This window comes from Littorina saxatilis, linkage group LG3, assembly GCF_037325665.1.
Source record: "Littorina saxatilis isolate snail1 linkage group LG3, US_GU_Lsax_2.0, whole genome shotgun sequence".
In the NCBI taxonomy this organism is placed as follows: domain Eukaryota; kingdom Metazoa; phylum Mollusca; class Gastropoda; order Littorinimorpha; family Littorinidae; genus Littorina; species Littorina saxatilis.
Window position 1 is genome coordinate 42,955,227 of NC_090247.1, and position 72,089 is coordinate 43,027,315.

Sequence of the window (72,089 nt, forward strand, 5' to 3'; positions counted from 1 at the left end):
TTGCATCTGGATCATCATGAAATCCGAGGAGAAATCGCACCTCTCATCCCCTCCAAAAAAAATCATGAAAAAGGGAACATTCCTTGCATTGCATTCCGTTGCCTATGCGTCAAAGGGGATCCATCGGCATTTTTCTTCAACGATTTTTGTGATGAAAAGTATGAGTCCTTACAATCTCAATTCTTCTTCATTGCCTATACAGCTTGCTGTCGAATTTACCTTTTTCGTTCAAGGAGAGGCTTCCTTTCCCTCCAGAAACATCAAAAAACGTTCCGGTTCAAGGGGGCGAGGCCCTCTTGCAACTCCCACCAAGGCCAGGGGCTTCGCCCCCTGGACCCCCACCAAGGCGGGGCTTCGTCCCCTGGACCCCCATCTGTAACCCCCCCCCCCCTAGTACTTACCTAGTCCGGCCCTGTGTTAATGGATGTGTATTTGGTTGTGTGTGTGTGTGTGTGTGTGTGTGTGTGTGTGTGTGTGTGTGTGTGTGTAAACATGAGCATAACATGTATACTGCAAAATTCACACATCCTGACCTCAAATAGGCCTGTCAGATAAGTCTACCTTCTGCCCTACCGTTCGAACTAGTAATAGTGTAACGCATGATTATTTCCCTTTGTACGGTCACCTCCACCAAAAGTGTACCTCGATTGTTATTTCTTTCCAAAGTTTATTTTTCAAGTAAAGGGCTATCATGCGCACTCAATATATGCACAAAAATGAACGTGTTTATGAAGTGATTAGCTTGTGAGGGATCAAATGAAGATTTCTACTAAGATATCACAAAGAAATACAAACAAACACCCACGCACACACACATACGCGTGCACACACACACACACACACACACACACACACACACACACACGCTGAAAGAAACGACTTTTGTTTTTGTTTGTTTGTATTACAGTTTATTGAATTTGACGTTTTTTAAACAGAAAATCACATTTCTATAATGTACAGATTTAAAAATGAGCACAAGTGCTAAAAAACCCAACACCATGTCATTAACACACAAATGGAAATTTCAGCAGTCAAAGTGCAAAAATGCGATGCAATGCGCACTTTGGCGTGTCACAAGTCACAACATCTAAATACAGCGTTTTGTGTTCTCGTGGTAATACCCTTTATTAGCGTGAGATTATAACACTCAAATACAAATGGAGCAGAAGCTTCCAACAAGTGAGCTCAGTATGCAAAAATCACATTTTGGCGTACAGGAAAAAAATAGCAATGCTGTTTGATTAAAAATATCACAGTAGAGAGAATAAAAAAAACAAATATAATTATGCACATGAACCTACCCCCCTCTCTCTCTCTCTCTCTCTCTCTCTCTCTCTCTCTCTCTCTCTCTCTCTCTCTCTCTCTCTCTCTCTCTTTCCCTGCCAATGAGTCGGTTTCTCAAGTATAGATCTTATTTTTCCTCTTTCCGCCCAAGGAATCATATACAATTCAGCGGAAGGGTCGGGGAGGGAGGGGGATGGGGGGTGGGGGGGTGGGTCGAGGATCAGACACGATTTTTAAGTTGTTTGCTGGGCACATTATGCATCATAATAATACTGACGGAAACAAATAATTGCTCAAGCATTTAACTGTGTCTAATACTGGTTTTTTTGGGGGTTTTTTTTGGTCAAAATATCAAACGTTCCATGAACAAACATTCTTGTAGTGTCAAAATATCAAACGTTCCATGAACAAACATTCTTGTAGTGTCAAAATATCAAACGTTCCATGAACAAACTTCACCTCATCTCGACTTATACAGTACTCACAATCTTCTAATGTACATTTCATTTTCCAATATACTATCACCATACTTATATTTACTAATACACATTTTTGCAATCAAAATAATGTGATTAATTACCTTATTATTTTGGCATATATTACTAGGTTGATAACCAAACAAGACATCGTGTTCTGAAAGGTGCACATTTAATCCTGTATTTCTAAAAATATAATGGACAACATTTTCCCAAAAGCTCGTCAACTTCTCACACTGCCAAAAAAAGTGTTCAACATAATCAATGTGTTTACAAAATGTACATAATTTTGTTTCTCTAATTTTCATTTTATTTAATAATATATTCGTGGGATAAATATTATGTAATATTTTCCATTGTAACAATCTCAATCTTTCTTCTTTTGTACATTCGCTTGCTAACAGCCAATAACTGTGATCTAGTTTAACCTGATATTTATGTAACCAAAATGTAACAGCGCAAGGCTCGCTGGCTTTAGACTGGACTATCACACGGGGGATAACCTGTCAAAGGCCGAGCGGAAGCCGAAGGCGGCGCCTGACACGTGTGAAGGCACGTTTTGTCTGTTTTCTAGGTATTGTTTGATTTATGTCGGGATTTAAGGTAAGCTACTGATTCAGCGATGACTAAATTTGTTTCTCGATGCATAAAAAGTCAGGGAGCGATTGATATTTGCCCGTAAATAGCCTTCAAAGCTGAAAATGTCGGCGATCGAGCACCGGAAATGGCTGTTCGATGGGTTTTGCAAGTAGAAATGTGCTTTATTTCACCAAATCAGCTCGTATTTGGTATGGGTACGGGATTCTAGAGGACGAAGGAGTCATAAGAGGTGCAAAGAAGTGCTATTTGCAGGAGTAGAATAAATCTTCCGAGCCAGTAGCTTTTTCTGTCTTGTCATCTTCAACCTGGTGAAAGACTCAGTGTGCCGGACGTCATTCATGCGGATTGCGATGACTCTCTCTGAGACATTCAAGTTTGAGATGGAGGAGAGACATGCAAGGATACTTACCAACATTTTCCTGAACAACTACTGCAGTGCCGCAACTCCCCGTTCAACAAAAGAATCTGCACTGAAGAGGTTCAAGTTGTCAGAGTCAGCGTAGCACGCTTGTTCGGTGAGTTTCAAGTACTTCTCCTGGTTCTCCCTTGTTTTCTCTCTGCGTCCTGTACCACCTTCTTCTTGATACCAGTTACAGCCTGTCTCTTGTGACAGGTCTCCCTTACGCTGGTTATCGCGACATATATGTCGCGCATCTTTACAAATACTGTCACCTGGTTGTCACGACATATGTCACGCTACTACTGCCTACTGGCTGAGTCTGTTTGGTCGGTTCCGATTCCCTCCCATGGATGCGAAAACATATATGACCGTTTTTCTTTATTTTTCTCTGTTAATTCACCAGTAACGTGTGTTACAGAATTGCACCAGTGTAAGGGTTAATATGAGGTTTGATGTAAAATCATATTCATATAAATTTTGGGACGGTTCTAACAGTAAGTGAGTCAATAAACCACTTACTGACTTAATCAATGAATGATATGAAAATGGCAGCAAAATGGCATCGACATCAAGCTATTTTCAGTTAAATAGAACACTAAGACATAAGACATAAGACATAAGATCATTTATTGTCCATACAAATTACAATTAATTACAATAGATGGAAAAGCGTGGTTCATCTGCTCTTAAAACAACCAAAACAACACATGACAACAACCTTAAAAAAAACAAAAATAAGAACAATAAAACATACGAAGTAAGAATTAAACACCCAAAGTACTCCAGACAGGCACTGAATAAACCAACAGTTTTTCTGCCCTGATCAACAGTTGAGCATAACTTTACATTCCACATGGTTTGTCAATTAACACAATACTGATGTTTAGCAGCACTGAAACAGTAGGCCCCCAGTCAGAGGCCCCAGTTGCACGATGACTAGGCCTGTTGTTAAGATCGCCATGGCCGTACTAAAAAAATCTAGAGGGACTGTATCCTATCTGTGTGCACAGCTGGTTAAAAGGAATCATATCTCCGTTAACCCAAATATCTTTCACCGTATCTAAGTGCGCTTCTATCCATTTTTTAAAATATAAGCTTTTATTTTTATAAATTACATTTATATTGTTCCACAAACATTGATCACCAAAGCGATCTTCTCTCTCATAAACCAATGCTTTATTATGGATCCATTTTAAGAGAACTTCTTTCCAAAAGTTTGATCGAATGCATTCAATACCTTGGAACAGTTTTAGTGGTGTTGTGGCTTTAAAACAAAGTAAATTTCTTCCCAATACTTGATAAAGACTTAATGGAATCGTTGTCCACGGTTCATGTTTTCGTTGTTGAAGTTTTGCTGCCCATGTGAGTAAAAAAGAAGTCTGCATATCGTGGACGTTTATCATGTTAATACCACCTTCTTCCACCACATTACACAATACATTTCGTTTAACTTTTTCAAAGGCTTTTGTATTTGAATACTTCCTTTTCCAGAGAAACCTGAACAAAATAGTATTCAACTTATCGAGAACTTTAACAGGGGCAAGAAGCGCCTGCATAACGTAAACAAATTGTGAAACTACATAAGAAGGACACAATACACAATTTGCCTCTTATACTTAAATTTCTTCTTGACCATCTGCAAATGATTTGTTCAACTTTTTCAAGTCTTTTGGACCAATTTTTCCATAAATTCAGAGGCCGGGATGTCATTTTTAAAAATAATTCCCATGATTTTAACCTGGGTATTCCATTTAATATCGCAATATTTCTCTTGACAGTTTTTACGCGATCCCAACCACATTGCTTCCGTTTTACTTTTATTTAATTTTAAGCGAGATATATTGGAGAAATCATCAATGATTTTCAAAACCGTTTCCATGTCGTTTTTATCTTGAAGTAAAACAGTTATGTCATCGGCGTACATAGCCAGTTTCAAGATACGCGATGTTTGTTCTGCAAAACCTACATCTGGTAAGGCAATTCCTTTAATATTGGGGTGACTTCGGATTTTGATTGCTAATAATTCTACAGCAAGCACGAAGGCCAAAGGTGAGAGAGGACATCCCTGACGGATTCCGGAATTCACACTTATTTCTTCCGAAATCCAACCCATATAATTTATGCAGCTCGTGGTGTTTGTCATTAAAACTTTAATCCATTTCACAAATTTTTCGCCAAAACCAAATTTTTTAAAGGACCAGACCACATAGTCTTTTGAGATGGAATCGTAGGCTCGGGCGTAGTCAAGGGCAAGTAATATACCGGGTCGATTTCTTTCATTAGCGTAATTAATGACATCATCGATTAATCTAATCAAGTTACTTGCCTTTCTTCCCTTAATAAATCCTGTCTGATCTTCTGACACGAGGTCAGAAATAACACCAGATAAGCGCTGCGATACACATTTTGCCAGCATTTTATATACTCGTTGTCATAATTCTCCAAAAAGGTGTTTAAACCTTCAACAAACACTCTATCTTTCAATAAACTGTCGTTAAATTTCCAGTATGACGGGCCTCTCTCCATATGAGTCAGACTATAGATCCCTGCGCCTTGAGTCCGAGTCTGGAGATACGCGCGCGATATAAGACTTCATATAACTAACTATATTTCATTCTAACCATTCTATGGTCGCTCTTGGCAACGGATTGAATTTCGCACTCATTTGCACGATTTAAAATGTTATCCGACACAAGTATATAATCCAATCTTCTTGCTATGAAAGGAGTTTTCCGGTACCATGTAAACTCCTTGTCGTCTCCATGTGCCAAACGCAACAAATCGTTTAATGCACATTTAGTCAACATCGTCTTAAACATTTCAACATCTGTGTTGTTGTGCTTTCCGCCGCTTATGATATCTAATTGATTATCAAGTACACAATTAAAATCTCCACAGACAATTTTTTTTCTCATAAATTCGCTCATTTAGACAGTTGGAGAGGAATTCGTAAAAAAAAACTGTTCTCATGAACTTCATTTGGACTGTAAACGTTAAAAATATATATACTTTCTTCATCTGCGTGGATATCCAATTCAAGCACTCTTTTGATTTTGCAACACATGCAACGTCATAAGGAAAGGATTTTTTCACTAAAATGACTTGCCCAAGACTATGGCTGGTAGAGGAAACGTGGAAGATGTTCCCTCCCCATTCCCTTTCCCACTGTTCAACGTCACTGTCTGTTATGTAGGTTTCCTGCAAACATACACAATCAAATCCATTCTTTTTAAAATTATGAAAAATAGTTTTGCGTTTTGTCCTGTTCCGTAAACCATGTATGTTTATCGAACAGACTGATAAAGCCGCCATGGCGAAGGTAGATTACATATTGTTGAAATCACGATTAAAATTCAGAGTCCGTGGGGCCAGCCAGGGTGGAAGAAAAAAAACCACATACGGTCAAGACACAAGGTCGAGGCGCGTGTCAACCCCACACGCTGTGCGGAGTGTTTTCGTCACGGTCTTCGCACACACTTTCTATGTCAGAGTTGTCAAGTTCAAGTTCAAGTTCAAGTTTTATTAGTCCATAACCCATGGGGGCATTTTGAACAATAAATACAATCAATACAATCATGATATATGCTAATATAGTAAATAAAAAAAATTAAATTAAAAAAACAATTATGAAAAACTGTTACAAATTCTATTAATAAAGTCCAGGGTTCGACACTAGCGGGGGCGGGGGGCGGAACGCCCCAGAGTTTTGTGTTCAGCCCCAAACATTGCCGAAGCTTGGGGCCCACTCCGCCCCAGGATAAATCTCCGACAATGACAAACCGAAAATTTTAATGCCAGAGCCAATCACTAAAAATCGCCAGTCAAAGTCGTCACTGAAATTTGCGTAACGATCAATGCCGCAGTCAAGAAAAACAACAACATTGAAATCGTCGAAGGACAATGCCGCAAGGGAAATAACTCCCAGATTGCGCTCTTTAGCGTGAGAGATAAGTATCGCCTTCAAATGCCAAACGCAAAATGTGGTGACACATCCCTGGTGTAAAAAGACATGGAAATGAAGATGAAGAACAGCGTGGAGAGAAACGAAAAAAGGAGACCGATGCAGCCAAAAGCGCGAAGCGCTGTCGTAATTTCAATGTCAAATGGTTGAAAGAATTTCCCTGGCTTCAGTACGATGAAGAAAAACAGACAATGCATTGCCGCCCGTGCAGATCTTACAGCGGAGAACCACTTGGAAAAAGTGGTGATTCTGAAGGTATATATATATACTTAACATGAATAACAGTGGGCCCCAGATTTTTGTTTTCTGCCCCAGCAATTTCCATCTCCGGGGCCAGTGTGGCCCCAGGCCAAATAAGTTAGTGTCGACCCCTGAAGTCCAAAATATTCTTTAGCAATTTCTTTTTCTTAGTAGCAAACAACTTTTTAAATTTAAGTGCATTAGGTTTTTTCCAATAGTAAGGTGGTAACAACTCAGCTCTTTCTTCTTTGAAAAAATCACAGACAAATAAATAATGGAATTCATCACCTATGTCTTGTGATACACATTTGGTGCAAGTTCTTTCTGACCTCGGGATGTTAAGATAACGTTCTTTCTGTACAGGCAAATTGTTGTTTAATGTTCTAAATTTCATCATTGAAACACATTGGCTGAGTCTGTTTTCTCACATGCAGCGTCAGTGCGTGTTATCTTCACTAAGTTTTGGTCTGCAGGGGGGGAATCCCTGAGTCTCTTGCCGGGTGTGTAAGACCTTGACCTAGGGAAGGCCAAGGTTGACTGCTGTGTGCATGGTCGGCTTTTTCGCATCTTGGCGTCTAATACTGTTGATTGGATGAGCAATGTAAGAGATGGAAGTTGTTTTGAATTCACGCTCGAGACAGTCCTCACATTTGTATTCTTTAAATACCACAATATTTAGAAAGATAATACAGTTTGAGCAAAACGGCTCGGAATGACATGAACATAACAACAACAGGTTGATAACATAGTTTGTGCAAGATAGCCCAAGGTATAAATACTACAAATTCATCAACAACAATTTGAGGGGAAAAATACGCACATAGCAAGAAGTAAATGTGTATACAAGTAGGTATAGAAAAAAGAGAGCTGATCGAGTTCATTTCCTCAGCTTTGTGTACATAAAGTATAAAACACAATGCACGTACATAAAAATGGTTCAATCAATTTTGTTGAAGTTAAACGCTTCAACTTGTAAACACCGTGCATGCCCAAGTTAAGTCAACAACGTTTATCAAAGCTTAAAATTGAGACATGAACAGATTAACATACTTTCTACAACTCGGGCAGGGACATTTCTATCTGTTTGTCTTTCCGTCTGTCTGTCTCTGTCGCTCGCTCTCTCTCTGTCTCTCTATTATGTTTCTGTCTGTCTGTCTGTCTGTCTGTCTGTCAATCTCTTTCTCTCTCTCTCTCTCTCTCTCTCTCTCTCTCTCTTTCTCTCTCTCTTGTTAAATAAAGTTCAATTCAACTCAATTCTCTCTCTCTCTCTCGATCTCTCTCTCTCTCTCTCTCTCTCTCTCTCTCTCTCTCTCTCTCTCTCTCTCTCTCTCTCTCTCTCTCTCTCTCTCTCTCTCTCTCTCTCTCCTTCGTACTTCGCACTCAACCTCTTCCCGTCGCTCCCTTCTCTCATTCACTTCACGCATGTCTCATTTGTTTTACGATCATCAGCACATCAAGAAACATGCTTGTGGTGTTGACTTCTACTTCCTCGGCTACTTCCACAACACTGTTTACTGCCGAGGTCACCATTCTGATCTCAAGATGCTTCCAAAAAGTACATTGACGACGGGTCCACTTTCTTTTGAATCGTTTCTTTTGAGGCATTGGTGGTCCTGCTTGCTGTCACTTTCCTTGCCGTTCTCTTTTTCTTTTCTCTCGCAGAGTTCTCTCTACATCTGTTGCCCAACGACCAAGCAGTAAGTTAAATATACGTACAGTCAGTACTTGTGTCTTGTTTGTTTTTTTAAATAGGACGACAAAGAAGTTGGAGAAGAAGAAGAAGAAGAAGAAGAACAACCACAACGACGACGTCAACATCAACTACTACAAGAACAACGCCAACAACAACAATTACGCTGACAAAGATAATTATCAAATACAACAACAATTAAGAAAGAAGAACACAAAATGGGGAAGATGCAGAGTAGAAAAATAAAAAATAGCTGATCATCATTCAATACGAATGAGGACATATAACATCGGCACACGAGCTCCAGGCGAAGTCCATTAAGTAAAGTGAATGTTATTTGCTCTCTTAATATCAACATCTACGATCCAACCAATGAGCGACTCCAAAAAAAAACCAAGAAAAAAAATCTTGCATAAATATTGACCGAAATGGTCAGGGTAGCTAGAATGAAAAATAAAAGGAAGTCTGAAAGAAGAAAAAAAGATGAACATTTTTAAAGCTAGAAAACTGTTGTTAACGACTAACTGAATAACTCACTGACTGACTGATTAACTGGCTATAACTAGCTAACTATAATGCCTACGCAATACACATAATCATGATCTACGCTTTCAGAGAAATTTGTCATTCATGTTCGGTTAATGATAAACGAAACCGACACATGAAGTGCTACGAGCTTTGAAAATAACACAAAAATAACAGAATTTTGAGAACATCCTAGGATTGACGTTAGCTTTGGCGTCGATTAATATGTGGGTTTTTTTTTACACTTTAATTTGTTTGTAAACCTAAGAAAGGCACAAGAGAAACACAGCGACAGTTATCTTATTTTCGATCACTGTCAGTGCACATAAGATATTGCGTACCGCACGCGTAAAAATAACATAGACCTTCAAAAATGTATCACCCAAGTCCATTCACTGTTCTTTCAATAGACCATGCTGCGTTCATTGACAAAAAGACAACAAAACGTCTGAAGAGCTCGTTTTAAGTAAAAGGGTAAGAAAAAGACAAGCAGATGGTATAAAAGTGCAAGTAGAAAATATGCACAATTGCACATGTATACCTTCAGATAGATAACAACCACAGATGTTGTGGTAACGTCACCTTCAGATGTATCATCCCCATCGACAAAAGTACGGTAATTACTCTCTGCATGCACAAAATCACAAACCAGTCACTCCGGGCAGAAAGAAACACGTCTGAAACGCATCAACTGTGCTAAAGGAAAAAGCACGGCATGAACAAAAACTTGGGCAAGTACATGCAAGTTACTTTCAGTTTCTGGATTAGTCATCGAAGTTTGCATGCTACGTTAATCAAGCTCTGTGTGGGTCTTACCCGTATCTGTATTACGTACAAAAACAGATTGTCTCCTTTTCTTTGATATTTGCTCGTAATTCCGAGTCTATCAACTACCATATCCAAAAGAAAAGGATAACAAATAACAAAACTGTGAAAAACAACTAATAACTCCTGTACGGGTTAATACAAGCATTGCTAAACATAAAACAACAAACAAGAAAGAAATCTCAACAATGAAAACTTCAAGAAAGAACTACATAAATGTTTCAAACAACAAATTCAAGATTAAACTAAACACTTTTTAAAAAAAAAGCTGTCACAATGAAAAACAAGTCGCGTAAGGCGAAATTACTACATTTAGTCAAGCTGTCGAACACACGGAATGAAACTGAACGCACTGTATTTTTTCACCAAGACAGTACAGCTTCATCAATCCCCGCGTGAAGGAAATCGCTCACCTTCCACGTGCAAAACGTAGTGATATTGACACGCCAGATTAGCGCGGTGGCGTATTGTGCTAAGCAGGAAAGCGCGCTTTTCTGTATTCTTGTTAACTTTCTGAGCTTGTTTTGAATACAACCTATCATATCTATATGTTTTTGGAATCAGGAAATGATAAGGAATAAGATCAAAACATTTTTTGAATCGATTTCTTAAATTTTAATCGTAAGACTAATTAATCTATTTTCGTTAATTGTGATCACATTTTAAGAGTAAACATGACATATGTATATATTTTTAGATTCAGAATGTGATGAAGAATACGATGCAATCAATTTTAAATCTGTTTGCGAAAAATCGATTTTAATGACAACTTTAATGAGCAAACTCATTAATTAAATGTTAAACCTCCAAGCTGAAATGCAATACCAAAGTCCGGGCTTCGTCGAAGATTACTTGACCAAAATTTCAACCAATTTGGTTGAAAAATGAGAGCGTGACAGTGCCGCCTCAACTTTCACGAAAAGCCGGATATGACGTCATCAAAGACATTTATGGAAAAAAAAGGAAAAAAAAGTCTGGAGATACCATACTCAGGATCTCTCATGTCAAGTTTCATGAAGATCGGTCCAGTAGTTTTCTCTGAATCGCTCTACACACACACACACAGACACACACACATACACCACGACCCTCGTCTCGATTCCCCCCTCTACGTTAAAACATTTAGTCAAAACTTGACTAAATGTAAAAACACCACTGCATAAACATAAACAGAAGAAGCATTGTCTATAAATGATTTACTTCTTGTCTTCAATAACGGGAATGGTCTGTATCAAGGGAGTGGCGGGTTTCCATGCTTCCAGTCGTCTCACTTCGTCTATTTCTTTTTGTACCTGTCGCCCCTTCTCTTTCTGTACATAGGGTTCTCTGGAAGACGAACACAAATAGATCACATGAACTGCAGATCCTCTTATAATAAACAAAAAATCAGATTTTTTAAGAACGAATTCAATATTTAACCAAACACCAGGATTGCTAATAAATAACAATCGAACAAGAAACTGAAACACAAATCTTCTCTGCGTGGGCTTCTGCAATTTTAATTGTACTCATGTACTGTCAGGTCATGCACATAGTGAATCAACAAAAAGCGTCCCTCCGTCCAAAATGTTCTTCTGAACAGCATTAATACATTATTATAAAACTCAAATTCTTTTACAATCGCTACTATAAATCTTGATAACAAAATCTGTTCCGCTGTACATATGTTCTTCTGAACAGCATTAATACATTATTATAAAACTCAAATTCTTTTACAATCGCTACTATAAATCTTGATAACAAAATCTGTTCCGCTGTACTAAGTTTACTTTGGTTAAGTACACAGAGCAGTGTGCAAGAGTTTCCATTACTGACGGGACTGTGTCATCGCACAAGACGGGCCTCCATTACAGGTACGCTTACCCTCGCATTGTAAATCAAAAAACAAGTCGCGTAAGGCGAAATTACTACATTTATTCAAGCTGTGGAACTCACAGAATGAAACTGAACGCACTTGTGCAAAACGGAGTGAAACTGACGAGCCTGTTCAGCGCGGTAGTTGTTTCGCTGTGCTGCATAGCACTTTCTTTTCTTTCTTTCTTTATTTGGTGTTTAACGTCGTTTTCAACCACGAAGGTTATATCGCGACGGGGAAAGGGGGGAGATGGGATAGAGCCACTTGTCAATTGTTTCTTGTTCACAAAAGCACTAATCAAAAATTTGCTCCAGGGGCTTGCAACGTAGTACAACATATTACCTTACTGGGAGAATGCAAGTTTCCAGTACAAAGGACTTAACATTTCTTACATACTGCTTGACTAAAATCTTTACAAAAATTGACTATATTCTATACAAGAAACACTTAACAAGGGTAAAAGGAAAAACAGAATCCGTTAGTCGCCTCTTACGACATGCTGGGGAGCATCGGGTAAATTCTTCCCTCTAACCCGCGGGGGGTGTACCTCTCTTCGTTTTAACTTTCTGAGCGTGTTTTTAATCCAAACATATCATATCTCTATGTTTTTGGAATCAGGAACCGACAAGGAATAAGATGAAATTGTTTTTAAATCGATTTCGGAAATTTAATTTTGATCATAATTTTTATATTTTTAATTTTCAGAGCTTTTTTTTTTTAATCCAAATATAACATATTTATATGTTTTTGGAATCAGAAAATGATGAAGAATAAGATGAACGTAAATGTGGATCGTTTTATAAAAAAAAACATGTTAATTACAATTTTCAGATTTTTAATGACCAAAGTCATTAATTAATTTTTAAGCCACCAAGCTGAAATGCAATACCGAAGTCCGGCCTTCGTCGAAGATTGCTTTATAAAAATTTCAATCAATTTGATTGAAAAATGAGGGTGTGACAGTGCCGCATCAACTTTTACAAAAAGCCGGATATGACGTCATCAAAAGTATTTATCGAAAAAAAGAAAAAAACATCAAGGGATATCATTCCCAGAAACTCTCATGTAAAATTTCATAAAGATCGGTCCAGTAGTTTGGTTTGAATCGCTCTACACACACACACACACACACACACACACACACACACACACACACACACACACACACACACACACACACACACACACACACACATAGCCTACACCATGACCCTCGTCTCGATTCCCCCTCTATGTTAAAACATTTAGTCAAAACTTGACTAGCTAAATGTAACAAGAAAGGTAAGTTGTTGGAACGTTGTTATCGACAAAATTACGTTACACTCACAAATATGTCGACCCAACGGTCTTTTAAGTGAACAAACAAACAAATATCACACAAAACTTATCTTCATGAAATTCAGTTTTCGACCACTCGCCAGGAAGCCGAGCGAATGATTCATATTTGTGAGTGTAACGTAATTTTGTCCATAACAACGTTCCAACCTTTCTTGGTTTTTTTATTCTGAATTTTGGAACGTTGGCAGTCTCTTTGTTTTTGGATTTTATCCACGCATTGTAAGTTGTTGAAACCAAGGAACTGCTCAGACATCAAAGATAAAAATAAAAAAATATTTAAACGGGCTGTGACCGAGAGTACCAGCTCACAGAATCATTTCTTCAATCTAAGGTCAAGCTGACGAGACATCTCCAAACAAAGGACCCCTTCTGTTGTCTCTAAACTCTATTGAAGTATCTCTGTTCTGAACAAAAAAACAACTGTCCATGGACGGTTTGGCTGGTTCTTACCTGGATTTTTCGAAGAGCGGCATAAGAGGTATAAAGGTGTCAGGAGTGTGCATTGAGCGTGCAGGGCTGTAACGTGACAAACCACACACACAGGTAACAGGCAACACTTGGTGAGAAATGTGCAGGCAAATAACATGCAATGTTAGTTGGTGTTTGATAGCGGCATGACTCTCGATTTAAAATCTGTTGAAGAATAAAGCTCTTACAGAAATAGCGGGGATCATGGGGCGAAATGTCCCAGAAAAAAATAGGGCGAAGTCGGGGTGAAAATGGGGCGATCATGAGGCGAAACGTCACCAGAAAAATGGGGCCAAAGTCGGGGCGAAACGGGGCAAAGCGACTTCGGGCGAAATTTGGGTATGGGACGAAAAGGAAATGGGACGAAAGCGATTGATAACCTCTGGAGAGCTATAAGGTTTGTACATTTTGCCGGGACCACGATGCAGATCTCTACATTTTGTTTGAAGGGCGGTTGCATTGTAGTAAACCTTAATGGCCTACAAAGTTCTGTCCTCGTGTCATCAAACAAAATACCGACAAATACATGTAATGAACAATAAGAACTCAAATCAACAGTGGGTTTTCATGATCGTGGACAAAAATTAACAAAGGCAATTAGTACTCATATCATGTCTTTTTTTCTCTTATTTTCCTTGTCTTTATTTTCTTTTTCGATGATTTTTTTTTCTATCAATATGGTTATGTATTTTAAAAACAAAGACCGACGTTTTACTGTTTAACTGAATCTCATTTTGTTCTTCTGTGGGTGGCTTAGTGTTGTTTAAGTGTAATTTCTGCACATCTCTTTTGATTCTGTGTGTGTACATTTTTGCTTGCATCCTAAAATCAAAGTGAATTCAGATTAGGTGCCTTATCAAATCCATTATCATGCAAACATGTCTTGTTAAACGACAGTTAGAACATGTCAAGTTGGAATTCGTGCAAATGATTTAAATCCCTAAATCATATTCAAATGACACACAATCACAGACGTCCTCTCTCTCTCTCTCTCTCTCTCTCTCTCTCTCTCTCTCTCTCTCTCTCTTTAAATCACTAAATCATATTCAAATGACACACTATCATAGACGTCACAATCACAGACGTCCTCTCTCTGTGTCTGTCTGTCTGTCTGTCTGTCTGTCTCTCTCTCTCTCTCTCTCTCTCTCTCTCTCTCTCTCTCTCTCTCTCTCTCTCTCTCTCTCTCTCTCTCTCTATCTCCCTATCTCTCTCTCTCTCCCTCTCTCTCAATCGTTTAATCTCTTGTTCCTGAACATGCAACAATTATGCTCTCTTTTCTCTCTCTCTGCCTCTTTCTCTGTCTCTCTCCTTCTCTCTCTCTCTCTCTCTCTCTCTCTCTCTCTCTCTCTCTCTCTCTCTCTCTCTCTCTCTCTCTCTCTCTCTCCCTCTCTCTCTCTCTCTCTGCCTCTCTCTCTCACACACACACACACACACACACACACACACACACACACACACACACACATACACACACACACACACAAAACCCACCGACCCATGCCCCTACCCTACCATTTCCCCACCCATCCAAAGAACCCCACTCCCCAAAAGACACACACACACACACACACACACACACACACACACACACACACACCGTGCTTCCTACCCAGCAAGTCAGACAGCAAACCCACCGCACTACAAGAATCCTTACCCATATCTGGTGAGGGGGCGGGTACAGCCCAGCTTGTGAAAGCTGGGAGAGTACTCAGCGGCCTGGTAACTCTTGTCGCCTGGGGATGCCTCAGTCATCTCGTTGCGCTTGTCAATCATGTTCTCTGTAACACAAAGCAAAGGGTCACAGAGAGTGCCTTGGGAGCATCCTCATATTCCACAGGGGCGGATCAAGGGGTAATGGAGAGAGCGGTGGGGGGGGGGGGGGGTGTACACGCAAGTACAAGACCAAGTACACACGAAACAAATCCTCTAACTCCATGTCAGAGTTCGGTGGGTTATAGGAAGATGAGTATACAAAGCATGCATCCCCCGAAATCAGAGTATGGCTGTGTACTTGAAATGGCCATACACGTTTGTTAAGGTCACGTTAAAACCTAGTCGTTGCAAACGACAGAAATTTGAACGTGGGAAGTTTCAGCGCATGAACGCGGAAGACGAAGAACATTATACGTTAATTGGATCTGTGATCCAAACATGGCTTTTGGTCAATCGAGATGGAAGTTTATTCCACAAGCCCGTAGGGCGAGTGGAATAAACTGCCATCGAGATTGACCAAAAGGCATGTTTGGATCACAGATCCAATTAACATATATATCTCGACATTCACTGGTCTTAGGGTTTTTGTTTTCAAAGAAGAAAGAAACTTGCTTGAACACGGACCACTTCTCCGAGCAAAATCAACAAACCTAATCACTCGCATTCCACCTCAAGGTCTCGGCCAACCAAGACTATGGCATACTCGTAGCAAAGCCGCCGAATGGTACCGTAAACCAAGAATAGTGACGTAAGAGAATAGAATGTCGTCTTTTGATTTGGAACGTGACGTGTTTCAGAACTTCTTCTGGACAACTCGGATGGTCTTCTGCGTAGTGGTTGGCACGAGATTCTTTTTCTTCTTCGACAGTTCATCCTCCGATACTGTAGCAAAACGTTTCATCTTTTTTTCACTTTCGAGCATGCGGACGACTGAACTTGACCGCTAAAAAGTAGTCCTTTCGGAATCATTACGCCGAGTCTGAACATGAGGTCTGAACATTGTTTTTAGGCAGGATCTAGGTGAAAGCGAGGCTGTTCTTATCTCTGTGTACAGTCGAGAGAGAGAGAAATACATGTCGAGACATAGCAACTTAAATTATTGATCTCACCAGGTCGTCCCTTGCCTAGCAGCATGGAGTGAGTGAGCTCGCTCTCTGACGTGGACGTGGCCTTGTGCTCTCCGTTAAACGTACAGCGCAGCCCCACCTTGGTCAGGCCTGGGTCCAGCAGCCACTCCTTGTCACTGCGTTTGTATGTCCCTGCAAATAGCATGGATAATGATTCTATGATTGTTGTCCCTGGGTTTAACCCTCTCCGGGTGCCACTGTTTCACTACTACCACTTCAGAGAGTGTTACAGCGGAACCCCCTTTTAAGACCTCTATAACTTGTTGCGTTTGGGTGTAACCCTCTCCGGGTGGCACGTTTTTTCTTCTGTTGCTTGAGAGTGGAACCCTTTTTTTTAAACCTTCAACACTTTGAGAAACGTAGATCTTAAAAGGTACAGTCTTAAAATGAGGTAACTTAATTTACAGGTGTTATAAACAGAACATCTGAAAAAATAGGGTCCGAAGAGGGTGGAGAGCTAAAAGCGGGGGTGGAGGATGGTGGTCTTACAAGGCGGATTCCACCGCACGTAACACGAACGCGTACACTTTGATGATACCGGCACGGTTGGCCTAGTGGTAAGGCGTCCGCCCCGTGATCGGGAGGTCGTGGGTTCAAAATTGGCAATCTATAGTGGCTGCTCCGCCTGGCGTCTGGCATTATGGGGTTAGTGCTAGGACTGGTTGGTCCGGTGTCAGAATAATGTGACTGGGTGAGACATGAAGCCTGTGCTGCGACTTCTGTCTTGTGTGTGGCGCACGTTATATGTCAAAGCAGCACCGCCCTGATATGGCCCTTCGTGGTCGGCTGGGCGTTAAGCAAACAAACAAATCACGTTGATACATTAGCTAACTTGCGCAACGCATCAAATACACAATATAATTATGTTATTCCATGACTCTTGCCAATCGAAGTTGACTAGCTCACTTCTCTCATTCTAGAGATATACCCCTATTCTTTTTCTGGTGCCTTTGAGCGAAGAACATTGTTAGAAAGTGTCCTGACAAGAACGCATAGACCTTGCATAGAATATCTACGTTTACAGTGATAATCAAGTTGATTTAAAATGTCAGGCCTTCGTCGAATGACACTAATATACTACATATATGCGCAAAGTGCATGCAGTTTCTGACCAACCTAAAAATCCGCATTCTTTACTACCCATCTCACATTTTGCAACTCAATGTTATGGCTGAACGTGTAGGTGAAGAACAATCAAAACAAGTTCGTTAGTTCCGATGTCCATGCCTAATTTAACTCTAAAAGACAACCTGAAATAAAGCATAGGCCTACTGAATACCACCAGCTCTGAAATAAGAGCATGCACACCCATCTCACCAATCCAGAAGAACAACAAATATTGTTTGTTTGTTTGCTTAACGCCCAGCCGACCACGAAGGGCCATATCAGGGCGGTGCTGCTTTGACATTATAACGTGCGCCACACACAAGACAGAAGTCGCAGCACAGGCTTCATGTCTCACCCAGTCACATTATTCTGACACCGGACCAACCAGTCCTAGCACTAACCCCATAATGCCAGACGCCAGGCGGAGCAGCCACTAGATTGCCAATTTTAAAGTCTTAGGTATGACCCGGCCGGGGTTCGAACCCACGACCTCCCGATCACGGGGCAGACACCTTACCACTAGGCCAACCGTGCCGGTAGAACATCAAATGCGTGCATGAACATATATACAACTCTGAAGGGAATACAAGGAACTGTTCAATATCAACAGGCGCCAATGCAAAAACAAAATACAAGAGAGAACAAGAACAAGAATCTAATCCCCCATATAGCATAAAAATAGTGGTCCCTATAATATCAGAACCCTCGGATGAGAGAACACCTCCCAATAAAGGATACTTGATGCTGTCTCTTAATTGGAATATAATAATTAATGGAATGAAAGAATCCCTCACACGACAGGCCACCTTCAATGTAGGGACATTTTTGACTCGTCCCAATGGTGCCTCCCCCCCCCCCCCCCCCCCCCCCCCCCCCCTTTTCCATCTTGAAAGAAAATGACAAACGTCTTTATAAAGAACTTTTTTTTTAAATAATGATGTCCAGTGTCGTTATTGAACGCAACCACAATATTAGGTTTTATTTTATACTGACATTATAATTAAGGATTAACTCATTATTTCACATCTCGATTTCCTTACTGAGATTGGTCACTGAAACGGAATAGACGATACAAAATAATTGTAAGCAGAAGATGCAACAACAGTTACTTGATAGGAAGTATAAATAAACTCTTGCAACAGAAAGTAAAGAAAATACATAAATTATTATGCAAAACAAGACAACTAGTACTGAAACTGTAATGTCTTACATATCCCCTTCCTCTTGCCTCGATCGCCCAAGAAACATTTCTGCAGGTATTCTTCTATACTCTCTGTAGAGAATTGACATTATATGGTCAGTATTATAAACAGCAGTAATGAAGACAGAGGCACATGCACGAGTGTTACATTTGAATATATGATTTGTTTGTGTATATCTGCGCGTCTCTGTTTGTGTGTGTCTGTCTGCCTCTCTGTCTGTCTCTCTCTCTCAGTGGGTATTTGTGTCCGTCTGTCTGTCTTGTTGTCTCTCTCTGTGTCTATCTCTCTGTGTCTATCTGTCTGTCTGTCTGTCTGTCTTTTTGTCTCCCTCTGTGTCTATCTCTCTGTGTCTATCTCTCTGTGTCTATCTGTCAGTCTGTCTGTCTGTCTCTTTCTCTCTCTCTCTCTCTCTCTCTCTCTCTCTCTCTCTCTCTCTCTCTCTCTCTCTCTCTCTCTCTCTCTCTCTCTCTTTCTTTTTGGTCTCTGTGTGTATACAAAATATATAAGATAAGAGTAGTCCCTCTCTGGGCGAGGGCTGGTTGAAAAGAAGCTCGTTTGTATTGCTTAAGCCACAACCCTCGTAAAATAAATTTGATTTGATTTGATTTGAACTCTCTCTCTCTCTCTCTCTCTCTCTCTCTCTCTCTCTCTCTCTCTCTCTCTCTCTCTCTCTCTCTCTCTCTCTCTCTCTCTCTCTCTCTCTCTCTCTCTCTCTCTCTCTCTCTCTCCTTCCCTATCATATATACATGCAAATAAATATAAAACACCAGAACTAAGAAGAAGTAGCATTTGTAATAACATCAGGAAGCCATGCAGTCAACAGAAAAAAGAGCACAGGAAATGAGCAGAGACAAAGCTGTAAACAATTCACTGGTATGATTAACTTTCAGTCACTGCAATATGTTTCAGATACCACTTCTCCAAGAACATTCTTTTCTTTGTCAGTGCTCATACTTTTGTCATCAAAACAGACAGTATGAGTTTTTTCTGAAGTTCAAGTCAGTTTATGCAAGTTTGCATGCAATATATAGTCATTACACAGGTCCTTGATGAAAGAGACAATTAGATAATTCAAGACATTCAAAATGAAGAACTACAGACATAAACAGATGATCAGCAGACAGCAAGAATCTATATAGTGTTTCATGCCAAAATCTGAAGAAGAGTGCCGATTAAGATACTCATGACCCATGCAATAGAAACTGCATGCAAAAAGCAAGGTAAAAATGATATGACCTTCAGGCCATTCATATGGTGGTTTACACTGATGACTGGCCTCTGAGACTCGCTGTTGAAATGTTACATTCTTTGAAGCAGCAGGCTCTTCAAATGAAAATTCACAATTGTTGTATGCGACACTGTTAGTCCCATCAGAGTTGTTGTTGTCATTATCGTTGTTGTTGTTGTTGTCATCAAGATCCGGGAATACAGTATCACTAAGAACACACATAGCTAGGCAAAACAACAGCACAAAAGCACAAAACACAAATAAAACATACAACATGCCCAAAAAGCACAGATTAGTACATTGTTCAAATACTGTTACACCAAAGATTTGTTCTCTCACACATCCGTTCAGTATTTCATCTGCTCTTCATCTAGTCAAAACAAACATAACAACATTCATCTATATTTGTTTTTCTATTTGTCAAATTCTTCAGTTCTTGCACACATTACTTTATCGTCAAACAACCCATAAACGTGTCCACTGTGCATTGCATTGCTCACCTATGTCGCTCTTTCAATCACGCGTGCACTCATTTTCACAAGAAAGCATCCCAAATGTTAAGCGCTTAAACAAATATTCATCTGATGCAATTCAGTATCTACACACAAACAAATTTCTTCGCATAAAAACAAGCACAACCCCACTACAAAAGCACAAACCAGAAAAAATGAAAAACTACATGTACAGCAAATAAATTAGTCACGTGTTACACACATACACACTCACGCACACAGGGAAAAAAACAGAAAAGAAGAATTGTGTACTCACAGGGGTATGGTCTCATACTACGCCAGTTATTGGGCCATATTTCAGCTGCAGGGTACTCTGGATTTTCTGGGTCAGGAATGTAGCGTAGTCTTGAAGACCAGTCTGGACCAGACCTGTAAAATTATTCAAAATCCCTGATAAGTTTTGTGTGGTTTGATTCACCAAACAATGGAATCGGAAAATATTCACAAATATTCGTTGATGACTCTGTCCACATAACCAGGAAGACACACAGATGCACAGACAAACACTTATGTTATGAAACATTACTCTTAACAAGAACAACAACAAGAAACAAAGAAACACAAGGGTGCATTGCAAAAAGGATGGAAATATATAGTCTCATAGCCCTTTAGTATTGCTAAAAAAAACATGCAATTAAAGCAAACTCAAGCCGCGCCCCGGCAATCAACACAAGTCACTATGACCAGTACCTCACTTAATTGCACTTAATTCACAACTCCCAAGCTGACAGGAATTAAGAAAACAACCTGTCATGAGCTACTGACACATGCAAGTGAATGTAGTCCTGTAAGTTTTCAAAACATGCCTCTGTTTAGCAACAGCTCAAATGATTGCTGATTGTCTTTGAAAGGATTGACAGAGAAAAAAGACCCAGTGTACAAGCTCAAGCAGTGTTACAGTCATTGGGTATGAAGAGTCATTTAAAGTGAGCATGAGAATACTTAAAGATACCTTAAGTTTCTTATCCTGAAAAAGATTGTGCAAACCATCAAAGTTCACCCAGGCTGTTATACATATATATTCTGGAAATACATTCCAACTGAACTGAACTAATATTGTTCACTTCAGCTTTGTGAAGTGAGAAAAAACAAGAAGAGCAAACGCTCGATCGAGTCACTTTCGCAGTTCTGAATATTATATGAGGCATCAGATGGACAGGAAGAAATTGCTATTCACAACACAATGAGTCACGTTCACATAAAATTTGAGCCCGGTCACTTTTATAGTTTCCGAGAAAAGCCCAACGTTAAGTTGTGTGTTGCCGAACAGAAAAGGCTAGTTATCTCCCTTGTTTTTCTGATAACGTTCGTAAAAGGCTACAGATGTAAATACTTTGATGTAAAGAATAATCCTACAAAGTTTCAATCACATCCGATGAACTTTGTCAAAGATATAAAATGTCTAATTTTTCCTTTGACGCTGACCTGTGACCTTGAAAAAGGTCAAAGGTCAACGAAACCATCGTTAAAGTGTAGAGGTCATTGGAGGTCACGACTAAACAAAATATGAGCCCGATCGCTTTGATAGTTTCCGAGAAAAGTCCAACGTTAAGGTGGTGTTTACGGACGGCCGGCCGGCCGGCCGGACGGTCGGCCGGCCGGACAGACTAACACTGACCGATTACATAGAGTCACTTTTTCTCAAGTGACTCAAAAATAAGTTTCCTTTCTTATCATGTAAAACTGTACACATCATTAAAGATTCATGCAGGCTTTTAGATATCATAAAACCACATTCAACTCAAAATCATATTGTAAATCAACAGTCTGATTGCTTACTGTATAATGAGAGAATTGCATGTCTACTAAATTAATGTTCATGATTTTTATCAGTGACCACACACTTTCAATATAATGCCACTCAATTTCATTGATTTTTTTCCCCCTGCTGAAAAAAACAAACTAAACATACAAACAAACAAAAATAAACCTCCTTTCATACAAAAAAATGATAAGAACTTATGGTTGATACATCAATTATCATGGGAACATATAAAAGGGGGTACCTTTAGCAAGCAGAGCAAGTATTTACAGTACAGTGTACTCACTCAGTGACCTCCGGCTCAATGTACTGGCCGTGTGGCACCCATTCCATGTTTGTGCCATAGTTGTGTGGAATGAACAGGCGCCCTTGTGCCTTGTACATCGGTACACTTGGTAGGTTGTGAACTTGGGGGTAGTGGCGGCGTTCACGCTCTGTGGTGATATGAAGAATATTTTCACAAATAAAAGAATATGATTTGTCAGTGTCAGTTGAATGTGTACATGTGTGTATGCTCGTGTGTATTCTGATTTCTTGGCAAGTTAACCTTTGCCGTGCTTCCTGGGTTCACCTGTACCCAGAGACACACTAAAATCATTGTAACTCTGGAACCATTAAAGGTATCGTTTTGAAATTTTAAGTATCTCTCACACACCTAATTTGCTCTCTGTCTGCAAATTTTTAGTGTGTACATGACAAAACATCAGAATTAATTGATTATGATAATTTACATAAACACTACCGATGGCGCGGGTTCACACATACCCATACTTTTAAAGAGTAGTAGTGATTGTAACTATCCCTCTGCCGACGGCGCGGGTTCTGCTACACCCATAATTACCAAAGCGGCGGAACAGTGTCTGTCTGCCTGTTTGTCTCCAAGAGACTGTCTGTCTCTCTGTTTGTCTGTCTGTATGTCTGTTGTCAGTTGCTCTGTCTGTCTGTCTATCCGTCTCTCTGACTGTCTGTCTATCTGACTGTCTGTCTCTGTCTCTCTCTGTCTCTCTCTCTTTCTTAGTCTCTCTCTCTGTCTCTCTCTCTCTGTCTCTCTCTCTTAGTCTCTCTCTCTCTTAGTCTCTCTCTCTCTCTTTCTTAGTCTCTCTCTCTCTCTTTCTTAGTCTCTCGCTCTCTCTCTTTCTTAGTCTCTCTCTCTCTTTCTTAGTCTCTCTCTCTCTTTCTTAGTCTCTTTCTCTCTTTCTTAGTCTCTCTCTCTCTCTCTTAGTCTCTCTCTCTCTCTTTCTTAGTCTCTCTCTCTTAGTCTCTCTCTCTTTCTTAGTCTCTCTTTCTCTCTCTCTTTCTTAGTCTCACTCTCTCTCTTTCTTAGTCTCTCTCTCTCTTTTTTAGTCTCTCTCTCTCTCTTTCTTAGTCTCTCTCTCTCTTTCTTAGTCTCTCTCTCTCTTTCTTAGTCTCTCTCTCTCTCTCTCTTTCTTAGTCTCTCTCTCTCTTTCTTTAAGTCTCTCTCTCTCTCTTTCTTAGTCTCTCTCTCTCTCTCTTTCTTAGTCTCTCTCTCTCTCTCTCTCTCTTTCTTAGTTTCTCTCTCTCTCTTTCTTAGTCTCTCTCTCTTTCTTAGTCTCTCTCTCTCTCTCTTTCTTAGTCTCTCTCTCTCTTTCTTAGTCTCTCTCTCTCTCTCTTTCTTAGTCTCTCTCTCTCTTTCTTAGTCTCTCTCTCTCTCTCTTTGTCTCTCTCTCTCTTTCTTAGTCTCTCTCCCTCTTTTAGTCTCTCTCTCTTTCTTAGTCTCTCTTTCTCTCCCTTAGTCTCTCTCTCTCTCTTTCTTAGTCTCTCTCTCTCTTTTTTAGTCTCTCTCTCTCTTTCTTAGTCTCTCTCTCTCTCTCTTTCTTAGTCTCTCTCTCTGAGGCTCTCTCTCTTAGTCTCTCTCTCTCTCTTTCTTAGTCTCTCTCTCTCTTAGTCTCTCTCTCTTTCTTAGTCTCTCTTTCTCTCTCTTAGTCTCTCTCTCTCTTTCTTAGTCTCTCTCTCTCTTTTTTAGTCTCTCTCTCTCTCTTTCTTAGTCTCTCTCTTTCTTAGTCTCTCTCTCTCTTTCTTAGTCTCTCTCTCTCTTTCTTAGTCTCTCTCTCTCTTTCTTTGTCTCTCTCTCTCTCTCTTTCTTAGTATCTCTCTCTTTCTTAGTCTCCCTCTCTCTCTTTCTTAGTCTCTCTTTCTCTTTCTTAGTCTCTCTCTCTCTTTCTTAGTCTCTCTCTCTCTTGCTTAGTCTCTCTCTCTCTCTTTCTTAGTCTCTCTTTCTCTTTCTTAGTCTCTCTCTCTCTTTCTTAGTCTCTCTCTCTTTCTTAGTCTCTCTCTCTCTTTATTTGTCTCTCTCTCTCTCTTTATTTGTCTCTCTCTCTATCTTTCTTAGTCTCTCTCTCTCTTTCTTAGTATCTCTCTCTCTCTTTCTTAGTCTCTCTCTCTCTCTCTTTCTTAGTCTCTCTCTCTTTCTTAGTCTCTCTCTCTCTTTCTTAGTCTCTCTCTCTTTCTTAGTCTCTCTCTCTCTCTCTTTCTTATTCTCTCTCTCTTTCTTAGTCTCTCTCTCTCTCTTTCTTAGTCTCCCTCTCTCTCTTTCTTAGTCTCTCTCTCTCTCTTTCTTAGTCTCTCACTCTCTTTCTTAGACTCTCTCTCTCTCTTTCTTAGTCTCTCTCTCTCTTTCTCAGTCTCTCTCTCTCTTTCTTAGTCTCTCTCTCTCTCTCTTTCTTAGTCTCTCTCTCTCTCTCTCTCTCTTTCTTAGTCTCTCAGTCTCTCTCAGTCTCTCCCTCCCCCTCTCCCTCCCCCTCTCCCTCCCCTGCAAGAGGTCGGTGAAGGGAGAAACTCGATGCAACCACTGAAGTAGCGCTGTGGGTTTCTCTGAACCCACCCCGTCGTTAGAGAAATAAACGATAAAAACCCTCTTTCAAATGTATGGGTTCAGACAAACCCGCATCGTCGTTAGAGGAATAAACGGTAAAAACCCTCTTTCAAATGTATGGGTTCAGACAAACCCGCATCGTCGGGAGTGTGTAGTCAAAAGCGGCATCCGGCAAAGGTTAATCAGTAAGTTCTTCCATGATCAAACTCAGATTGTACTTTACCAGTGAACACAGTCAATCAGAAAAGGCAAACAAAGTGAACACAAAGTTTACACAACTCCATTCGTTCAGTTAAAAAGTTTTCTGCCTGGCCAAAGAGTACACAAACCTTTCTTGCCGACTTTCCCGACTTCTGTAGTAATGTGAAGCATGGTTTCCTTAAAACAAACAGCCACCTTTTCCTCAGATCAATATACAAAGGGACAAAAGAACCGTAACAAATGGTAGACTCGCTAGCACTTCTATCGACACAGTGTAACCGCTTCGCGCGCGGCCATATTGCCCATGTGACCACGCTGTTGCTAAGGCCCCAGCAGACGAGGGTTAGCTTTAGTCCGAATGAGAATATTGAAGACTGCGGAACACAGGCTGTCCAAGAATATGATTTACGTTTTTTGTGCCATCTCAAATGTAGTTTTCCTTAGAATAATGTCGAATTTTCTGTGCTTTTCTCTCTTGGGCCGCACTGATGATTTAACGAGTGTTCTGCAATCGATGGTCCCGCTCGCAGCAGACGACGGACGCAAAAGCCTACTTTGGCTTCGACTCAGTCGCACTGGCACAAGAATTTGAAAAGAGTGTTAGTTTAACAAATCATTAAAACAAACCTGTTGTTGTTGTTGTTGTTGTTGTTGTTGTTGTTGTTGTTGTTGTTGTTGTTGTTGTTGTTGTTGTTGTTGGTGGTGGTTTTATTTGGTGGTTGCTGTTTTGTTGTTGTTGTGTGCGGTATGCCTGTCACGTGTGTGTGTCAGCCTGTGTGTGTTAATGCCAGTGTGAGTGTGTGTGTGTGTGCGTGTATGTGTGTGTGTGTGTGTGTGTGTGTGTGTGTTATGTGTGTGTGTGTGTATACGTGTGTGTGTGTGTGTGTGTGTCTGTCGTGTGTGTGTGTGTGTCTGTGTCTGTCTCTCTCTCTCTCTCTCTCTCTCTCTCTCTCTCTCTCTCAGTCTCTCTCTCTCTCTTGTTTGTTCAAAACTAGTCAAGCCTTCTCTGGCGCTATGGTGTGGAACTCCATTCCGTCTGTTTATAATCATTACACCGACTCCACGTATTGACCTTTTCAAATCAAGCCTTCTTTATTCTTTATTCAGGTGCGGTCCTATGGAACTCACTGCCTATTTTTCTTAAGCATAAAACAAAAAACACAGACAGCTTAAAAAAAAATTATATGTCGCACATAATGCAACTAAACATGTGCTGAATGGTTCATCAATTCATTTAAAATGTATGTGCATGTTAAACAAAGTTATAATAATATGCAGATTTAAATTAAGTTATGTCAAAAATGGACACTTTTTATCATTGGAAATTGTACTTAAAATGCAGTATGACAATTTATTTTTAAATTTGTATCTGTATATACAGTTATAATGTATTAAGTTTGATGTGATCGATAGTTCTTTGATTATCATTGTTTTCTGTTCTTGTTGACCCTATATTAGGGCGAGGGGCTGGATGTAAAAAAGCAATATTCTTGCTTATCTATTAATAATAATAATAATAATAATAATAATAATAATAAATGAGCATTTATATAGCGCAACATCATAACTTTACAATTATGCTCTTTGCGCTTGACACATTTAAAATTAAAACACAGTTATACAAGCATTTACATCTACATTCATAGTCAGCAACGCTTAATTAAAAGCATACACCATCAAACATACATTACAAAAGATTCTTCCACTAACTAAGTAATAAAAACATGAATAAAATAGGTAGTGAAAACAAGGAAATACCAGCTGAATACCCTTAATCAAACAGAACATGTTATCAACAATACTGAAAAACAGCCCTAGATGTTTATATACATTATCACATTATCACTAAAACAACAAATACACTACATGTAGCCTACTGATGGACTGAGAAAACAAAATCAGGGGTTGTATTTCTTGAAGAGGTGCGTTTTAAGTGCTCGTTTGAATGCTTGGGGTGACTGAGAGTGGCGGATGTGAAAGGGGAGATAATTCCATTGTGTGGGTGCGCAGAAAGTAAAAGTGCGTTGTCCGTATGTTTTGGTTTTGGTGTGTGGTATGGTGAGGATGCGACAGTCAGAAGAGGCACGGAGTTGTCTTGCTGGAGAATAGACGGTGAGAAGTTCAGAGAAGTAAGCTGCAGGAGACGAGCCAGAAAAGAAGTTAAAGCAGAGGGTGGACAGTTTGTAGTCAATGCGGGCTTGAATAGGTAACCAGTGCAGTGTGTGAAGAAGTGGTGTTGCGTGATCTCGTTTTCGTGCTTTCAGAATGAGGCGTGCTGCCGAGTTTTGGACTTTTTGTAGTTTATGCAGGAGGTACAGAGGACAGCCAGAGAGAAGAGAGTTGCAGTAGTCAAGTTTAGAACTTGAAGAACAAAGGCACAGACAAGAGTGTTAGTTGTTTGAGAGGAGAGTGTGTGGCGAATGGTGCTGATCTTACGAAGCTCAAAATAAGCTGCTCTACAGACTAAAGATATATGTTTGACAGTTTGTTAAGGGTCATGTCGGATGAAAAGGTGAATCCAAGGTTTCTAGCTGATGGTGAGAAAAGAATGTCGGTGTTGCCCATATGAACAGAAACACGGGTTGGGGAGAGGGAAATGTAGTGTTCTTCTTTTTGCACAGTAAGACTTCAGTCTTATCATCATTCAGCTTAAGTTTGTTATCGACCATCCTCGATAATAAAGATTTTGTCTTGTCTCTGTGAATCGTGTGTCGGTCTGTCGATCTGCCAAAAGATGTTGGGCCTGTGTTTGTCTCTGTCCATGCCTGTGTGAATCACATGAGTCCTTTCTTCGTTTGCTGACGGGTTATAAGCACATTTTGCTGCTCATTCATCAACAAAACACAAATGTACGAGCCGCAGTACTCAGTTCATTCACGATAAAAAGTAACTCAGACCCGCAAACAGACACAGGCATATAGGCCTACACCGCAAACAGACACAGGCATATACGACATATACACCGCAAGCAGACACAGGCGTATACACCGCAAGCAGACACAGGCATATACAGAGATAGAACGACAGAGACTGGGAGAGACAGTGAGATATTCTACAGTGCTTCTCAGTATCCATCTATAGTTTTTGTGATGAGTCGATTGTGCTGGTTAGAAATGCCAGGAGTTTTTTTTTTAATTCTTTTGTCTCTGATAGCAGTTTATTTTGTTATGATCCTTTATGATATACATTCCATGGCTTTGTAAACTTGTATCTGAATAAAATACTGTTTAAACAAATGCGAGGAGTTTTTGCATTCGGTCATTCAGTCGGAATTTCAGTTGGTAAATGAGAGTATCTTTTATCTGATAGTTGAATTCATATTGGGTTTTGTACTTCATCAGTAGATGCGAGTATTGTTTACCTTATAGATAAGAGTACCGCTCGAAGAGAAGCAAAGACGTACGAAAGCCTCTTTTTTGCCAGGCTGTCTCCTTATCTAATGCGTAGATGGGGGGGGGGGGGGGGGGGGGGGGGTCTCTTCTTCTTCTATGTTTGTTCTCACTTGCCTCTGCTACCACAACGCTTGCAAGCCTACAACAATTTCGCGTGTAAGAGAAAACACAGATTGTGCTCAACTCTGACCCCCTTTCTATTTTTTATTATCTAACTTTTTTCTTTCTTTCTTTTTTTTTGGTTTGTTTTGTTTTGTACGGGGGATTTGCTGTAGATTTTTGTTAGTCAGCCATGATGACTGTACTTTACTTTTCAGTCGTTTTACTGTTCTCAACAGTACTAGCGATCATCAGGGTAGACTACCCGTTTCAGAACAGTTCTCTCCCTTGGGACGAACGGGTGAACGACCTTGTGTCTCGTCTGACTCTTGAGGAGATCCAGCTGCAGCTCAGCAAAGGAGGAGGGTGGGAGGGGGGAGGTCCGGCCCCCGCTATCCCCCGCCTCGGGATCGGACCGTACCAATGGTGGTCCAACTGTGGCCGGGGAGATGTCGCTGCTCCTGGCAACGCAACTGCTTTTCCTCAGACCATCGGCCTCGCTGCTTCATTCAGGTGGGTTTTAAGCGTAGTTTGGTTCGCCAATATCAAATGCGTTATTCAGTCTTGAGACCAAGTGGTACTGTCTGGCATCTGCCTCGAGAGTCCGAGAAAAATGTCCCTCGATCTTTCTTTTTGCTGCGATGCCCGCATACGGTGGTGCTCTCAGACACCTCATACGTAGGCTGAATTAGGAATATTCAAAATACTAAACTAGTGAAAATAAGTGCTAAGGCGGGGAAGAAGTTAGAAACGTAGGCCTACACATTCTTCGAAATGTTACAAAAAGAGCAAAATTAATGTTTGACCAGTCAGTGGTCTCCATATAACCAGAAAGATTCGTCTTTAATGTTTTACAAAATATCATATCAACACAGACCTGTTCTGTTTATATCATTTCCAGTCCTGACCTGAGTTATCGAATCGCTGTGGCCACGGCTAACGAAGTGCGGGCCAAGCACAACTACTTTATCAGTCATGACATCTACTCTGGGCGTACCGGGCTGTCCTGCTTCTCGCCTGATGTCGATGTGTTGCGGGATCCACGCTGGGGGAGAAATCAAGTTAGTGTCTTGGCTCTGTTGCTTTGAATTTGAATGTACTGCTTGAAATAAGGATCTTGGCAACAAGTACTCGTTCGCACCAACAGTCCTTGCTTCAAAGCGTCTTAATTCCCTGGTTCCTTATCATGACCGATATTATATAATTTCGTCATTTTTCCCACTGTGTAGATAGGTTAGAACTCTACGACAGTACGGTCGATGTGGTCATGATTGCAGACTGAAAACATGCAAGGTTTCTTGATATAAGCCCCTGTGACGCTGATTGACTGGCTAATGCGAGTAGATTGACGCTTTTCGTTATGGCACTCATGGCACAATAACACAAAGACTTATTTTGTAAAAACAGGTTGCTTATGCCGAAAAGAGCATCATACACAAAACGCCCAAATAACTGCTTTAAGAATAATCGACCTTCAAAAAAAGCGATTAACACAGTACACTGTATTGAAAGTTGTCTAAAGTAACCAAAATTATCAAGTCCATTAACATTTCATCTCAGCAACTGATTCAAAACTGAGGACATCTTCATCTTGTGCCGTGTATATTTCCGCTGTAACTTTTCAAGATTATGTTCCTAAAACGAAACCAGCCAAGGCACACGATTACTAATGAGAGCTAAGGTTGTATTATAGAAACGTGATAAACGTGTTCTTACTGTGTCCTCTTTGTGACCACAAGGAAACACACGGCGAAGATCCGTACATGAGCGGCGTGCAATCTCAGGCCTACGTGAGAGGTCTGCAAGGTGACCACCCCAGGTATGTACGGGTCAGTGCAGGATGCAAGCATTACGCCGTGTACGCTGGACCTGAAAACTACCCCATGTCAAGATTTGACTTCGATCCTCAGGTAAGGAAATCGTGCTGTTAATTTCAATGTGAGTGTTATTCTTTGTGTTCATAATGGGTAAAATGAGGTAGGGTAAGATTCGGAGTTTGCTGGAACATTTAACTTCGGAGTTAAAAGATGACTGAATGTGAAATACATATTAGGCTAGATTGTGAGGCTGAAAGTACAGTCTAGTCGCCTCTCGTGCTGTCATAAAAATGTCAACATACAAACGGTCTAGGAATTACAAATAAATGTACATGGTCGTCATAACACAAGACAGTGCAGAATGTCCGAATGATTGACATTTCAACCCTTGTTCGTGAGACTTACTCTAAAGTACAAGAGAGGAAAACTATCGTGTTTTAACTTTGAATTGAAACAGGCCTACTCATACCAAATGTAACCGTTGAGATATGAAATAGTGAACGCATTATCCACTACTCTTCAGTACTCACAGTATACGTCTTCCCATGATGATTTGTTTCTGTCTATGCTGTCAGGTTTCGATGCGAGATCTGCGAATGACGTTTCTGCCGCAGTTTAAAATGTGCATCGATGCTGGATCCTACAGTGTCATGTCGTCCTATAATGCGTAAGAAAACGCTAGCTTTCTGTTGGTTCAAAAGTTACGGGACTATCGATTTACGTCAGGAGGCTCGCACGAGCGCGCATGCAAAGTTCAAATATACCCCATCACAAACTTCATACACCATGAAGAGAACACGTAGACTTCAACACACTTCATAGACGTACAGACAACAAAAACAACAACAACAACAACAACAACAACAACAACAACAAAAACAGCAACAACAACAATACAAAACTACAGGCGGGGCCGGGTTTAAAGCTCAGTTATTTGGTTAAATACGAATTATGTGCCAGTAGGGACAAGTCGATCATGTACGTGCACACCCCTTAATTCTAACCTTTCACACGAAATTATGTTTAATAATATTATGACGTTAATCAGCGAATTTTGTGCCAGCTGCATGTTTAAATACGTGCAGTGAGATATGTACAGTGAAGGCGTTCTTGACCAAAATGATGTGCATTTGGTATCGACATGAATTTCTAGATCTCTGATTTCTTTGCTCATATCCCCTGGGTCGTTTGCTTGTTCTTCAAATTCCGCTTTTGTTCTTTCTTTACCTACAGTTTTAACGGTACTCCAGTGTGTGCCAACAAGTTCCTGCTGACGGAGGTGTTACGTAACGAGTGGAACTTTACTGGTTACGTCCTCGCTGACGCAGGAGCCATCGAGAACGTCATCAACACGTACCACTACCTCAACAATAGTGTGGACACTGTCGCTGCGTGTGTCAACGCTGGCTGTAACATTGAAGTCTCACTCGGTGCCAAGGTCCCTGTACATGTCTCTGGGTATGTGCAGATGTGCTCGTCCGTAACGAATAAGCAGCGACAGTGTTAACACTTGTTAAACTGTATCGGAGATTGTTCAGTTGGCGTACACAAATATTAACCAAGGAGGGTGAGTTCTGATGTACTGTTTTGGGGGCTTTGTTAATCCATGAATCCCGATTCATTTCCAATTGAATTATCGCCTTTGACGTGTACATCTTAAAGTAAGTACAGTATATTGATGTATGTGTTTTTGTTCTCATGCAGATTTATCGGTTCACCAAGCACACTAAGACAATTAGTACACTGTGTTCACATCATCAAGTATTCATGTCCATATTTCAAATAAGTGCGTTCATGTTTCAGCGTAACTTTCAATTTCACGTCTGGATGTTGCAGTGCAAGCAATTAAACAAGGAAAACTCGAAGAAAACTTTGTGCGTGAAAGCCTGAAGCCTCTCTTCTACACACGCATGCGCCTTGGAGAGTTTGACCCACCAGAAATGAACCCTTATACGAAGCTGAGCCAAGATGAGATCGTGGAGAGCGCCGACCATCAGGCACTGGCGGTGGAGGCAGCCATGAAAAGCTTTGTTCTGCTGAAAAATGACGGCGTCTTACCTGTGACTAAACTTTATGATGACATTGGTGTAAGTATGACAGAAGCACTTGTTAATCAATCTTTACCAGTGCTGATGGTGGATGCCTTTTTACATTTGGTAATCAATCTTTACCAATGCTTATGGTGGAAGCCTTTCTGTTACAAGCCGCGAAGTCTGCTTTACGAATCTTCATGCACGAAGCTTTGGCACTGAATTTTCTATAAAAAGACTTCGCAAAGTCGACTTCTTTCTCAGTTCAGAACAGCCTTTAAAGATGGACCTTTCACACACCCTGGGGAAATGCTTAAAGGGAAACAATGGACAGATCTATAGCTAGGTGTAAGCTCGTACCGAAGGTGCATGTACCAGTAGAAATGAAGAGGAACAGGCCAGTTGTTCGTTTGTGTTGAACGGATTATGACTGGTCTTCCAAGAAAGGAAACTCTAGATACATGCGTACGTATATATATATATATACGACTAGTGTCTGTGTGTCTGTGTGTCTGTGTGTGTGTGTGTGTATCTGTCTGTGCGCGATGCACGGCCAAAGTTCTCGATGGATCTGCTTCAAATTTGGTGGGCATATTCAGGTTGACCCGGTACAGGACACAACCTGGTCGATATTTCAACACGTGCTCTCAGCGCGCAGCGCTGAACCGATTTTGGTTCCACCTCAGCTCATTTTGGTTCCACCTCAGCTACCCAGGCCCCCATACCGACACACCATAGCCGCTACACCACATCACAACGCCAAAGTTCTCGGTGGATCTTTTTCAAATTTGGACACCGTATTCAGCTACACCCCGGACACAATATCATCGATGAGATATTTCAACACGTGCTCTCAGCGCGCAGCGCTGAACTCATTTTCGTTTTTGTGTTCATTTCACCATTATAAGTAACTCTTCCTTATCTTCTCCAGTGTTTGGCGTTTATCTCCCTTCCTTCGTCTGGCTTTCCCGTTCAGTTGTAAGTTACTACACTGCGCTGTCCACTGCGCTGAGCGTCTTCGGATATTCCCGGGCGTTCTGTTACTGGTACTATTTTTAGAAGGTCAACGCAGTGTACAGAACGTAAATTGGACCCGTAAATTATCCTCACTGTAAAAGTGCAAAGGTCGAATCAATTTATAGCCACGCGAAAAATACACTGTCATCTATCTCTCTATAGATACGGCTTCTCTGTGTTTTTGTGTGTGTGTGTGCGAGTGTGTGTGTCTCTATGTAAGCAACACCTGTGCATTGTTCAGTTCTGTTTGTGATGTGGTCTGGCGGCTTTTGTGTAATTTTATGTACTGGCCTTCCTTTGAGAAGCCATAACTTGCTCAGTCCTGTTTGAGTGGAGTTCGCCTCCAAAGGTGATTAACACGGTTACATTCGTCGACAAGGATGGGACTCGATATGGTCAGGAATGGCATTATGGCCACTAAATCATTTTCGTGCTGTTCCCATTCCACGAATCTGGGAGGGACCTAAGCTTGGCGGGTCCATTGTTCGGACCCGGCGAAGCCGTCGTACGGCTCTAAGTACTTCTTCCCGGCGAAGCCGGCTACCCGGCGAAGCGGGTATTTATTCTAGTATAATATATATCCATATGAAAAGAAGAAAGTGATTCTTTTTTTCACAGTAAATAAACGAAACAAGTTTAAACAGTATACGTTGGGGAGAAAAAAAAGAAACTTAATGTTCAGGATTATTGTCGTTGTTCACACTATATAACAGGTCAAGCAGTAGAGGCGGAAGGTCTTGATCGCAGGGACATAGAACTTTCTGGACATCAGAAACAGATTCTTCTGGACGTGATGCTAACAGGTAGGACCCTATCGTTACTTGAATGCGTTGATTGATGGACAGTTGGTGGATGGACGGGCGAGTGCGTAGGTTGACAGAATGGTTTATTAACTGATTGACTGACTGACTAATTTTGCTTTTAGTTTTACCCCCTTTTCTGACGGAATTTGATTGTCAGAACGTTAAAACAGGGCATGTGACAGTGTAGGTTTAAGAGGTGGCAAAGTTGTGGATCTTGTTTGCTTCCTTGCAGGTAGTCTGCTTTTCTCGTCTGCACAGCAGGTACGCTGGGTTGTTTGTTTCGTTCTTTGCCTGAATGTGTTCCCGTTTTTTTGCGCAGCAACGTTTCCTTGCCGATACTTGAACATTTGCACTAATAATGTGTGAATGGAGAGTGCACAGGTTTAATCGTCTCAGAATTTGCCAACATCCTGCTTTGCACTTTTACGCTTTAGCTCCCAACACACCTCTGGTACTGCTGCTGTACAGTGGATCAGCGGTCAACATCACGGAGTTTGCTGACGACCCCCGCGTGAGGGCCATAGTGCAGGGTTTCCTGCCAGCACAGGCTGCCGGTACGGCCCTCACACACCTCTTGCTGAATGACCTACCTGGCGCTGTACCTGCCGGCAGACTGCCCTACACCTGGCCCGCTCTGGCATCACAGGTAGATCAGTCACAGGCATAGTATTGGGCGATCTCTAGGAATTGGTATGGAGAAACAGTGTGTCAGTAAGTCAGTCCGGAGTTAGCCAGTCCGGAGTTAGCCAGTCCGCAGTCGTCGAGGTAGTCAGGGAATTAGCCAAGCAGGATCTTGGTCGGTCGATGGTACTGTCAGTCAGTTAAGGGTTCAAACATAGAGTCGGATATGTATAACTGAATAAAGGTTCCTGTTGTTCAACGCCTGGTCTATAATTCAGTGTCATTCAATGTGGCCATTTCACATTTATTAGTATTGGTTCACAGCACAGGTCTCAACAAGTGTGTGCGGGAAAATGCCTCATGTTAAAGAGTAGTATACTCGTCTGAAATGTAGATCATCACCTTGGATTTCTTGTCCCCTAAAATACAAAGCTGTAAACCACCAAATGTTTGTTCTAAGTTATTTCTTGTGAAACTTACGCGAATAAGTCACAAAAGGATGGCATACAAGGGATACTCGAGGCACTCTTTGTACACGATCTGATCAGATCCCCCCGATGGTGAACTACTCGATGGCGGGCAGGACGTACCGCTATTTCCAAGGGGACCCCCTGTATCCATTCGGCTACGGCCTGTCCTACGTGACCTTCACCTACCTGGGAATGGAATACGACAAGCACGTGCAGGCTGGACACAAGTTGACAGGAGCCGTCTATCTGCAGAATAATGGAGATATAGAGGCGGATGAGGTAGAGTGGTCGACTGAGTTGTGATTATTCCTTTCATTATTCTGGTACATAATCTTCTTGCATCTACGAATACAGATTCCTCAGAGAGGCTGTTGAGATGTGGATGTTCTGTGGTTGATCTGAAATAACTTTTGATTGATCGATTTTTGTAAATACTAAACACATTCAAGCGGAAGAGAGTGTTTACATCATATTCATGAAGCATGCTCAGGAATCTCTGTTTAGACGATTTTTGTTTCGCATTTGTTGCTGTAGTTTCTGAAGGTACACCAATTGTCGATTAGTACGAACGACGAGTTATTCGACTCATGCTGTTCCAGTCATATTTTTCTTCTCAAATAAACAGTCCCCCAAAAAAGAAGACAAGCATAAGACGACTTAAGCTTTTGTATTGCGGCCACGTGTAAATGATACGTGCCCAGATCGACGTCCGTACCTGCAAGTGAACTGTCTAACCATGCAGAATAGTGTGGCTAGTTTTGACTCAGTAAATTAGTGTCTGCATCGCCTGACACGACAACCATGGCAGTGATAGCTATAGGAAACTTTTTAACTTTAATCATCCGCAGGTGGTTCAGGTGTACATTAGCTGGACAGACAAGTCGCTACCAGCCCCCAAGCTCCAGCTGGTCTGGTTTGACCGTGTGACCATCAGGACCCATTTCAACGTCAGGGTCAACTTCACTGTGGACGCCCGTCAGATGGCGCTGTGGTTTGATGACGGCTGGGAGGTCAGAGCTGGTGAGAAGCCACTGATTGTTAACACGGTTTCATTTGAAATTTGATTATGACGACTCATAGCGATCACATTTTTTTTTGCCTGGCCGTTCAGAAGCATGTCTCGTTAATCGTTATTGTGCACTCGGTAACTTTGGAATTTGTGTCGTAGTGATCAATTAAGGTATACCTGGCCTTTTAGAACAGTGTTGTTCCAAAAACTGGTATTGCGATTGTCAGTTTATCTTTTTTGTGAACTCAGAAACATAGGAATTTGTGTCGTACTGATCAAGTTAGGTATACCTGTCCTGTTGTCCGGTATTGTGATAGTCAGATCATCGTACAATTTGACCTCTCTCGACAGTTACAATGAGAAGATTATTCTGTCGAATAGATAGCTGCTCAATTGTTGTTCTGCAAAGCATTGAGCCTTTTTTTCTGTGTTGTTTTCCCGCTTAGTATTGACATTGCAAGAAAGTGCTTTTGCCTAATAATAACTGTCGTGTCAATGATTTCGTCCGCAGTTGTGGTTTTTTGGTTGCTTTCAAACTGTTGAGACTTCTTCATTAAAATGTTCTACATTCACATTAAGTTTAACGGCCACCTGCTATGCTGTAGTATTGTAGACTGAAATGTGTCTTCGCATAATGTATGGCTTCTTACAGGAGACATGATGGTGTTTGTGGGAGGTCAGCAGCCCAACCAGAAGCGACAGGTTCCCTCCAATGTACTCAATGGTCGCTTCACCATACAGGGATCACAGTATCTGGGTGTATACTGAGATACATCATGTTGTTTTCGGAATAATGAAAGCATTAAAGAGAGAGAAGGAAAAGTCCAAAGAATTGTCGTTTCTTCCTCTCTGCGCGCGCGCACCTGTGTGTGTGTGTGTGTGTGTGTGTGTGTGTGTGTGTGTGTGTGTGTTTGAGTGCGAGCATGCAAATCTCTCGTCTACAAAAACTGTCTACCATTAGGAAAAACTCTCTCTCTCTCTCTTCTCTGTCTCTCTCTCTTAGTCTCTCTCTCTCTCTCTCTCTCTCTCTCTCTCTCTCTCTCTCTCTCTCTCTCTCTCTTAGGTTTCACTGAGTATGAGTGTGCGTGACACGTGCAATTTATTTTACAATCAAAACCAAGCTACACAAAAACTAATCATAAATAATCAACGACAACCACCAACGAATCTAAAGCATATTTTGAACAGGTGGCACCTTAGACATCAAAAACCAGCTCATATATTTTGTCGGACGTCGTGTTTCCGACACACAAAAATCAAGGTATCTCTTTACGACAAACTACGGACATTGTGACATCAAGGTTAAGCAAAAAGATCTATTTCCAGTCACATACTTTAGATAAAGTAAATATGTACTCGGTACAAAAGTTCTCGTTTTAGGTCAAGTTTTGTGATAACACATTTTCTACTCTTTTCTTTACTTGGTGTATATTTCGCTGACTAGTGTTTTTAAAACGTTTTATGTTATCACTTTCAAGCACGTCCTTTCTATTAACCTCGAGGTCAGGTAAAAATAAACTCCGAGGTTGTTCGATCACTGAAAGTTCAAAATAAGTGTCCAATGAGAACGTGTTTTGTTTGAGCGTGGAGGTGATGCAGCTCGATCCCATTGTTTACCTACTGCTACAGGTTTCCTTTCCTTGCATTTTGCGGTCTGTCAGAGTGTAAAACCCGTCCTTAAATTGAGGCTGAAGTCGAATCTGAGAACTCTTTTTACGGAAATTCCAGTGCTAAAGCGTCGTTCTGCCAGCTGAGTGAAGTAAACTGCGCCCAATTTATTTAATGCTAAAGGAGCTTTCCGACGAAGACATTTCGCCAACATGAGCTTGTTCTTCCACACAACCGTCTTGTCGTTGTTGATGACGTGTGTACCATACCACCACACTCTTCCCGCCTTCAGATCATGGAGCAGCACGCCTTTCAAGGTAGACTACCCCTTCCAGAATATCTCTCTCCCCTGGGAAGATCGTGTGGATGACCTTGTGTCTCGCTTGACATTGGAGGAGGTACAGGCTCAACTCAGCATGGGGGGAGGCCCCCCGCACGGTGGTCCAGCCCCCGCTATCCCCCGCTTTGGAATTGGACCGTACCAGTGGTGGTCTAACTGTGGTCGTGGCGATGCTGGCGCTCCTGGCAACGCTACTGCTTTTCCCCAGGGCATAGGTCTGGGTGCTTCTTTCAGGTATTGGCTGTTTCTCGTGGAAGGTAGTGTACGCAGTCTTTTACTCCCTTGAGCCTTAAAAAAAAAGTAAAACTTAATCTTGATTTGCGTGGTTACTTTATAATCAATGTCGCCTTTTCCCGTATGGATAGTAATGTTTACACGACATTAGTTCTACTTGCGCAATAGCTGTAACAGTTAGTTTGGTGATGTGCTTTTTTGTTTTGTTGTTGTTTTTCTTTTGTAGCTGTTGTTCGTTGTCGTCGTTTCTCTTGTCATTCCTGTTGCTGTTGTTGTTGTTGTTTTACTTGCTGTTTTGGGGTTTGTTTGTGTGTTTGTACATGTTTGTTGTTGTTATCTTTTGTACTTTTAAATTGTTTAAACGGACACAATCCAAGAACAGTGTGGCACATGGCTCAAAAACAAGCGTAACAACCATAACAACCATATTCTACTTGTGCGCACACTTTCTCCACAACAAGTACACTTACTTTCAGCCATTTTATCATTTTCTTTCCAGTCCTGATTTGAGATACCGGATAGCTGTCGCAGCTGCAAAAGAGGTTCGCGCCAAACACAACATTTTTGTCAAGGAGGGATTGTATGGTATTCACACTGGCCTCTCCTGCTTTTCACCGGACATCGACCTTTTCAGAGACCCACGGTGGGGACGAAATCAGGTTGGTCCATTTTAAGATTCATTCGACGAAGCTAGGGCTGGAGATGAGGGATCAAGAACGAGGGTAAGAGACAATTGTCCATGTTGACAGTGACAGTTGGTAACTCTTTCATACTACATCCGACGAACCTGGGGCGGGATGGGGCAGAGAAAGGGTGGGGATTTTTGATGATAGAGTGGGGGAGAGAGACACGTATATAGATGCATGTTGACATTAACCAGATTAGAGATTTTCTGTTCTTTTTTAACGACGCTGGAGAGGGGGGGGGGGGCCGGAGGACTGGTCATGAGTATGGATGATGGTGTGGTGGGGATGAGAGACAAATGTGCATGTTGACAGTAACCAGGTTGGGGAATGTTCATGATTCGACGAACTTCAGGGTGGGAGTGGGGGAGAGGTGGGTGTGGGGTTGGGGTTGGCAGATAGGGAGATGGGGGTGAAAAACAAGTGTACATGTTGACCGATAATTCCACTACCCATGCATTTCCAAAAGAGTGTTGAACTTGCGTTCAGAAAAAAAAAATAATAATAATAAACATCAAAACAACTGGCTTTAAAAACCGTTGACATCGAGACGGCTTGAACGTATAATGCATCTGGTATCAAACTTCGGAAGAAAGAAAGAAAACTGCGATACTTTTTAGTATAGGCACAAAGCTACGATCAAAGATCACAATCACCATCACATTGTTGTTTCTTCCCCTTGATAGGAAACGCCAGGCGAGGACCCTTACATGAACGGGGTGCAGTCACAACACTTTGTGAGGGGTATCCAGGGTGACCACCCCAGGTATGTACGGGTCAGTGCAGGCTGCAAGCATTTCGCCGTGTACGCCGGACCTGAGAGCTTCCCGGTGTCAAGAATGTCCTTTAGTGCTGAAGTGAGTAGGCCTACTTTTTCAGAATTCACTCCACCGTTTTCTTTTTTTGGTCAGCATTTATTTTGCCTGCGAAGCAGCAGACATTCTTTTCAACAACAAAGAGGTCTTGTTTTTGCAGAAAATTTTGTAAACTGGCTTGTCCTCAAAGGTGATTGTGTGTTCATATTTTGCACGCTAGTCGTAAAATCTTTTAAAAGATATCCGGTTGAATGTCCGTAGTCGAAAGCACGTGGCCTTCTCCACATGGTGCATTCATAAATTGTATTGAATTTCACTGATGCAAAGTCAAATTAATTGGGCCTTAGTAATAATTAGGCCTTAGTAATACCAATAACTGCTATGGCTGAATGACTGGAAATAAGACAAGGAAGATGTGCACTGCTTGGAAATTGCTACAAAAGAAATACAGGTTGCGGTGACAGAGCGATGCTCTCGAACACATTTGAGTTTGTTTGTTTGTTTGTTGTTTGTTTGTTGCCGTTGTTGTTGTTTTTTAAGCATATTACTCTTTCCAGGTCTCGATGAGGGATCTCAGGATGTCGTTTTTGCCGCAGTTCAGAATGTGTACTGGTGCTGGGTCATACAGCGTGATGTCGTCCTACAACGCGTGAGTACAATCATGCGGGAGGAACGTTAACTTCTTGATAGTGTAGCCAAATGGACGTCGGCATTTCGTGTGAAAGATACGGGGATCGAATCTCGGCTGCGCCTGGTGGGATAAGGGTGGAGAATATTCCGTTCTCCCAGATCACGTTATGTGCAGACCTGCTAGTGTGCATAATCACGAGTGTAGGGGGAGCTGCATGCAGCCCCAAAACGTCTGTCTGTGTTTCTGTTTTTGTTTCTGTCTTTGTTTCTGTGTTTGCCCCTATGGGATCGAGTCTGTCTGCGTCTCTCAATATGTCCTCCTGTCTGTGCCTTTGTCTGTGTGTGTTTATATGCTAAAATCCAAACCTATGCTTATGTTCGTTGTCGCGTGCAGTGTAAACGGTGTTCCGGTATGTGCCAACAAGTTCCTGCTGACAGACATATTACGTAACCAGTGGAACTTTACCGGTTACGTCCTCGCTGACGCTGGAGCCATAGAGAACGTCATCAACACGTATAAGTATCGCAACAACAGTGTCGACACTGTGGCTGCGTGTCTCAACGCTGGTTGTAACATCGAGGTTTCCATACGTGCACACCCACCCGTCTATTTCTCTATGGGTGAGTAGGCTCATGTTCTTTGAAGCACTCCCTTTGTTTATCTGTACACGACACTATTGTATTCACTATTCCTGCTTGACTCAAGGCTGGGTTTCGCATTGAGCTTTTCAAGAAGGCAAACCTACCACTCTTTCTCTGTGGATGAGAAGCCTGCTGTTTCTTCTTAATTATTATTGTTTTGTGGCCCTTTTATCGTTGTTTTAGTTTTATTCATTTCTGTTATATTCTTTCTGTTAATTTCCAATAATGATGGCAATGTTTTAATTAAGATTTTAGATTGTCTGAGCCGGAAAGAGCAGTTCTCTGGAGTTTAATTGCAAAGTCAACAAGGTTACAATTATCGATCCACAGATTTGCATATGTATATGTATATAACTGTTGTTGTTTATGGTTGTTTTTTCTTCAAATCAATAATTTTCAGATCAATGTAAAACTAACATAGCAAGGTGTGCACAGGAACCCTGGCCAACTCGCACATCAGACTAAAGATACTGAGTAATAAGAAACCTTACTTGTGTCTTGTTTGAGAGAGGCTGTTAATTTCTACAAGGTGCATCAAAGTTAAGCCAGCCATTCCTACATGTTCACACACTTTTCTTCATTCCTCTTTACAGTGGAGGCGGTCAAACAGGGGAAACTGAATGAAACGTTTGTTCGTCAATCGCTGAAGCCTCTCTTCTACACGCGCATGCGCTTGGGAGAATTTGACCCAGCGGAAATGAACCCTTATGCTAACATTGACCCGGATGTGGTGGACAGCCCAGAGCACCAGGCATTGGCTGTGGAGGCAGCCATGAAGACTTTTGTTCTTCTCAAAAATGATGGCATCCTTCCTCTCAAGGGTCAAGTTCAAACTGTTGGTGTGAGTAGTTTCTGCATGTGACTTGGTTTTTCATGCAATAACTTACAAAGTACATTTCACACAAAATTAATATCATTGCAGGGATGTCTTTCAGCTTTAGCTTCAGCATCAGCAAAACACTGAAATTACCTTCAAGTCGCCGAAAACGTTTTGCTTGAGATGTTTTTCATTTGTGCGTACTCTGCCTCACAAATAAAAATAAAAATATAGAAAATATAAAAAATAAAAGTAAAAAAACGACCTCGTTTGTGCGCTCAAAACACACTCGTCCACCAACGACTCGGCAGCGAGATGGTGTGTGTGTGTGTGTGTGTGTGTGTGTGTGTGTGTGTGTGTGTGTGTGTGTGTGTGTGTGTGTGTGTGTGTGTATGTGTGTGTAGGGGGGGGTCCGGGGTTTCCGAACCCACCCCCCCTCTCCGGCCTAACATTTTTTAATAAAATGAAGAAAAAAATTGAAGAAATACATTTGAAAAAAAGGATGGCTCGGATTGCACCAGATTGCTCCATTTTCCTCGTTGTTATCAACATTTTCCGGGGGGTGGTGCATATGCCCCCGGACCCCCCGGGAGGTTCGGGCGCTTCTCACCCTCAACTAAACGGTTCGCGTCGTCGATCTGTCCCTAAACGAAATTTGAAAACCCCCCACTTAAAAATGATGTGATCCGCCCCTGGTGTATGGGTATGTGTGTGTGTGTGTGTGTGTGTGTGTGTGTGTGTGTGTGTGTGTGCGTGTGTGTGTGTGCGTGTGTGCGCGCGTGCGTGCGTGCGTGTGTGTGTATGTGTGTGTGTGCATGTGTGTGTGTGTGTGCGTGTGTGTGAGCTTGCAAGCGTGAGTGTGTACTTGTAGGCCCTATACATGTGTTTGTTTGTGTTTTGGATTTTCGTTTAGTACTGTTTGCTGGTCGCGATACCTGTGTGTAGATGACCATTCTCGTTCTGCAGGTCGTTGGACCAATGGCCAACAACGCCACTCAGCTGTTTGGGAACTACGCAGCGAGAACTGACCTTACCCTGGTGTCCACTCCACTGGACGGTCTGACAAAAGTGGCCATGAGTGTCAACTTTGCTTCTGGCTGTGACGACAACGTGTGCAATAGCTATAACAGTAGTGCGGTCAAAGGCGCCGTGACAGGGACCAATATCAACTTTGTCGTACTGGGCACGGGTAAGCGTTTCTTTTTTAAGTGCAGACATAGATTATTGTACAAATGTCGTGTATATGGTAAAAGATGCACCCTGGCCATGCTTAGACAGTATTGAAGTTTTTCGTTTTCATTTTGGTTTTGGTTTCTTTTGTAAAATCGTGTAAGAACGAGGGCATCCATTTTGCAAAATGCAGAAATGCAGAAGTGCATGCCAATTGTATGAACGTGGAGTTAATACGCCGCACTGCGCATAGACGTTTTGCTAGTTCGCGATCAAGACCGAATTGTATATGATTGTATTAGAACTTTGAAAATACGGTACACAGTTTGAAAATACGATACGCAGATAGGCGAAGATGATAGGAGTCGATCTTTTGAAGCATTCGTTTTGTTATAATTGTTTTATTTCCATTTACTTGAAATTTACATGAAATTTACATACATTTCAAAATATGAAAACAACAAGCCTACGGCATACCTTTTCATCGGGAAGAAAAATAATAATATGTGTGTGTATTCACTCAAATCTAATGTAAGTTCCATGTTCTCAGGTCAAGCAGTGGAGACGGAAGGCCATGACCGAAAGGATATGGAGTTCTCCGGACAACAGAAGCAGGTCCTTTTAGACACACTCAGCGCAGGTAACTGTGTTGACATTCCCATGAATTGTGTTTAAAGTCCTTTGAACTTCGCGTTAAGTCCTAATTTGAACTTGGCGTAAAGTCAAGGAAATGTGCATTTAAAGCCTGTTTGACTCTGTGTAAAGCCCTTTGAATGTTGTGTGTACAGTCCTTTGAACTGTGTGTAAAGTCTTTTGAATTCTGTGTAAAGTCTTTTTTGACACTCTCAGTGCACACATGTACTCGTTTGCAAACTCTCTTTGAGTCGTAGTAAGGACAACCATTTACCTTGGCTGACTATTTCAGCACCCAACACGCCACTAGTACTACTCCTGTACAGCGCCTCTCCGGTCAACATCACTATTTTTGCTGACGACCCCCGCGTGAGGGCCATAGTGCAGGGTTTCCTGCCCGCACAGGCTGCCGGTACGGCCCTCACACACCTCTTGCTGAATGACCTACCTGGCGCTGTACCTGCCGGCAGACTGCCCTACACCTGGCCCGCTCTGGCATCACAGGTACGTAATTATTCAGAGAAAACACACAGACACTGAGGCAAGTGGACCTTTCAAATGTTTGCTGTGTCTAGTATTGTGCAAATCTGAGGACGGTACTCACAGGGGTAATTTTAATTCATGGTTTTCATGTCAGACCTAAATTCTTTTAGCATCCCAAACTGGCTGACATGGGTATCAAAACAAAGGTCAGTGCTAAAAGAAGTTAAAGATTCACTGTTGTGTATATTTATTCGTGGGGAGATAGCTTTCTTTCTTTCTTTATTTGGTGTTTAACGTCGTTTTCAAACACGAAGGTTATATCGCGACGGGTGGGGAGATAGCACAATGACTGCTAAATTCTGAGTGTGAAGACTGACATGAGGCAGAATGGTGATCAAATGATGAGTTGAATCTCCCACTCTTCACCACAGATCCCCCCGATGGTGAACTACTCGATGGCGGGCAGGACGTACCGCTATTTCCAAGAGGACCCTCTGTATTCATTCGGCTACGGCCTGTCCTACGTGACCTTCACCTACAAGGCAATGTATTACGAAAATGTGGTCCAGGCTGGACACAACCTGACAGGGTTCGTCTACGTTAATAATAATGGGGACATGGATGCTGATGAGGTAGGAAATCACCACAAACATCTCCGTATAACAAACACCATCATTCATAGAAATAAGCAGTTGTATCTACCTACTCTACCGCATTTTTTCAGTGACACGTAGTTGCAAAACAGAAGACAAAAATCATGGTTATTTATATGCATTTTGCTCTTGACTAGAAAAACGTTTTGTTACGGAGACGCCATGATCTTTGTCGTAACAAAAACTGAAAGGAAGTACACACACATTTCACCAAACTCATATGTCACATGGCAAGCTTACGCGTATTCATTTTATTACTTACGTTTACGAGTATGTCTATTCTAATTTTAAGTTGAACTAATTCCAACACAAATGTTGAAGAAGACTGCAATAAACCTTCTAACATTGTCCATGTTGGACCATGAATATTGCCATAATCTGCCAAGTTGGGGGACAAAAGAACATTTCCATCCCAATTTTCAGGCCGTGCAAGTGTACATCAGCTGGACAGACAAGACACTACCAGCCCCCAAGCTCCAGCTGGCCTGGTTTGACCGTGTGACCATCAAGTCACGTGAAGCGATTCAAGTCAACTTCACCGTGGACGCCCGTCAGATGGCGCTGTGGTTTGATGATGGGTCTGAAGATGGTTGGGAGGTCAGAGCTGGTGAGTCACTTTGAACTAAGAGAGAGAGACAGATACAGACAAACAGGCAGACAGAGAGATGGACAAACAGACAGACAAACAGAAAGAAAAACAGATAGACAGACAGACAGACAAAGAGAGAGAGAGAGAGAGAGAGAGAGAGAGAGAGAGAGAGAGAGAGAGAGAGAGAGAGAGAGAGAGAGAGAATGAAGTTGTGAACAGTGTGTAAATATGGCATCAGTGAGGTTTCAATGTGGGGGGGGGGGGGGGAATCCATAATGTACATATTCACACTAAGATGGTTTCGGAATTGCAGTTTGTATTCGGCTTAATATGATTTATTTCGCTCACGTAATTCTCTAAGTAGCAATTATTTCTCCTGAATGATTTATTCGGCATTTTTGGTATTTTCTTGTACATTAACGCAATCCTCTTTTGCAATTGCAATCTAATGAGATTATTAAAACCTGAATCTTTTTCTCTCCACAGGCGACATGATGTTGTATGTGGGAGGTCAGCAGCCCAACCAGAACCGACAGGTTCCCTCCAATGTGATCGCTGGTCGCTTCACTATACAGGGATCCATGTACATGGGCAAATACTGATAGCGTCAGCTAGAAAACGTTCAATTCGTGTTTTAAAAGCATTATCTTCTTTTATTTTTTGATTTTATAAATAAAATGAATAAATTTAAAAGAAACTCTGTAGGTTGGAATTGATGTGTGATTGTGTTTTATTTTTGCATGCACGCGTTTGTGTTACTCGGTGTCTGTGTCACTTTATACATATTTCATTTGTAGTGTGTGTGTTGTAAAAACACACAAGCGCGCGCGCGCTAACACGCACACAAAAAAATTCACACACACACACACACACACACACACACACACACACACACACACACACATACACAAACACACAAACACTCCTACACACATAAACACACACACACACACACACGCACACACACGCACACACACACACACACACACACACATAAACACACATACACAAACACACAAACACTCCTACACACATAAACACACACACACACACACATAAACACACACGCACACACACACACACACACACACACACACACACACACACACACACACACACACACACACACACATAGTCACGACAACACATGCAGACACCTCATACGCACATCCACCAAAACTTTAAAATTCTGAAGTATTTCGACGTGTTGTTCTCAACCTGGATGGAGCGTACGCACACAAACTCAGTGACCAGTGACAGCCTGATTCAGTCTACTTAAAGTAATCTTTGCAGGACCAATGAGGAGGAGGAGGCTGTTTAGTTTTGTGTGTATCCTGGGGGACAGAGTCTGACGCTCCTATATCCCATGCAAATGCCTGAATAAATATGTGGTAATTCACATCAACGTTTACAATGGCAAGAAGCTACCTTTCAAAGTCCACTTGAGTAGTGTAATTAACGACAAGTGTAATTACTTACGGCAAAGAACGACCAGGAAACAAAACGTAACATATCTGAGGAACATCGTGAGAGACCTAATTTCAAGCAAAGTAGGAAGGAAGTCAGACTGACGTCAGTGAGGCCAAACCTCTATCAACTCATACTGAGATCTTTGAATGTTCCCAGTCCTGCTTTTAAAGAGACACCCATCAACATTTCTTCTTCTTCTTCGTTCGTGGGCTTAGACTCCCACGTTCACTCATGTTTTTAGCACGAGTGGATTGTTACGTGTATGACCGTTTTTACCCCGCCATTCAGGCAGCATACGCCGATTTCGGGGGAGGCATGCTGGGTATTTTCGTGTTTCTATAACCCACCGAATGCTCTTTTCCGTGAGCACTTGGTCTTGTGCTTGCGTGTACACACGAAGGGGGTTAAGTCACTAGCAGGTCTGCACATAAGTTGACCTGGGAGATCGGAAAAACCACCAGGCGGCAGCGACCGGGATTCGAACTCACGACCTCCCGATTAGGAGGCCGACGTCTTACCACCACGCCACTGCGCCCGTCAGTCCAACCATCAACAAAAAAGTACAGGTATAAACGAAGACTGAACATAGCTTTTTTTTTTTAATTCTAATCGCATTGCGTTTGGAGACAAATGTTTTATGAAGCCCTGACAATGACCAAAGATGGAGAATATCCAGCCTCGTAAACGAAGGGAAACAGAGAAAGGGGCCAAATAAAAAAGGCAAGGAAGAAAACGATGTGTCACAATTTACGTGACAGCACCGTTAAAGACCGAGTACAGCTGGTCAGTTCGTATGACATTTCAAATGTTGATAAGACAAGTAAGCAAAGGTCTGCACTGCCGCTGGTGAATAAAGATAAAACACACGAAAGTCGCAAGCAATCCGTAAACTCTGTGTGTGTGTGTGTGTGTGTGTGTGTGTGTGTGTTTCTGTCTTTCTATCTTTGTAGCTGTCCATGCTGGTCTTAAAAATCATTGTGTGTGTATTGTGAATTTGTGTGTGGGGGGTGTTTAGCAACTTTTAACCACAAATACGCTGAGTGAGTTAGCCATTCATGTGGCTGCCTTTGAGATTGCATGTGTAATTATGTGAAAATGTGTTCATGATGTTCATGGAGAGATTTTTCTTAAAATGGCGGCGTTAGGAATTTAACAGAAAAATGTACACTACATTGGGGTGTGCACGTTAAAGATCCCAGGATTGACAAAAGGGTCTTTCCTGGCAAAATTGTATAGGCATAGATAAAAAAATGTCCACCAAAATACCCGTGTGACTTGGAACAATAGGCTGTGAAAAGTAGGATATGCGCCGAAATGGCTGCGATCTGCTGGTCGATGTGACTGCGTGCTGTATTGTGTAAAAAATTCCATCTCACACGGCATAAATAGATCCCTGCGCCTTGAGTCCGAGTCTGGAGATACGCGCGCGATATAAGACTTCATATAATTAATAATAATAATTAATATGGAAAATTTAGCGACGACACTTAAACAGACACAATATACATGTCACACAGTTTGCACACTAACACCGAGACGAAAACATTAATCTTCCAATCATTGAGACGAGGCAGAGATCTCAGTCATACAGCACACACAGCCCGCGAGTGAACACTATGAAATTTATGAAAGGATATTACAGCGTTTACATTATATACATCATAATTATGTTTCCAGACTTAAACTGCGCATTAAAGGCAGAGTAAGCCTCCCGTAAACCATCACAGATACGGTCAGGCTTTTACACACAGTACAAACACCCTTTCATTTAAACACTCACCAATTGAGAACATCCTAGGTGCCCTCCGTAAAGAGCGAACAATTTTCAAAGAATTTATTTTTGCGTGGTTTATCTTACCCCTGAGCCATCGTGAACCCGTGTGATCCAGTTTTCCCTTTTCACAATGCAGTCGTCATAGTTAGTCATTTGAATGCGACTCGACGTGAGCTTATCTACAATAGCACGTTTTTTTATGCACGAAACAACGGCTGTGGTTCACAAGAACTCTAGCGATGGCTTTTGACTGTTGAGAGGAACGGCGATTTGCACTGATAAACCGGCCGTCGTCTGCTACGACCCTTGCGTGACCCTGCTTCCGGGCTTTTCTTTTTTTAAACTTTCACAACTTCGAATTGTTCTCATCTTGTCTTGATGAAAAACGAATTCTTTTATGATTAAAGAATGTTTGTGTAACAAGCTGTCAATTTATTATTTAGATTTTAAAAGTTAGGTCTAGCGCAAAAACGAGGCGCCGTTGTTGTTAACGGAACAAGTCTACGAAAATAAATTCTTTGAAAATGTCTCACGCTCGACAGAAAGCAGCCAGGATGTTCCCGTTCGGTGAGCGTTCAAATGGAAGTATGCTTGTACTGTATTTAGACGCTCGGGGAGCTCTGTGATGGTTTACGGGAGGCTTACTGTGCCTTTAATAAAAAGAAGTCACCATATCTTGGTTTCTGGCTAGAACTGCAGGTAATCCAAGTAAACAATCCAAGGACCCGAAACTCAAAGAAAATCTGGTGGAAAAAGAAATCCAAAGAAATATAAGAGAGAGAGAGAGTGCGAGAGAGAGAGAGAGAGAGAGAGAGAGAGAGAGAGAGAGAGAGTGCGAGAGAGAGAGGGGGGGGGGAGAGGGGGCAATGACAATGACATTTCTTTATTTAACGAGGAACTAACTAATAAATAAATAAAATAAACATTAAAAAAAAACTAACAACAACTATAGTACCGTTAAACAGAAAATTGAAGTAAGGCACATTATACATTATATGTACACAAAATGCTTGGCATAGAGGGATATTGCTAAGTAATTGGGAAGAATTTAGTAGTATAGGCCTACAGCAGATTGAACTGACACAACAAAGTTTAAAACTATTAATAGGCTTATGTTCTTAGCAATACATTGTATTTACAACCAAATAAATCAAACAAGCAGCGAGAGAGAGAGAGAGAGCGAGACAGGGGGGGGGGGGGATCTGGGAGTTGTAGTAGTAGCAAGGAAAGACAACCAGGTAGCGAGTCAAGGCTTTCATAATTACTATATACTTCGGTCGTTACTACGAACCTTGTATCTGACAATTGTATATTGGTTTCCGTCTGAAAATTCTTATCTAAAAGTTCGTTCTGTTGATTACTTTTACACAAAATTTCTACTGGGCAACCTTACTAACCAATCAATGCTTTTCAATATCTTGCTTCAAACACATCTCCTAAACATCTTAACAAAGACGGCATCACTCTCACAAAATCCGAATGCGTTAATCAAATTCTTCTCTTTATCTTCGGTTATGTTATTGTCTTTCAACTGTCAGTTTGGCCGTACATAGATCATTACATTGAAAGCCCGTGTTCTACTTACGAAGAAATTAGTATGCGTTCAATTATTCCATTCGTGTCTTTATCTTCAGTCAGTTTATTGTCTTTCAACTGTCAGTTTGGCCGTACATAGATCATTACATTGAAAGCCCGTGTTCTACTTACGAAGAAATTAGTATGCGTTCAATTATTCCATTCGTGTCTTTTTCTTCAGTCAGTGTATAATCTTTCAACTGTCAATTTGGCAGTATGTAGGCCTACATCGTTCATAACATTGAAAGCCCGTGTTCTACTCACGAAGAAATCCGTATGCGTTTATCAAATTCTTGTCTTTTTCTTCAGTCAGTGTATGATCTTTCAACTGTCAATTTGGCGGTACTTCGTTCATAACTATGAAAGCCCGTGTTCTACTCACGAAGAAATCCGCATGCGTTTGTTCCATTCCTGCAGCACTCTTTCTCGCCTGAGGTTCCTCTCCTCCAGTCTCAGTCTGTACCTCTTGGCACGTTTCATCGCGTGTTTCTGTCTTGCCACCACGCTTTTCACCGCATCGTTTGAATCATGGATCGATCTGAGAGGCAGGGGATAGTACTGGAGATTACGAGGTCGAGAGACTGTGTTTGTGGAGCGCGGCGGTTGGAATGGAGAATCTGGACGAGGGTGCAGTTGATGAGCCAAATCTTGTCGGGAGTCTGCAGACGGAGAATGTGAAGCTCTGTTATCTCCTGACGAAGAACTGGAATCTGAAAGTGTCTGCAGAGAGAGAAAAGGAGGAGGCGAAGGATGTTTAAACGCAGAATAGTCCGAACGCAGGTTCTGGCGTTGAAACCAGTTGGGACGTGGCGGAGAGATTGGAAGGTCCTTCCTCATCCAGCAGCTAAAGCAGAAAGATGATGACATCTTCAGGTCGCCTGCGATGAGTTTTCGTTTCTGGGTTTCCAGAATCTTGTGAGATCTTGTCTGTCTGCACATCCCGCATTTCACATTCTTTCCTTTGGCTTTTACATGTGTGACTGTAATCACTGTTGTTGGTTTTCCACGCGAGGATGTATGACCTGTCGATGGGGACGATTGTGGAGATATCCTCGAGGCTTCTGTCGCCTCCAAAGGTCCGTGTGACGCATCTGTGTCCATGGATTCGGACATTCTGATGAAACAGAGAAAAAGAAGAAATTAAGTCAGTAAAAAGGGAGACGAAAACATTAGATTACTGTCCATGTGTTTATATGTGCATGTGCTCAATTTGTGATTTGCAACTACGGTGGTGTTTTTTTCTCAAGTTTAAACAGTATGTCCAGCTTGGAAGATAACAAGTATTTATATCAAGAGAAGAAAATGGCACTTTTTGAATTAAAACATCTCTCTCTCTCTCTCTCTCTCTCTCTCTCTCTCTCTCTCTCTCTCTCTCTCTCTCTCTCTCTCTCTCTCTCTCGCTCTTTAAGTTACACACCGTAGGATATATATGTTCCAGTAAATTGTCAAAACCAGGAAATTTACAAAATCCCTGAAAATGTCAGTAAATTTGTAAATTTCCTGTTTCACTCAGGGATTTATATAATAATAATAATTCTCTTTATTTATATAGCGCCTTATCCGAAGTTCAAAGCGCTTTTATGCCGTGTGAGATGGAATTTTTTACACAATATATCACGCATTCACATCGACCAGCAAACCTCAAGCCTGTTAGGCGAATGTTCACCTTTCGCGGCCTTTATTCCAAGTCACACGGGTATTTGATGGACATTTTTATCTATGCCTATACAATTTTTCCAGGAAAGACCCTTTTGTCAATCGTGGGATCTTTAACGTGCACACCCCAATATAGTGTACACGAAGGGACCTCGGTTTTTCGTCTCATCCGAAAGACTAGCACTTGAACCCACCATCTAGGTTAGGAAAGGGGGGAGAAAATAGCGGCCCGACCCAGGGTCGAACACGCAACCTCTCGATTCCGAGCGCAAGTGCGTTACCACTCGGCCACCCAGTTTCCTAAACAATCTAGGACATTTGTAAATTTCCTGAAACTAGCATGCCACTTTTTGATGAATTTACTGAACAATGAAAAATCTGTTTCAGTAAATGTTTCAAATTCTTCAAATAAAAAAACATGTAAATTTTCCTCATTTTGACATCTGTTTTTGACAGATTGACTAATATAAAACTCTTAAAGGAAATTAAAATTTAAAAAGAAATGTTTATTTGATCATGACTTGAACCGAAGACCTTCAGATTTTGGTATTGACACACTACCAATTTCACTAAACAGTAAAATCAGACTTCAAATTTCTAAGACATTGTGGAAATGTGTGTATTTTGCATGCAGATCGTTGCTGGGTTTCTTGCTGATTTGGATGATTTTAATAAATATGAACAAGTCGCGTAAGGCGAAAATACAACATTTAGTCAAGCTCAGTCGAACCAGAGACATATATACATTATATCTATGTCTCTGGTCGAACTCACTGAATGAAACTGAACGCACTGCATTTTTTCCGCAAGACCGTATACTCGTAGCATCATCTGTCCACCGCTTGTTCTGAGCGTGTTTTTAATTCAAACATATCATATCTATATGTTTTAGGAATCAGGAACCGACAAGGAATAAGATGAAATTGTTTTTAAATCGATTTAGGAAATGTAATTTTAATCATAATTGTTTTATATTTTTAATTTTCAAAGCTTGTTTTTAATCCGAATATAACATATTTATATGTTTTTGGAACCAGCAAATAATGACAAATAAGATGAAATTGTTTTTGGATCGTTTTATAAAAAAAATAATTTTAATTACAATTTTCAGATTTTTAATGACAAAAATTATCAATTAACTTTTAAGCCTCTAAGCTGAAATGCAATACCAAAGTCCGGCCTTTGTCGAAGATTGCTTGGCCAAAATTTCGATCAATTTTCAAATGAGGGTGTGACAGTGCCGCCTCAACTTTGACAAAAAGCCGGATATGACGTCATCAAAGACATTTATCGAACAAATGAAGAAAACGTCTGGGGATATCATGCCTAGGAACTGTCATGTAACATTTCATAAAGATCGGTCCAGTAGTTTACTCTGAATCGCTCTACACACACACACACTCACACAGACACACATACACACATACACCACGACCCTCGTTTCGATTCCCCCTCTATGTTAAAACATTTAGTCAAAACTTGACTAAATGTAAAAATAGGAGAGAAAAAAACTGAGCAATTTGTCTGCGATTTGCTAAAAAAAACTTTGAGAGACAGAGACAAAGAGAAAAAGTAAGACAGAGAAAGAGAGACAGAAACAGAGAGGCAGAGACAGGGAAAGCAAAGGGGAAAAAATAGAACGAGATTGGGCGGTACGGGGAGAGGGAATGAGACAAAGAGAGAAGGGCAGACCAGAAAAAGAGTGAGAGACAGAAGGACAGAAAAACGGACAGAGAGAGACAGACAAATAGGTAGATAGAGGTAGTCAGGGACAGAGAGAGAGAGAGAGAGAGAGAGAGAGAGAGAGAGAGAGGGAGAGACAGAGAGAGAGAGAAAGAGAGAAAGAGAGAGACAGAGAGAGAGAGAAAGAGAGAGAGATTGAGAGCAAGGGAAAAAGACAGGGACAAGCAGAGAAAGAACCAAATACAGTAAAAGAGAGTGAGACTGAGAGAGAGAGAGAGAGAGAGAGAGAGAGAAAGAGAGAGAGAGAGAGAAACAAACACAGTGAGAGAAAAACAGAGACAAAAAGGAACAGATACAGAGACAGACAGACAGACAAAGATACAGAGACAGATTGCGGCGACAGAGAGGTAAAGATATACGGAGAAATTAACAAGAAGACAGAGAATAAGAGAGAGCAAAAGACAGAGTCAGAAAAGGGGATTTGGGAGAGAGAAAAAAAAGGATTGACAGAGGCAGAGCGATACAGGAAGAGACCGAGACAGAAATGGAGGAAGAGAGAGAGTAAGAGACAGAGGCAGAGAGACCGAGACAGGGACAGCCGAGAGACAGACAAAGAGATAGCCAGAGACAAATGGGGTCAGGAAGACAGAGAGAGAGAGAGAGAGAGAGAGAGAGAGCGATAACAGTGTGTTGACTTTGATGCTGCCAAACTAGAGAAATGGAGTTCATTCAATCATAAAAGCATTCGTTCTTCTTGAAATATGTTTTTAGTAAATTTGCAAATTTCCTGGCCCTTCAAACTAGGACATTTACAAATTTCCTAGAATTTTTAGGAAATTTACAAAATCCCTGAGTGAAACAGGAAATTTGAAAATTTACTGAAATGTTCAGGGATTTTGTACATTTCCTGGTTTTGAGAATTTACTGTAACATGTACAACTTGAACACAAAATGCAAGAAGGCAGCAAGACTGACACTTACTTGAAGTCTGGCGCTTTTTTCTCTTCTTCTTAAAGGAGCACGCTTTCCTCTCCAAAGTCAGCTAAAGTGCGGCGGAAATCTTTTCTTTCAGTAGAAGTGAATCACAACTGAAGTCCGAACAGTATTATTTTGCAAAAGCCGTAAAGCTCTGAAACGTCACTTATGAATAGATGTGCGGACCAGCCGGCCGGTATCAGCTTCCAATGAACTAATGTGAATTCAACACGATGCGAGATCCTTTTAAAAGTAGGATGGCGTAGATTTAGCCAATGATAGCGTGACCGGGTGAACCGGATTTTAATCAATACCTGATTCTTTGTATCGTCACAGATCTGTGATGCGATTTGTTGTCTTTGGAACAAAGATTAACCAGTAGGCCGTGGCAAGTGTCAAGATATGTTTGACTATCCTTTATTTGTGTAGAGACTCTTCAGTCCACTGTCGAGTTAGCTTACGGATAGAGGGGCGTTCTCAACCATTGACTCGATGGAACTCAATGTGCTTTATTTCGCGCTTCACTGAGTGAGTCGCCATCCAAGCAAAATAGCCCCGAGACGCCTAGAGAACATGTTGTACACTCGCAGCCATGCGTAACCACAGATACATCGAAAAATAAACATTTATCCGAAGGCTCGCCATGCTCTATGCTCGCAAGCGCAGACGGACGAACAAACAAACAGATAAACATACAGCGACACAAAGACACACACGCACTTGTGTGCACGGTTGCACACATACATTTACACAGACAAACACACACATATATGGGGTCCTGATTTGGCCTATATGGTCCGCTGGACCCAAAAAGCAACAACCAACTAACTAACTAACACACATATGCGAGAGTGCCAGTAGAGGAAGGCGGCTTTGCAGAAATCTTGTGCAACCATGATTTGTGCAATTCTTTCTTGTCAGGGGGTCCTGATTTGGCCTATATGGTCCGCTGGACCTAAAAAGCAACAATTAACTAACTAACTTTCTTGTCAGTACATTGACACGTGAGTGCTTGTAAGGAAAATACGTACTGTTAATTTCATTATGTTATGCAACAGTGCATGTGCAGTGCACGAAAAAGGTTACATGACCGGTGATCCCAATTGTAGTGTTGCCAATGCTTTATATAGTATCTTCACTTTGCTATGTCACGGTTGAACACTGTGAAGCATCATTATCACTAATATTGATTTGGAAGACACTGTTCACATATATTCTCCAGGTGTAAAAAACACAAAGTTGTATCACAAACACACACACACACACACACACACACACACACACACACACACACACACACACACACACACACAAGAAACACTGTGTTATTGCCCCGACATTGTTCAGCATCATGCTGCAAGACATTCACAAAGCCAAGACGGATGGAACCGTGATTTCACTGTATGCGGACGATCTCGCTCTGTGGTCAAATCACAAACCAAGAGAAACTCAACACAGAACTAACCTGAAAAGATATCAAAACGCAGTAGACAAAATAGTCAAGTATTTGAACACAAACGGCTTTGAAATCGCCGCCGAAAAGACAACATCCATGGTTGTCACAAGAAAGAAGGTACACGAAAAATCCACAAGTATCGTCAACAATACACCCCTGGAGCCTAAAAAACAAGTCAAATTCCTTGGCGTTACCTTCACCCCGAACCTAACATGGGGGCCACGCATCAAAAACCTTGTCGACAAAGCCAAGAAAGCACTTAGTCTCCTCAAAGTGTTAAAACGAGAGACCTGGGCCTCAAATAAAGACAGCCTGCTTCACATTACGAAAGCCATTATAAGATCCCGTTTAACCTATGGTCAAGAAGCATTGTTTGCTGCATCAAAACCGATTCTAAAACTATTGGAAAGAGCCGAAATGGCTGCACTCAAAATCATCTGTGATCTCCCAAAACACTCCATAAACAAACTAGTGTATCAAGAGGCTGGCTGGCTGCCCCTCGATGAAGAAAGAAGACTAAAGTCGGCCCAGTATGTATCAAGAGCCAGTACAGTTGATAATGCTGTGAACGAAGAGCTCACTTCTGAGTTCGACACAATAACCTCGGCCCCTTACCAAAACCTAACAAGTCGCGTAAGGCGAAAATACAATATTTAGTCAAGTAACTGTCGAACTCACAGAATGAAACTGAACGCAATGCCATTTTACTCGTAGCATCGTCAGGCCACCGCTCATGGCAAAGGCAGTGAAATTGACAAGAAGAGCGGGGTAGTAGTTGCGCTAAGAAGGATAGCACGCTTTTCTGTACCTCTCTTTGTTTTAACTTTCTGAGCGTGTTTTTAATCCAAACATATCATATCTATATGTTTTTGGAATCAGGAACCGACAAGGAATAAGATGAAAGTGTTTTTAAATTGATTTGGACAATTTAATTTTGATAATAATTTTTATATATTTAATTTTCAGAGCTTGTTTTTAATTCAAATATAACATATTTATATGTTTTTGGAATCAGCAAATGATGGAGAATAAAATAAACGTAAATTTGGATCGTTTTATAAATTTTTATTTTTTTTAAAATTTTCCGATTTTTAATGACCAAAGTCATTAATTAATTTTTAAGCCACCACGCTGAAATGCAATACCGAACCCCGGGCTTCGTCGAAGATTACTTGACCAAAATTTCAACCAATTTGATTGAAAAATGAGGGCGTGACAGTGCCGCCTCAACTTTCACGAAAAGCCGGATATGACGTCATCAAAGACATTTATCAAAAAAATGAAAAAAACGTTCGGGGATTTCATACCCAGGAACTCTCATGTCAAATTTCATAAAGATCGGTCCAGTAGTTTAGTCTGAATCGCTCTACACACACACACAGACAGACACACACACACACACATACACCACGACCCTCGTCTCGATTCCCCCCTCTACGTTAAAATATTTAGTCAAAACTTGACTAAATATAACAAGTCGCGTAAGGCGAAAATACAATATTTAGTCAAGTAGCTGTCGAACTCACAGAATGAAACTGAACGCAATGCCATTTTTCAGCAAGACCGTATACTCGTAGCATCGTCAGTCCACCGCTCATGGCAAAGGCAGTGAAATTGACAAGAAGAGCGGGGTAGTAGTTGCGCGAAGAAGGATAGCACGCTTTTCTGTACCTCTCTTTGTTTTAACTTTCTGAGCGTGTTTATAATCCAAACATATCATATCTATATGTTTTTGGAATCAGGAACCGACAAGGAATAAGATGAAAGTGTTTTTAAATTGATTTGGACAATTTAATTTTGATAATAATTTTTATATATTTAATTTTCAGAGCTTGTTGTTAATCCGAATATAACATATTTATATGTTTTTGGAATCAGCAAATGATGGAGAATAAGATAAACGTAAATTTGGATCGTTTTATAAATTTTTATTTTTTTTTACAATTTTCAGATTTTTAATGACCAAAGTCATTAATTAATTTTTAAGCCACCAAGCTGAAATGCAATACCGAAGTCCGGGCTTCGTCGAAGATTACTTGACCAAAATTTCAACCAATTTGGTTGAAAAATAAGGGCGTGACAGTGCCGCCTCAACTTTCACGAAAAGCCGGATATGACGTCATCAAAGACATTTATCAAAAAAATGAAAAAAACGTTCGGGGATTTCATACCCAGGAACTCTCATGTCAAATTTCATAAAGATCGATCGAGTAGTTTAGTCTGAATCGCTCTACACACACACACACACACACACACACACACGCACATACACCACGACCCTCGTTTCGATTCCCCCTCGATGTTAAAATATTTAGTCAAAACTTGACTAAATATAAAAAGAACAAGAGGCGAAGCCTTCAAGGCTCACGTAAGAAATAGACAATAGACAAACAGTAACACAACTCAATCACTCCGTCACACATACACACACACACACACACACACACACACACACACAGTAAGCATAAGTGAAACTGTGCAAGAAAGCGAGACACTAGATATAGATCTGTCTGTCTATGGAAGGCGAAAAGGGTCAAATGATCGATCAAAAGGATCGACCAAAATGATCGATCCTTTTCGCGTTTGACCCTTTCCGCCCGACGCGCGGAAAGGGTCAAATGATCGATCAAAAGGAGCGATCAAAAGGATCGATCAAAAGGAGCGATCCTTTCGCGTTTGACCCTTTTCGCCCGACGCGCGGAAAGGGTCAAATGATCGATCAAAAGGATCGATCAAAAGGATCGATCCTTTCGCGTTTGACCCTTTCCGCCCGACGCGCGGAAAGGGTCAAATGATCGATCAAAAGGATCGTGCTGTTTCGGAAAATCATGGAACGGGTTAGCACAAAGAACGAATCTAGAAAGTAAAGTAAGTAGATTACGTGTTCTGGTGCGGCGTGAAGGAGCATGAAATATCAAGAGAAATAAACAAAACATTCTTCTTGTTTTAGCGAGTACATTTAGGGGTGTGTAGTTAAAATTACTGTTTGAAAAGTGTTTGGCGCTAAGCGTTCGTCTGCAACAGATCTAGATGTACCACTTTCAGGTAACGTCATCAAATCTAGTTTTTACGTCACGCGTTTGAGCCGAGATCTGCAGTCTTGGTAAACAACGTATGATTTGGAACATTGGAGAAAAAAAGTGAGTCACGGGTGACTATCTACACGTACAAGTCAGTTTGCCACAAAAATGTGAACTCCAGACTGTGTGCCGGTAAAATTCCGGTTCCACTTTTTGTCGGCACCGGATCCAGTAAAAGGATCGATCCTTTTGATCGATCCTTTTGATCGATCGTTTGACCCTTTCCGCGCGTCGGGCGGAAAGGGTCAAACGCAAAAGGATCGATCCTTTTGATCGATCCTTTAGATCGATCATTTGACCCTTTTCGCCTTCCATATCTGTCTGCATGTAGCCTACTTACAGGGACACGACTGCCAACTAGTCTCGGCCCGCTCAAAATAGCAATGACCGAGACTTTCAGTAATTCCTTCGCGTGACGTCTAACCCTCTTACGCCATAATGTGACGTCTTCAAATGACGAAATGTTAAAGTTTCTACCACAGACATACACACGCACGCACACACGCACGCACGCACGCACGCACGCACGCACAGACAGACAAAGTTACGATCGCATAGGCTACACTTACGTGAGCCAAAAACACCCAAAATATACGAAGCAACGATCCCACTAGCAGACTATGTTCAACCGATATTTCAAGAAAATGGGGTAAACCCAGGTAGGATGGCCCACATTCCCATTCACCCCTTCCCCTTTTGGCTCCTGGAATCCCCCATTATCATCCCTCATCATGATCTGGGTGTAACAAAAAAAGATAACCCTGTACTTGTCTCGTCAATATAGTAAGAGAAATAATCTCAAACAGTTACAAAGATCACCTACAAATATTTACTGTCGGCTCAAAACAAAATGATGACCAAGCTGGCTGTGCTTTTGTCATTCCTGACCTCAAAATAACTAAAAACATTAAACTGAATAAGGATGTATTAAACAATGGCGACTGCACGTGAGAGGGAACAATAAAGAGACCAAAAAGCAATGTACTCACGTTAAAATGACGAACACGGAACGAATAACAGCGACGTTTCGACCTAAGGGTCTTCTTCAGGCACAAAAACACAAAAATACACAAGGATGTGTCCATTTTCACTGCAGAAATGTACGCCATCTTAAGAGCATGCCATTATGTCAATGACCTCCCTCGACCCCCAACAAGAGTCGTGATTCTCTCTGACTCAAAATCAGCTCTGACTGCTCTCCAAAATGGTTCCAGAAACCGGGAAGAGCTTCAGACGGAAATATTGTTCCTCTGTTACCAGATCATTGCCTCTGGAACAGAACTGACCCTTATGTACATCCCCCTCACACACATGGATCAGAGGCAATGATATGGCTGACAGAGCAGCAAAAGAGGCTGTCACAGATCAAGCAGCATTTCATGACTTAAAATTAACAAAGACGGAAGCAAAACACAAAATGGCCAAAGTTGCCTGGCGTCACTGGGAAACAGAATTAAAAACAGAAGGCATTGCCCATGGTTGGCTTATTCTTCCCCGACAAACAAAACAAAACAGGCCTACACTCCCCACCCCTCCTTAAAACACTTGGCAGAATTCGCACGGATGAATGCGCTCACAAGTTCTTTCCCCGTCTCTGTGAATGTGGAAATTTTATATCTTTATTACACCTCTTTGACCGCTGCCAATCACTCCAACAAGATTTCCGCAACCTACACACCCTTGTCAACGAACACAAACTGAAACCCTATGAGTTTTTAGATAAACATTGCACGCTTCAATGGAAGCCAGCATACACCCTGTGTCTCTCAATATATAAGGCTGAAATAGGACATCTGTTTTGAAAACCTCATCCCCTTTCCTCCTTCCCACCCCTCAATCCTCTCTTCTCCCACCGATCCCCCCCCCCCCCCCCCTCCCACGCCCAACAACTAAAGCGCCTAAAACACAAAGCATAGCTCTACCCAAACAAGTCTTTAAGCACATACTGCCCTCCTACCTGAACTTAAGTTCCCCATTCTGATATATTATTTTAGCAAGTTATTTCAATATTTTGCTTTGGCTAAATTAAGAATCGATTTTTTTTAATTGTTTTTTTAAATTTTATTCATTGTAGTAATTTTCCAGTTATGTATTGATTTACTTATTCAGCCATAAATATAAACATATTCTGCATAAATAAAAAGAAAATAAGCCTACAAAACCGCTCCAGTCCAACCATATTCCGCGTACACAATCTTTACTTCCATCCCCATTTTGAAATATCGCAACAACAGACTTCCAGATATACAACACGATCATTATGTGTTCTCTGTTTGCATGTTTGTCCAGTGTCTTGTCCCCACATAAAGCATATTAACTCTACCTGACCCAAGATAGGCCAATTGGTTCTAAGAGGACGTTGAAACTAATTATCATCTCTCTCTCGATCTCTCTCTCTCTCGCTCGCTCGCTCTTTGTTACACACCGTATATACAACTTGAACACAAAATGCAAGAAGGCAGCAAAACTGACACTTACTTGAAGTCTGACGCTTTTTTCTCTTCTTCTTAAAGGAGCACGCTTTCCTCTCCAAAGTCAGCTACAGTGCGACGGAAATCTTTTCTTAATCACAACTGAAGTCCGAACAGTATTTGCGAAAGCCGTAAAGCTCTGAAACGTCACTTATGAATAGATGTGCGGACCAGCCGGTATCAGCTTCCAATGAACTACTGTAATGTGAATTACCCACGATGCGAGATCTTTTTAAAAGCAGGATGGCGTAGATTTAGCCAATGACAGCGTGACCAGGGGGGCCGGATTTCAATCGATAACTGATTCTTTGTATCGTCACAGGTCTGTAACCATTGCAGGAACATCACTGATTGGTGATGCGATTTGTTGTCTTAAGCCTCCTTTAAACTTAACCCCACTCACAATTATTTGTATTTGAATGACAGTGACATGCGGTATGTGCCCTGCGAGGAGACTGCACGGGCAGCTGAACATTAACTATCATTCATGCGATTAAGTTGGAACAAAGATTAACCTGTGGGCCGGCCGTGGCAAGATATGTTTGACTATCCTTTATTTGTGTAGAGACTCTTCAGTCGAGTTAGCTTACGGATAGAGGGGCGTTCTCAACCATTGACTCGATGGAACTCAATGTGCTTTATTTCGCGCTTCACTGAGTGAGTCACCACCCAAGCAAAATAGCCCCGAGACGCCCAGAGAACATGTACACGCGCAGCCATGCGTAACCACAGACACGTTGAGAAAGAATCATTCACCCAAAGGCTCGCGCGCACATGCTCTATGCTCGCAAGCGCAGACGGACGATCAAACAAACAGACAAACATACAGCGACACATAGACACACACGCACTTGTGTGCACGCACGCACGCACACATACATTTACACAGACTAACACACACATATATATGCGAGAGTGCCAGTAGAGGAAGGCTTTGCAGAAATCTTGTGCAACCATGATTTAATTGTGCAATTCTCTCTTGTCAGTACATTAAAACGTGAGTGCTTATAAGGAGAAATACCTACTGTTAATTTCATGACATTATATTATGCAACAGTGCGTGTGCAGTGCACGAAAAAGGTTACATGACCGGTGATCCCAATTGTAGTGTTGCCAATGCTTTATAAAGTATCTTCACTTTGCAATGTCACGGTTGAATACTGTGAAGCATCATTATCACTGATATTGATTTGGGAGACACTGTTCACATATATTCTCCAGGTGTAAAAAACACAAAGTTGTATCACACACACACACACACACGTACACACACAAAAAACCTGTGTTTTGTACTTTTCTCTTTATTCAAACACGTCTGTATGTGACCAAAACACTCCAAAAGAGTTAGTGCTTTGTACATTGCATATTTCAAGAGACAGATCATTAAAATATTATTTTATGTATGTTTTCGCCTTCTGTAATTCTTAAATGAGAACCGATTCCAACCACCAACCTAATAGGCATACACTATCAATGCCTGTTTCTTTCAATTAACACAGTCTACTGTTCCTTGTAAAAGACAGAAACATAACATTGTATCTGGAATGACTGAAAACTGGTTTTAATTTTTGTTATTGCTTGTGTTTGCATTGTGTAAACAATGGTAAGTAGTTGCATAATACTGCAAAAAACAGCCTGGTTATAAATAAACACATTATAATACTGACAAAATGTGTACGTATTCCACATATTTGTGAAAACTGTACTTTGCACATCTAGAAAAGAATATCACACTCTTCAAAAACAAAGTCAGCAGATGCCTGCTTTGGTTTTATACAATTTGGAACAAGTATTGGGGGTGGGGTATAAAAAAAAAATATGAGCAATGCATTGAATTTTTATTTGCACTCTGAATAAAAACAAGTTATTGCAACAGGTGAAAAAAAAAATGGATATGTAAGAGCACACAAAACAATACAAACGTTACAACGATATTCAAGTGGACGGATACATTTTGATTTGAAAGTCGCAGAACTTGCAAGGTAAAAACACCACCAAAGTCAGCGTGCATAAATAGAAGAAATACATCCAAGAAGCGATTAAAACGGATCAGGGTGATGCAAAAATGTGTCAACAGGGAACAGCAGTAAAATAAAAATCACAACCAGAGAATGGTTCTTTGGGCAAGATTTTGATTTTTCATCGAAACATTTGGTATTCAAATTGTACATGCAGTAATTCAAACAACATTTGTAATCAAATACAGAAAAACAAAAGGTTAAAACGTATCACAAATAAATTAATCACAAAAAGTGTTTAAAATCACAATGAAAAAAAAAGGTGAAACACATTCTGCTATCACATCTGCATAAGACATGTCATTATTATCCTATTATACTGTTCAAAAAAAGAAACGCATAGTTGCTACTTGCCAAATTTGTTTTATTTTTCGAAAAAATTAACAGAAAATCCAATATTTAGATTATTTGTTTGAAATTTGGTATGGACACAGTTGAATGCACACACAGTTCATTTGCATCTTCAAATCAATCAGTCAATCAATACGATTGGGTGCCGAGGCTGTCAAGTCAGTAGGGGGTGTGACTGCCTTGAGCAGCAACAACTGCCCGGCACCTTCTGGGCATGGACTGGATCAGATGCCGGATATCTTGCTGTGGGATGGTGTCCCACTCCTCCTGAAGTGCCTGCAATAGATCGCGGTGATTTGCCGGCGCTTCTTCTCGCCTGCGCACACGTCTGTCCAATTCATCCCAGAGGTGTTCTATCGGGTTCATGTCTGGCGACATGGATGGCCAGGGAAGCACCTGGACATGGTGGTCGGTGAGGAACTGGGTGGTGAGTCGTGCTGTGTGCGGGCGAGCGTTGTCCTGCTGGAATATGGCATCCTGGTCAGCCAGAAGAGGAAGGGCGTGTGGGCGCAGAATTTCCTCCACGTATCGCTGGGCAGTTATGCGCCCTTGGACGTGCACCAGGGTGCTCCTTCCAGCGGTATTGATCGCCCCCCACACCATGACGCCTCCACCACCATGAACGGGTGCCTCATCCACACAGTTGGGCGCGTAACGTTCGTTTACTCTCCGGTAGACCCTCCTCCGACCATCATGTCGCTGGAGCAGGAAGTAGGACTCGTCGCTGAACCACACGTGTCCCCAGTGATTCCGGACGGTCCAGCGAAGGTGCTGGTTGCCCCACTGCACTCGGTTCTGGCGATGGCGGCGGGTGAGGACAGCTCCTCTGTGAGGTCTGCGAGCTCTCAAACCAGCATCATGCAGGCGGTTCCGCACGGTCTGGTCCGATAATCGGTGTGGCCCGGGGAGAGCCTGGACAGAAGATGAGGCCGACAGGAAACGATTCCGGAGGTGGCGGAGCCGTATGAAGCGGTCGTGAGCAGCAGTTGTCGCCCTTGGTCTTCCCGCTCGTGGCAAGTCAGCAACGGAGCCAGTGGCTTGAAACCTGACCCACAGTCTACTGATGGTGCTCTGGGACACGTGGAAGTGCCTGGCGATTGCACTTTGACTTTGGCCTGCTTGTAAACGACCCAATGCAATTTGGCGGTCTTCTCCGCTCAATCAGGCCATCTTTCGTCGCTGAATTGTCGTCTGATTTCTTTGTGGCGAACAATCCGCTTTTATGGGTTTTGGAAGACATGGCGAGAGCTCAATATTCCCCGAGTTTCACGAGATTACACTGAAGCATGACGAGTGGTTATGCCAAATGAGCAATTTTGACATTGTAGCCACTGATAACGCATGCGTCACGTGCAGAGCTCACTTGTGGCAATGGACGAAAGGTCGACGACCAGATAAACATTTTCTGCAGTTTGGTGGATATCCTTGTAGCCATATAACTAAATTAACCAAATATTACAAGCTATGCGTTTCTTTTTTTGAACAGTATATGATATTACTTTCTTTGGCAAAAGAAATTTTGGGCATTTTTTTTAAATTTCAAATATCAAGTTTTCAAGCTTAATACGATCTTTGCCAGTAATGGCTCAAAAATAACGAAATTTGCCATGATCAACTGTTGTAGTATGGCTAAGTTTGCCTAATTGTACAATGCTGGAAACCAGCAACCATGCATGTTTTTTTTCTTTCTTCTGCACCGTGTTGCATCAGTTTTCCGTTGCATCAATTTTCTGTCGTGTTGATCTTTTGGAGTGTTGATATGTTGTTCAATCTCACGTCATTTGATCTTTTGCAATTTGATCATATTGTTCATTTGGTTGTCATCCACAAGTAGGTTTTTACAATTCTTGTACCACTTTCTGCACATTTGAATCAAAACCATCACTGCAGCCCGACAAACCATGATCATACCAAAAACAGTCAAGAAATGCATCACATAACAGAAGTAGCATTCACCCTCCCCAGCTTTGTTCCTGTCTCTCTACTTGATGTCGCAGAGCAGGGCCACTCCTCGGAGGGTCCAGTAGTCAGGGTTCTTGTTGGTCTTCAGCATCAAGGGGAAGATGTAGGTCAGGTCGGTACGCTGCGGCTTCTTATAGACAGGGCACTCGTACAGGTTGAGGGAGCGTGCCTTCTCCTGGTTGGTGGCGCTGACGTGCACCACCGGCAGAGGCGTGTACAGCACCTTAGCCGTCGGTTCGATCAGCCGGGTGTTGCGACGCTCCCAACCGGCGCCGTCCAGGTAGAGGCCGTAAACGTACACACCTGAGAATGAAGAATAGAATATTTTTTAAGCGGTGAGTTTCTACTGGATGAGGAAAAAAATAAGCTTTTTACTGGTGAGTTTCTATTGAATTAGGAAAAGAAAGGTACAGATTTTACAGCATCCAAGAATTTAACATAATCATTAATTTTCAAATCATAAAAAGATTTAGTTTGTGTTGACAAAAAATGTATACAGCGGTAGCTTATCAATCCAAACTCATCAAGAAAACAAAAAAATCATGGTTCAACAAGAAACCCATATTGGGGCACTAGACAATTCTACATACACTCTTCAGAAGCCTTCACTTCAATATCTGACATTAAACTATAACTACATGTATATAATCAAATAAAATTTCTCAGATTGCACCACTTGATGTCCCTAAAACTCGAAACACATTCCACAGCGTTGCCAGCATCGCAGCTTCAAACTGGGCATGCAGATGAACATATCAATAAGAAATTGAAAGAGCATGTGGTGGAAACTAATCTTACCCTCTCCAGGAGGGGAGTGGACGTCCTCCTTCATCATCCTGGTGACGTCGTTGTCCAGGATGACGGTGTCCAGAGCCCAGCCTTTGTGGGCACGCGTGATCTCCTGTCTCATGGCTGTCAGGAAGCCCTGATAATCACGCAATGACAATTTTTTTAATTTACGAGGGTAATGGTTTAAGCACAAAGTGGTTGCTTATTTACAACCAGCCCTCACACTAAACAGGGTATATAAATATATATACACACAAAATGTTAAAGCCTGTTGTATCAATTTATTTTTATAGTATAGTTAAACCTCCCCTTTTGAGATTTCCAAAAAACTGAAAAATTCAGGTCGTTTAAAGGGGAGAGTCTTAAAATGGAGGTAAATGTACAAAGGCTATGAACAGAAAATCGGCGGAAACGGGGTCTAAAAAACAGGAGTGTTAAATTGAGGGGTCTTAAAAATGTGTCCACTGTACTACATTATTAGTACCTACTGTGACTCATATACACATTGCCTAAATTTTGAGCAGGAACAGTCTTTGCCTGTTACCAGTTGCAATGGTTACAAAGCTCAAGCATTATCAGAACCTCTTTATATTGTGAGATGAGTAAAATGAAAATGGTATGGCAAGTGACTCTTTGGCTGATTTTACTTTAACATAAAGACGTAAGGGCTCAAGTGAAGACTTCAAGTATGCCTCAAGTATGAGCATAAAAGATGACTTATTTTCAAGTTTTCGACAATATTACTTCTGCAGATAAATGTCCCTGTATGCATGCATGATTACATGCATGTTTGTGTGTGCCTGCCCATGCCAACCCCCTTGTAGAAGTAATGTGTGCATTTCGATGTACAGATTCACTCAAATATCATTGCACCATTTCTACATGTGCATTCTATACCAGCATATCACTGTAAACTTATTCACAGCCAAAAGTGGAATATCATCATTGAATAAAATACAATACGACTACAAAATCTTGAAATGAGTATATACCTGAGGGTTGAAGAAACCAGTCATCCAGAAGCAGGTGGGCCTGCCCTCAAAGAGCCAGGCGTGGAACTGAGTGTTACGGTCCAACAGGTCAGTGAACCAGAAACCCAGAGTGGTAGACTCCCAGGAGATCTGAAACACAGATGATAACGACACATACAATAACATAACACTCAAACATACACTCGTACACAACACTGCACAGCATAACATAATGCAACACAACTGTATCCTTTAAAAAAAAATTTAAAAAAAGAAAGAAAAGAAACTGCAAGTATTTCTCATAGTGATCAACTTTGCCAGCATCTGTCAAATCAAAACATTCCATGAACAGTGTTGTTCTCAGACCTGTCTTTGTTCACTGAAGCATATCTTTCTTTTCAGAAGATGTATTGTTCTTACCCCTAGCTAGTGGACATGTAGAAGGACTTCTGACAGAACAATGTTTTTTTATCAAAAACAATTAGACCACTACATATTTTCAATCCAGGTCCAGCTGACCTATCATTTTCTTAGTCTGGGAATAACACCACACACACACACACACACACACACACACACACACACACACACACACAAATCCTGCTCAGCTTAACACTCTCTTTCTCCCATGATATCTTTTGAGTTTTATCACACAAACCCCCTCACCTTCTTCCAGGTGTTGGGCACACGGGCGTCAAACATGTTGTCGAGGGCGTCACGGAGGTTCTCACTCATGATGATGGTGCCGTCGATGGCCAGTTTGAGGTCACTCAGGGTGGACCGCACCACACCGATGACCTTCTGCATGCGGTCAATCTCCTGGCGCAGGAAGATGTTGAGAGGCTGCAGGAGGCCCATCTTCCTAAGGCGTTCTTTCACCTGCAATCGCACAGTTTGTAATGGATCGTAAGTTTTGCACTACTGTACAAGGTGCTATCTGCCATAAAGAACACCCATTTATTTTTGGGAATTTTCCTCAGGCATTCTTTCACCTGCAATCCCACACAAGTCTCATTGGATAATAATTTTGGCACTATAAGTTGCTATCTGCCATAGGGCACACCCATTCTTTTTTGACAAAAATAAGTAGCTTCCATGAAGAAGTCCCAATTCATTTTAATTCAATTCTTAGTCAATGTGATTTTTTCTGTTTCAAACGATCTGACATTGCAAAGCAATTTTTCTTATTTTTGTGGGGACATAAAATCTTGGGTCTTGAGTAGTAAGATGCATTGAAGGTCATTAGAACAAACAAAAACAATGCGGTCACAATTAGCGCAGAAGGGGTCTAAGTCGACCAAAAGTGAGCGCATTCCCTGTAGGCGCATTACCTATAGCGTTTTGCCAAATCTTGTTGAAAGTCACGTGATGCATATCCACATCCGTAAAATTTGATGTCTTTCTACACCCCACACCTACAGCCGACTATCCCACTGTATAATCACACAGACCTCAAAAGGAATATAGTCCTCGGGGAGCTTCTCAAGCATGTCGTCAGCCAGCCTGTAGACGATGGTCTCACGTGTCTCTCCGCTACCTCCGCCCGACTCCTTGGGCTGGATGTTGACAATGGTGGCCAGCATCCTGTTGGCTGTGTTGGTCTGGTACCTGGACAGACAGTTTGAGTTTTGTCACGTTACCCGTTTAGAAATCATAAGTTTGTTCACCCTACCTGTATAGACATCATGAGTTGTGTCGCCCTACCTAGACAGAAAACCGACACGGTTGGCCTAGTGGTAAGGCGTCCGCCCCGTGATCGGGAGGTCGTGGGTTCGAACCCCGGCCGGGTCATACCTAAGACTTTAAAATTGGCAATCTAGTGGCTGCTCCGCCTGGCGTCTGGCATTATGGGGTTAGTGCTAGGACTGGTTGGTCCGGTGTCAGAATAATGTGACTGGGTGAGACATGAAGCCTGTGCTGCGACTTCTGTCTTGTGTGTGGCGCACGTTATATGTCAAAGCAGCACCGCCCTGATATGGCCCTTCGTGGTCGGCTGGGCGTTAAGCAAACAAACAAACCTAGACAGAAATGTTGAGCTTTGTGACCTTACCTGTTTAGACATCATGATTTTTAACACACTGCTGCGATCTGAAAGTAATGACAGATAGAATCCTATAGCTGTCTAAACCTGAGAGGAGTTTGACTGTTTTCTGCCCCGTTGTGAAGGAAGAACATTACCATTCTCCTATAAAAAAAAAAAATTAAAAACCAATAAAAAAAACACTACAGCCACCCCTCCAGTATTGCCTTCAGTAAAAACAGAATGAAGATGAACAGAGGTCCTCATCCTTCACTTTCTCTCATAAATATGGCGCTACAGACTCCACTCCATATGCTGAACACTTGGACAAATGCTTTTATTAGATCGTCTGTAGATTTCCAGTTCAGGGATGTTTAAAAAGAAAAAAGAAGAAAAAAGAAACCTGAAGCCAATTAAGTTTCAGAGCACTTTTACATACGTGATGTCAGCATTGGGGTGAAGACCAAAGCATTCGGGTGTGTCCACAAGTGGCAGTTGTTCAATGTAGTTTCTGTACTCCTCCACATTCTTGCACTTGGGAATCTTGTAGCCTGTCATGGGAAGAATACATGTGCATTCATTTCTTTGTTTCTAATGATCACATGGCTGTCTGTAATGCAGTTTTTCATGGTGCTTTATATATGGGCAATAACACGTACACGCATACATTAACACATGTTCTAGCACACAGGCACAGAAACGGGCACAAAGATACAGACAGAATCACACACACACACACACACACACTCACACATACATACACATCCACACATGTAGACACACACACACACAAACACGCACACGTTTATGTTCATGAGAGAAAGTTAAAGAGAGAGAAAAGAAAGAGGGCCAGGAAGACAGACAGAAGGGAGGGAAAGGAGAGAGAAAGGGAGAAAGAAAGTCAGAGAAATCCACTATGATCAGTACATACCTGTGTAGAAAGCGAAGTTGTCGCTGAACATATGCTCAGTGAACCACACCCTGGTGTAGGTGTTGAGAAGACGCTTGTCATAGTCGTCTGTCACACGACCACCGTACTGCACCTCACCGATCATGTATCGCACTGTCACCCAGTTCACGCCCTGCAAGCAATCACAGAGAAGCTAGTTAACTCACTGCGCAAACATTTAAAGAATCAAACAGGCCTCTTCAGACATACTACCGGCAACTTAGTGCTATACCTAAGCTACAGTTGCTGATTTCAAATAGACGTAATTTTGTAGCACATGGTCTTCTATCCTTGGCACAAAGGGTCAAAAATCCAAAAAATAAGCCCTTAAAAAATAATGCCTTATTTTTGACAATATGCCCATATTTTTGAAAATAAGCTCTTATTTCTAAAATAAGGCCTTATTTTCTATAATTAAGGCCTTATTTTAAAAATAAGGCCTTAAATATTTAGAGCCATAAGAAAATAAGGGCATAATGAAATAAGGCCTTATTTCTGTTAAGGCCTTACTGAAATAAGGCCTTATTTTTGTTATGACCTTAAAAAAATAAGCCCTTAAAAAAATATGCCCTTATTTTCTGCGCATCGCTACTGCGCATCCGGACATTCGAAAGCGATCAAAATGTTACACTGATATAAATCAAACAGTCATTTCATGTAAACAATGCTTACCTTGAGCGCACCCACACCTCATCGGAAACCCCATTCTCTCGCAATTTCCAATTTCAGCACAAATTCTTCTCAAAAGTTCATCACGATCACTGAACCCATTCGCCATGTTTGTTATGAGATCTCTGCCCATGTGCGGCGCAGCGGACTTCTATTCAGCTTCACGATTGGTCAAAAAAATAAAGCCTTATTTTTTTATGCCCTTATTTTTATTAAGGCCTTACAGAAATAAGGCCTTATTTCTCGTAAGGCCTTATTTTCTAATAAGGGCTTATTTTTTTATGCCCATATTTTTTTAAGGGCTTATCTTTTGGATTT

The 72,089-nt window shown here is 41.4% G+C and overlaps 3 protein-coding genes and 1 pseudogene across 6 annotated transcripts in view; 2 read left to right on the forward strand and 2 right to left on the reverse strand.

The window, feature by feature from the left end:
• Nucleotides 1-3,370: 3,370 nt before the first annotated feature.
• On the reverse strand, nucleotides 3,371-25,854 carry LOC138962430 (uncharacterized). Of its 3 annotated transcripts, none has more exons than XM_070334236.1 (10): nucleotides 25,476-25,854; nucleotides 22,600-22,747; nucleotides 20,808-20,920; nucleotides 20,048-20,263; nucleotides 18,820-18,882; nucleotides 16,485-16,634; nucleotides 15,317-15,440; nucleotides 13,645-13,710; nucleotides 11,202-11,327; nucleotides 3,371-5,958 (listed from the first exon to the last, which is right to left on the reverse strand). In XM_070334236.1, the coding sequence occupies exons 1-10, from the start codon at nucleotides 25,516-25,518 to the stop codon at nucleotides 5,946-5,948; spliced, it is 1,062 nt and encodes a 353-aa protein (XP_070190337.1). In that variant the 5' UTR covers nucleotides 25,519-25,854; the 3' UTR covers nucleotides 3,371-5,945. The 3 variants fall into 3 exon arrangements, with proteins under 3 accessions (XP_070190337.1, XP_070190336.1, XP_070190338.1); XM_070334235.1 differs by lacking the exon at nucleotides 3,371-5,958 and adding an exon at nucleotides 7,037-8,637 and having other exon boundaries at nucleotides 25,476-25,851; XM_070334237.1 differs by lacking the exons at nucleotides 3,371-5,958; nucleotides 18,820-18,882; nucleotides 20,048-20,263 and adding an exon at nucleotides 7,039-8,637 and having other exon boundaries at nucleotides 25,476-25,847.
• A 3,008-nt stretch (nucleotides 25,855-28,862) lies between these two features.
• Nucleotides 28,863-37,427, forward strand: LOC138961204 (uncharacterized; annotated as a pseudogene).
• A 642-nt stretch (nucleotides 37,428-38,069) lies between these two features.
• On the forward strand, nucleotides 38,070-46,604 carry LOC138962431 (uncharacterized). The gene is made up of 12 exons (XM_070334238.1): nucleotides 38,070-38,787; nucleotides 39,287-39,446; nucleotides 40,157-40,327; nucleotides 40,843-40,934; nucleotides 41,310-41,536; nucleotides 42,151-42,398; nucleotides 43,341-43,563; nucleotides 44,095-44,184; nucleotides 44,470-44,681; nucleotides 45,092-45,292; nucleotides 45,737-45,920; nucleotides 46,389-46,604. The coding sequence occupies exons 1-12, from the start codon at nucleotides 38,426-38,428 to the stop codon at nucleotides 46,502-46,504; spliced, it is 2,286 nt and encodes a 761-aa protein (XP_070190339.1). The 5' UTR covers nucleotides 38,070-38,425; the 3' UTR covers nucleotides 46,505-46,604.
• Nucleotides 46,605-65,948: 19,344 nt separating this feature from the next.
• LOC138962432 (dynein axonemal heavy chain 5-like) overlaps nucleotides 65,949-72,089 on the reverse strand; it is a gene marked incomplete at its 5' end in the record, with an annotated part of 134,548 nt that continues 128,407 nt past the window's right edge. For both annotated transcript variants that reach the window (XM_070334240.1, XM_070334239.1), the window contains 7 exon segments: nucleotides 65,949-66,676; nucleotides 67,172-67,298; nucleotides 68,155-68,283; nucleotides 68,800-69,012; nucleotides 69,585-69,741; nucleotides 70,593-70,704; nucleotides 71,085-71,235. In XM_070334240.1, the coding sequence (XP_070190341.1) occupies nucleotides 66,393-66,676; nucleotides 67,172-67,298; nucleotides 68,155-68,283; nucleotides 68,800-69,012; nucleotides 69,585-69,741; nucleotides 70,593-70,704; nucleotides 71,085-71,235 (1,173 nt within the window).

Bases quoted from the DNA above. Each gene is read 5' to 3' on its own strand.
- LOC138962430 (XM_070334235.1), bottom strand. From the start codon at position 25,518: ATGCTTCACATTACTACAGAAGTCGGGAAAGTCGGCAAGAAAG. The intron at 20,921-22,599 runs GTGAGTACACTG...ATAATTTTACAG, and splicing joins ATTGAGCCGGAGGTCACTGA to GTCTGGTCCAGACTGGTCTT. The intron at 8,638-11,201 runs GTAAATCATTTA...GTTGGGCAACAG, and splicing joins CCCGTTATTGAAGACAAGAA to ATGTAGAGAGAACTCTGCGA.
- LOC138962431 (XM_070334238.1), top strand. From the start codon at position 38,426: ATGAGCTTGTTCTTCCACACAACCGTCTTGTCGTTGTTGATGACGTGT. The intron at 40,328-40,842 runs GTGAGTAGGCCT...TACTCTTTCCAG, and splicing joins GAATGTCCTTTAGTGCTGAA to GTCTCGATGAGGGATCTCAG. The intron at 44,682-45,091 runs GTACGTAATTAT...TCTTCACCACAG, and splicing joins GGCCCGCTCTGGCATCACAG to ATCCCCCCGATGGTGAACTA.